The sequence below is a fragment of the Saccostrea cucullata genome, unplaced genomic scaffold, assembly GCF_032062105.1.
Source record: "Saccostrea cucullata isolate Sc308-1 unplaced genomic scaffold, CSIRO_AGI_Scuc_v1 ctg2679, whole genome shotgun sequence".
NCBI lineage: Eukaryota > Metazoa > Mollusca > Bivalvia > Ostreida > Ostreidae > Saccostrea > Saccostrea cuccullata.
The window spans coordinates 163,610-235,698 of NW_026926210.1; the positions used below are offsets into that span (position 1 = coordinate 163,610).

At 33.8% G+C, this 72,089-nt stretch overlaps 5 protein-coding genes across 5 annotated transcripts; 3 read left to right on the plus strand and 2 right to left on the minus strand.

Annotated features, from left to right (window-relative positions):
* Positions 1-3,700: 3,700 nt before the first annotated feature.
* On the minus strand, positions 3,701-19,242 carry LOC134271100 (uncharacterized). Its single transcript, XM_062753353.1, has 5 exons — positions 19,164-19,242; positions 11,941-12,029; positions 5,366-5,459; positions 4,506-4,612; positions 3,701-3,839 (listed from the first exon to the last, which is right to left on the minus strand). Exons 2-5 carry the CDS (start codon positions 12,002-12,004, stop codon positions 3,736-3,738), a joined length of 369 nt encoding a protein of 122 aa, XP_062609337.1. The 5' UTR covers positions 12,005-12,029; positions 19,164-19,242; the 3' UTR covers positions 3,701-3,735.
* LOC134271099 (uncharacterized) lies at positions 12,559-15,062 on the plus strand. The gene is made up of 9 exons (XM_062753352.1): positions 12,559-12,799; positions 12,907-13,127; positions 13,233-13,359; positions 13,488-13,659; positions 13,774-13,853; positions 13,990-14,198; positions 14,334-14,518; positions 14,655-14,740; positions 14,836-15,062. The coding sequence occupies exons 1-9, from the start codon at positions 12,673-12,675 to the stop codon at positions 15,060-15,062; spliced, it is 1,434 nt and encodes a 477-aa protein (XP_062609336.1). The 5' UTR covers positions 12,559-12,672.
* Positions 15,130-16,951, plus strand: LOC134271104 (uncharacterized). Its single transcript, XM_062753358.1, has 4 exons — positions 15,130-15,249; positions 15,642-15,816; positions 15,950-16,078; positions 16,182-16,951. The coding sequence occupies exons 1-4, from the start codon at positions 15,130-15,132 to the stop codon at positions 16,949-16,951; spliced, it is 1,194 nt and encodes a 397-aa protein (XP_062609342.1).
* A 26,970-nt stretch (positions 19,243-46,212) lies between the features above and the next one.
* Positions 46,213-49,683, minus strand: LOC134271105 (uncharacterized). The gene is made up of 4 exons (XM_062753359.1): positions 49,544-49,683; positions 47,774-47,867; positions 46,706-46,812; positions 46,213-46,361 (listed from the first exon to the last, which is right to left on the minus strand). The coding sequence occupies exons 1-4, from the start codon at positions 49,605-49,607 to the stop codon at positions 46,213-46,215; spliced, it is 414 nt and encodes a 137-aa protein (XP_062609343.1). The 5' UTR covers positions 49,608-49,683.
* A 4,480-nt stretch (positions 49,684-54,163) lies between these two features.
* LOC134271106 (uncharacterized protein KIAA1958-like) lies at positions 54,164-55,799 on the plus strand. The gene is made up of 2 exons (XM_062753360.1): positions 54,164-55,019; positions 55,247-55,799. Exons 1-2 carry the CDS (start codon positions 54,164-54,166, stop codon positions 55,789-55,791), a joined length of 1,401 nt encoding a protein of 466 aa, XP_062609344.1. The 3' UTR covers positions 55,792-55,799.
* The last annotated feature ends 16,290 nt before the right edge of the window (positions 55,800-72,089 follow it).

Genomic DNA, 72,089 nt, shown 5'->3' on the forward strand with positions numbered 1-72,089 from the left:
TTTGAAGCTTATACAGTATCTAATGAATATTATTGAGGAATAAATTACGTGGGAATGTACATAGTTATCGGAATATCTGTTCGTCTGTTACGCTTAGGAGTACCCATTTCTTACATTTCTTATCGGCCACTCCACTTATACCACTGAATTGAAATAAATCATACTTTCACAGAATCTTTTTTTCAAAGTTGCTTTAGACGTTTTGATTCGAAATGGATTTAGGTTTCATCACAAAATATAGACACTGAAATTCTTTCTATAATAGAGAAGGGTACACATCTTTTATCTGCAACTCCCATTACACCACGTACTAATTAAAATTTAATGATTCATCCACAGATTCTTTAACACACATTGTCATTGTGCATTTTCTATTTTACCTTTTGATCTGATACTTATTTCTGGTCACCAATGGGCTTTTGTAGATCTAAATGATCGCAAACGTTATCTAAATACAAAAAAAGGAAATCTTTGCCTTCGCACAATTAAGGATAAAGAAAAAAAAACATATAAGAACTGTAAATATAATTTTCATTAAAATATTTCTATGACTATAAACAATAAAACTATAGGTAGGAAAGATAAGATTAAACATAATCATTTAAGATGAACAACAATCAGATTTAAATGTTAAAACGCAGAAAAATACAAGACATTACTTTGTTAGTCTTTTTAGAATTAATTAAAATAATAAATATCTTTCTGCAAAGAAACGTGGAAATCTAATGTTTGATGATCCTTATTATTTATTAAGTCTTCCGTTCACAACGGAAGACTTATAGTGTTTGTATTGTTTCTTTTTATTATTATTATTATTATTATTATTATTATTATTATTCCTCCTCCCAAATTTTGTGAGCGCAATTACTCAGAGATGGCTGGATAGATTTTCACAATTTTTCTCATGTAAGTAGGTTGATATATGAAGTTTATATAAAATTCCGTTTTTTTGAAAAATTCACTTCCGGTCCGAAGTTATGGCCGATTTACAAATTTTAAAATGGACTTTTGTCCGGCAGTTTTCTCGGAAACGGTTTGAGTTAAAGATATGAAATTTACAGGAATATTAGATCATGATATTCTATTTGTTTTGAAGTTGTTTTCGTGTGTTTCCAGTACTTCCTGTCCGAACCGGAAGTGAATTTGTTTTTGGTCAATTTTTGATATTTTTGTTTTTAGATATTTTTTCAAGATATTCTTATGTAAAACAGACATTTTTCTACAAATACTAAATATATAATTTGTTTCTAACTCAGATTCCGCATTTTGTATATTTTCGGTACCGAAATTTTCTCTATTTACGTTGTATGTATAAGGTGGGCAAAGAAAGATAACTCTGACCTGTGAATGAGAATAGAACTTTCGAGATAAAGGTGGAAATAGTATTGATGACGTTACGCTCTCCAGATCAACATATATACACATTCAATATTCTCTCTTTTGCATGTTACTTAATTCACTAAATGCATATTAGTTTGAATTTGGCTGTGTAGTGTTAGTCTGTATATTGAAAGTTTTTGATTTACAAATTTATATCTAAAAAAAAATTTCCGTTCTGAGCTGTGTCAACTAAGCACTTTGAAGAAAATAATATTGTACGCAGTATACATTACAGCGATGTATATAGAAATTATTCTACAAAAATACTAAACATTTTATTTATTCAATCGGATTCTGCATTTTGGAGATTTAAGGTTCCGTCAATAAATTCATTTTCTCTATTTACGTAGTGACAATGAGCAAAGATAGATAACTCTGACTTGTAAGTGGGAATAGAACTTTCGAGATAAAGGCGGAGGTAGTATCCATGACGTCGCAGACGTCTATATCCACACTTTTCACATAAAAATATTAATTAGACTTTAAGTTTCCATATCCACTTCTGCATGAAAGATTACGTTGGTTACTGCTTTCAGTATATGCATAGTTTAAAGTTGTCAGCGTAGTGTAAATCTGTAAGGTCTGTTATGATTATATTTAAAAAAGATATTCTTAATTGACATTCTCTAATTTGAATGCGAAATTATCCCGAAATCCGAGTTTTATTTTCGATTCTAAAATATTATATGTACTCAAAAGGGGACTGAGAGAAAGAAGAGAAGGTGTAAAACCTTTAGAAATAAATTGATATCTGTAACTTAAAAGAAAGAAAATCAATCTTTAGATGGATTTGGTTTTAACACGTATATTTCATTGATTAAAAGTCTTATAGTGTTATTTATTATACATGATCTATACTTTTATATAACCGAGAAGTTATTAAAGATGAGAAAAAGCGATTCTTGGATTTTTGTGAAATACTAGTATTCAAAGGGTTAACATTATCTGAAAGTTACGCGTTTCTGTGTGAAATAATGCTACGCTAAAAACATGATACAAAAACATCTGCAAAGGTCTGTTGATATGTTAGATAAAGTATTTGAATGAACACAATCTTATGCAATGCTATATAATTATATGTATGTACATGCAACCTTAAGTATTTTCCTTTTAATTCATAAAACATAAAATTACCGAGTATGTAATTCTTTTGAAGCCCTCCGCCCTCTTGATTTTATTCGGAGACATTATTGCAACTATAAGCCTTTGAATTATAAATTCGTTATACAATTAAATCTGGAACATTTGGTTATAATTACCATTAACATGTATTCAGAATTCATATTCTATAATAGTAGATTTTTCATTACGCAAGATACTGAAATTTACATGTCTGAGAGAGAGAAAGATTCCCTTTTAATCCTGATTATCCTATCCATTTACATAGACAAAAAATCAGCTCTATATCAGTTGTACCCATTCTTTATTAAATATTTTCTGATTTCATAGTCCGTCATAGTCACTCTCTGTATATTTTTTTCTGCTTAAGAAGTATTACACTAAGTGCACATGTATTGACCTGTCAATCAAAATCACCGGACGCTGTATGCATTGCAATAAAGTTGTTCGAAATGATTTTTATTGAAGTATGATCTTTAAGAAAATCTGATGCAACAAATTTGAGAAATAAAAAATAAAACAAAAGCATGGCTAGAGCATCATATATCTGTATTATGGACTTCAGTTGTGGGACGAGGAGACTGGTCCGTCAGATGAGATCGTTTAAATCGAGGTCCCGTGTGTCAGATGGTACTGACTCAAAAAGATTCCTCAATGCTCAATGGAGATTAGAGCCAAATTATAGGACAACATTTTGCAGTCTCCACCGGCGAGTGGAGGCTTCTCCATGTGAAAAATTCTCGAGAGGGACATTAAACAACATATAATCAATTAATCGATTGCTGAATAATTCCTGTAGTTGAATAATCTTTCTGCTGACAAATCTCGATAGTATTACTGTAAAAATCAACGACTTTACGTTCAATGTGGTACTAACTTCTTAGCTCATGACATTTTTATAACACCATCACAATTGTGCCAGAACATAAACACAGTGAAGTTTATGAGAGTACAGTGTTCGTTCGTCCGTTGGTTTGTCTATGATATACGTGTACTCTTATGAGTGCCAAAATGCATAAGAACAAGATTGGTCATGAAAATCAAAGTACCTTAAGTACTGAAAGACCTTTTTGCAGTTTTTTTTTCCTTTCAGAGTACATATGATATCTATGTTTTTTGCAGAGAGAAAAAAGCAATTTTTACAGATTTAGAAGAACGGAAGACTTATTTGTTGCCATGGCAACAAGATTCTAGTTTATTTATATTTTTTTTTTTGCAAATACGTGGAATTCTTTTTCAAAAGAGTTTATGAAGAAAAACCCCGAGTGTTAGGGACGGCCAGCTAAGAAGCGACATCATGGAACCGCAGCCTGAAGTGGAACTAACGGCGGAAATGGAACCTGGTAAAAAGTAGAACAACAGAAATATTAATGATGGTTTAAAGAGTATAGCAATAATCACCGATATACATTTTGTCAAGAGGAAAGTATTTACAGAAATAATGCAGAAATTAAATCAGTAATTATGCATACATTGTCATGAAAATTTATTTATCTTGTTGAATATAGGGTTTATGTAATTTACACTTAAATATGATTTCGTTATTATACCCCTCGCTTGAAAAGCGGGAGGGTATATATTAATCGGTATGTCCGTCCGTCTATACGTCCGTCCGCCCGTCTGTCTTTTACGCTTTCGGGTACCCATCTCTTATCCGCAACTCCTCTTATTCCACTGAGTGAATTTTTATGAAACTTTCACAGAATCTTTTTTGCATATTGCCATTGCGCATCTCCTATTTTACGTTTTGATCTAACACATATTTTGAGTTTACCGGCCAGGGAAAAGCATGGCCTTTGCCATTATAACCATATGGGAGGCGGGGGATCATTTAGTGAGCTCATTGCTCACAATACCTCTAGCTTTTATTGGACACATATTATTGTAAACAATTGATTTTTATGAATCTGAGTTTAGATGTTACAATTCAACATTGAAAGCTCCATCAAACGTAACATGGGAGAGGTGGGGGACTGGTGTTTAGAGATGTATTTTGTATTACTTACATCCGTACGAAGACAAATATGTTTTGACATTTGTTATTGTGGTGCTGACATCCACACCACAGTCCGATACAGCCTTATATAAACAATTCAGATTAGTATTGTAGGCTCTGCAAAAAATTAAACAAATCATATACATGTATGAAATAAAACGACTTCTTTATATATTTGTAGCAGAATGCATGTGTTGGTCTTTGCTAAAGGAAGAGCTAGTAGAGCAACTCTAATGTTTAAAGGAATTCATATACTGATAATTTTCAATAATAGATTATGGAGTGATTAAAAACAATGAAAGATATAATTTGAAGGTAATTAGTATTTTATCACCTTCATTTGTCATGGCAACCCTGCACCATTTTGCAATGCATTATTTACATTTCATTTTTAGATCTGAATATAAACTCTCATGTCAGATGAAATGGCAGACTAAACAAAAATTGGTAGCATAAATTTCAGGGATCTATATAAGACGTGAATATATACAGAGAAAACTGCGACAAAACAATAAAGAGCATCCTCTTGCTAGAACTGGTATGATAACAATTTAGACCATGTTTACATGATTTAATAAGCGAACTGAATAAATTTAACAGGATATATTTTGATTTTTCATTAATAGTTTTACAAGAATTAGATGAATAATAATTTTTTTCATTGCTAAAGAAGGGAAAAATTTTTAAACAAGAAAATTACGAATTTCTTTATACTTTAGAAATTTATTTTCGCATTATTTCTAACAAAAATCCGTCCCGAATAATTTGGAATCCATTTTATTATAGATCTGTATTATCATCATTCTTAAAATTGAAACATAAAAATCTTCAAACATTTTTCAGTCCATTTTTCAAAACAATATCACCTACCTGCAAAGTTTGCTTTTATCCTGGCCTGCTCCGTTGACCGCAATGGTTAAGGCGGAGGTACAAGTCGTCAGTTGGCCGCAGCTTTGCGCTTCAGCTAATCAAAAAAGATAACAGATTATTCCAGCAGCATTAAGGTTGAAATTAATACGTACATATAGTCATTCTTGTTTTTCAAACATTAAAATTAAAAAAAAATTGGATAGTCAAGCAAATAGAATTAAACTTAGGCTAGTCAATACCTTTTTCCACCTTCCGTTTTACTTTATGCCAGATTTTAATTTTTGAATTTACCAGGTGACAGTCAAAGAAATTGAGCATGATAAATTTTGTTATAGATGTAGAGACTATTCATTAATGGTTGGTCCCCACCCATCTAACATAGGTAAAATCATGTGTAATGATGATCTTTAAAACTATAAAATAAAACATTTGGTCAGTGTACGAAATTTTTTTACCCGGTCATGAGAAAAAGTACATGGCGAGTCGGACCGGTCGGAAGTAGATGTTCATTCCTCCATGGCACCTGATCCCACCTCAGATTGATTGATTGTATGTTGTTTAATGTCCCTCTCGAGAATTTTTCAATCATATGGAGACGCCACCACTTGCCGGTGGAGGGCTACAAATTTTGTCCTATGCTTGGCACTCAGGGCCTTTGAGCAGTGAGGGATCTTTTTCGTGCCAGCACCTACTGCGACACGGGGCCTCGGTTTATACGGTCTCATCCGAAGGACCGGTCTCCACGTCCCACAGTGGGATTCGAACCCGCGACGTAAGGATTGACTCCTTACTTCGCGACTCTAGAGCAGACGCTCTAACCACTGCGCCACGTGGGCGACTCCCACCTCTGATGTTTTGTATGTTATTTAGGCCCATGTTTGCGCTACTCCTTTTGTATTGTTTTTTGGATTTATGGACTTGAAAGCTGTTCCTTATCTCCATATGTTTCACACCATATATTGCATTGGAACTAACAAACCCCGAAGAATGATATTCGTGTTTGCACATTTATGTTGTTTAATGTTAGTTTCTTCATCATACGCTGTCCCTCTTTCCGATTGCCTTCTCCACTTTTAAATAAAAGCGAAACATCACTGATTGTTTTTATTATGCGCACGGATAGATAGATCGGGGGCGTATATTGTTCTTGTCCTGTTTGCCTGCAAACTTTAACCTTTGTCATAACTTTTGAACCATGAAAGATAGAGACTTCATATTTAGTATGCATACTCCACTAGTAGAGTTCTTTCATATGACACCAAAGTGAATGATCTTGTGACCTTTACTGTGACCTTTTTGCTCTAAAGAAATTGTCTGCAATCTTTAACATTCGCTGTATCTAGTGAACCATGAAAGATAGAGATTTAATATTTTGTTTGCATACTCCACTAATAAGGCAGGCGGTGAAATAATTATTTTTATCTCAAATAATTTATCCTATAAACGTCGAAAAAATTTAAAAATTACTAATATTGAGACAATATGGTTAGAAATCAATTTAAAGAACACACAAGCAAATTCAAAGAATTGTGGTCCCCCGCTTTCGGTATCTTTGTGGGCAAGATATCATTTTTAAGGTCAAGGTCAATAGGTCAGTTTTTGGTATCCTATGAAAGGTCTTGCCATAAAGAATACATATATTTAAAATATGAAAGTCCTAGTTTCTACCGTTTAAAAGTTGTGACCAAGGTTAACGTTTTTGAAAAGTAGTTAGAACGTCAAGGTCAAAGGGTCAAAGTTCTTGGCATGCAATGAAAGGTCTTCTTACAAGGATTACATATGTGAAGTACAAAAGCCCTAGCCCTTACCGTTTAAAAGTTATGGTCAAGGTTAAAGTTTTTTCAGAAGTACGTTAATCTCCAAGGTCCAAAGGTCAAAGTTGTTGGTATCCAATGAAAGGTGTTGCCTCAAAGAATACATGTGTGAAATATAAAAGTCCTTGTATCTACCGTTCAAAAGTTGTGACCAAGGTTATCATTTTAAAAAAGTAGTTAAAACTCCAAGGTCAAGGTCAAAAGGTCAAAGTTCTTGGTATCCAATGAAAGGTCTTCTTACAAGAATAAAATATGTGAAGTATAAAAGCCGTAGCCCTTACCGTTCAAAAATTATGGTCAAGGATATAGTTTTTTCGTAAGTACGTAAATTTCCAAGGTCAAGGTCAAAAGGTCAAAGTTGTTGGTATTCATTGAAAGGTCTTGTCACAAAGAATAAATATGTGAAATATGAAAGTCTTAGTACCTGCCATTCAAAAGTTATGGCCAAAGTAAAAGTTTGGAATTTTTTAGTAAAAGTAGTTGAAACTCCAAGGTCAAGGTCAAAAGGTCAAATTTGGTGGTACCCGAAGAAAGGTCTTATCACAAGGAATACACATATGAAATATGAAAATTATAGCTCCACTAAATCAAAAGTTATGGGCAAGGTTAAAGTTTTTGTGACGGACGGCGCGCGCGCGCGCGCGCGCGTCGCCGCGCGCGCGCGCGCGCGCGCGCGCGCGCGCGCGCGCGCGCGCGCGCGCGCGCGCGCGCGCGCGCGCGCGCGCGCGCGCGCGCGCTAAATTATAAAAAATATTAAAAATTTATCGAATATATTAACTTTTGAAATTGACTTGGGCCGTAGGCGGCGCGCGCGCGCGCGCGCGCGCGCGCGCGCGCGCGCGCGCGCGCCGGCGCGCTATTGAAAAAGCGCGCGCAAACGCGCGCGCGCGCGCGCGCGCGCGCGCGCGCGCGCGCGCGCGCGCGCGCGCGCGCGCGCGCGCGCGCGCGCGCGCGCGCGCGCGCGCGCGATACGCGCGCGCGCGCGCGCGCGCGCGCGCGCGCGCGCGCGCGCGCGCGCGCGCGCGCGCGCGCGCGCGCGCGCGCGCGCGCGCGCGCGCGCGCGCGCGCGCGCGCGCGCGCGCGCGCGCGCGCGCGCGCGCGCGCGCGCGCGCGCGCGCGCCGTACGGACGGACAGACTGACGGACCGACAGACGGACCGACGAATGAGATTTAATGTCCCCTCGCTTTCGCGAAAGCGGGGGACAAAAACCTATATTTTGTTCTGCATACCGCCCACCATCTGCACTCTCCTGCTTGGTGGAGGACCTAGCGAGGGAGATGAACTGTGCCCCCTGCTGTGATGACCAAGAAATCATACTTACAGATGACTTTAATGTAGATCTGCTTAAAGACCCCCCTCAGTCTAGGACATTTGCACTAGAAGAATTTGGACTTTCTTAACTAATACTACACCTACTAGAATTACTAACACCTCATCTACCCTTATTGATCATTTTTATTACACTACCCAACCTGATAACATCTGTGAAATCCAAGTACCACCCATAGCTATCTCTGACTATTATCCTATTTGTGCAACGCGTAGATCTAACACCATGCAACGAGATCTAACACCATGCAGCGTAATGGAAAACACACTGAAATTCAATACAGAGATTTTAAGAATTTTTATGAGGAAGGCTTTCTTTCTAATTTACAAAGTGCCAATTTTAATTCTCTTACAAATTTACACAACCCTAAAGATATATTGGAAATCTTCTACAGCATGTTTAATACATGTACCATTCTCAATGAGCATGCTTAGTTAAAATCTAAACGTGTAAAAACCGAGTCTCCAAATTGGTTAAAGAGGCTATTTTTAGACTATTTTGATCTCCTTTAGAAGAGCTCCATGTAGAGATATAATAAAATGATCAAATTTTAAAATTTATGAATTTTTTCTTCGCCAAATGCTAGTTGACAGCTTAAGAAATCATATCCAAAATTTTAAGTTATATCTGGTGGTTGATAAAAAAAACTAATTTGTTGACCAGCTAGTCTCCTTAACACAAGAAATTAATGATGTTAGACAATTATGAGATTACTATCATCAACATAAAGACTTTGATAACTTTCGACATTGGAGAAATAAAGTTAATTTTTGATTAATAATGCAAAATGGACTTATTACAAAACATCAATTGAGAATAGCTCTAATCCTAGGGAATTGTGAAACTATCTCAACCATTTATCTTCTAGGTCAAAAATATTCTCCCATTCTTATTAAAGACAATGGATCAGAAATTGGCGATTTACAATGCATCGTAACTAAAACACAAAATCATAGCTTTAATTCTCAAAAGTTAAAAGAATTGATGAAGTCCAAACTAAATGATAAAAGTGTTTAGCTTCCTTCCTTTAAGTCCGGACGATGTCTTAACTATGCTACGCTCTCTTGACATTAATAAATCAGCAGGTGTTGACTTCATTGGTCCCCGTCTTTAAAAAACTTTCTACGAATGTAATATCTAAACCCGTTACTCATTTCATTAATACTAGCAATACTAATAGCATCTTCCTTTCCCAGCTGAAACATGCTAAAGTCACCCCCATAAAAAAGGTTGACAAAAGTGATCCAATCAACTACCGCCCAATATCTATCTTATCAACTTTGTCAAAAACATTTGAAAAACACCTAGATAATTAAGTATGTTAATTCACTAAAGCCTTTGACCTTTGACCTTATTATGAGCTCACAGTCTGGTTTCAGGGAATTCCACTCTTGCAAAACAGCACTAACCAAACTTAGCTGATAACTGGCTACAAGCAGTGGACCAAGGAAATTTCATTGGTATAGCCTTTCTAGATTTTAGGAAGCCATTTGATTTAGCCAGCCATGATATTTTAATAGAGAAATTAAGACAATATAATTTTGATCCAATTACAATTAAGTGGTTTCAGTCTTATTTCAGTGAAAGGACCCAAAGTGTTAGAATTGGCACATGATCTTCCGATATTTTACCTATCACAGCAGAGGTTCCACAGGGATCTACTTTAGGTCCACTCTTATTTTTATTGTATATAAATGATCTTCCTTAATGTGTAAATTATTCTTATATCGATATGTTCGCAGACGATGCAACTCTGCATTTACCTAACAGCAATGTACATAATATTGAAACAATTTAAATCCTGATTTATGTGAAATTGAAAACCGGTGTTTACAGAATCAAATGATTCTGAACACGGACAAATCAAAATGTATGCTTATGTGTTCACAACCAAAAAAATCAAGACCCAGGACTTGATGCAAAAATTTCTGGCAAAACCTTGGAAAATGTTGAAGTTGAACAACTCTTCAGTTATTCAGTTAGATCAATCTCTTCAGTATACATGTAAGTGTCATTTGATACAGTTTGTAAATCCTTAAGAAACAAGTTATTTACGATCCCTAAAATTAAGAAGTTTCTGCCATTAAGTACCAGAAAACTCTACATTTTGCCTTCAATAACCTGTTGTCTTACAGTCTAGGATAATGCGTCCAAATCTAACATTGAGAGAATTCATCAACTTCAGAAACGGGCTGCTAGAATTATTCTTGATGCAGCTCCTGATCAATCATCAAAGCCTTTGTTTGAAAAACTAGGATGGTTAAATGCATTTGAGTTAGTGACGTTTCATAAATGTATTCTTTTGTATAAAACTTTCTATGGTATAAGCCATGTTAATATCCAGGATCTTCTTATTTTTCATAGCTCTGATTCCTACTCATTGCGTTCAGAATTAAACTACAATCTCGATAACAAAAGCATCGAACAATTCTATTTACAAACTCTCTTCAGGCGTACATTTATGGAATAGCCTACCATTACATATTAAATGATCACCATTTTTACCTGTTTTCAGAAAGAATTTGGAAAATAGTTATAATTACCCAACGTCTAATTTTTATTATTATAGATATCCTTGTCATTATTATCAACTAAGTAACCTTTGTATATTGACTTACAATGATTTCATTGTCTTATATTTTCATTAATTGGTACATAACATCTGATTATTAACTTTAATAATGAGCTTATCATTTTTCATGTACAGTGTATATATGTTCGATTGAACAATTTTATATAGTTTGAATAATAGAAGGCCACGAGGAAGAATAGTACTGTGTTGTAACCAGGTTACCTTCTTTAAATAAAGCACAATTATTATTATTACAGTTCTTTCAAATGACACCAAGCTCAATGACCTGCTGATCTCGTCTCTCACAAATATGCTAAAAATTGCATTTTTGAAGCTTCACCCTTCTTTTTTTGACCATTAGAGATCGAAACTTCAATTTCATATTTGTTTTGCTTATTCCACTAATTAATACCTTTCAAATGACACCAAGGTCGATGACCTTTGTGAATTTGACTGTCACCTGTTTGCTAAAATAGCTTTTTCATACCACCTTCGCCATAAATTTTGAACCATAAGAGATAGAGACTATATATTTTGTGTACAAACTCCACTAATTAAGTTCTTTTAAATGGCATCAAGGTCAATGACTGTGACCTTGACTGTGACCTGTATGCTAAAAAACTTTTTTGTACCTTCGCCTTAACGTTCGAACCATAAAAGATAGAGAATTCATATTTGGTGAGCATGCTCCACTATATAATCAAGTTCTTTCAAATGACAAGGTCAATGACCTTGTGATCATGACCGTGATCTGTATGCTAAAAAAAGCTTTTTTTGTTTGCCGCCGGGTGCATAGAGTTTTACAATCACATCTTGTAAACTGTTGTTAAAATGCTTCTACACTGTAATCTGGCTTACCGTGTTCGAAGACACTGACTAAAATCAGGCAGCAGACGAGGGTTAAGGTGGCGAAATCACGCATGGCCTTTGTTTTCTTTAAGAGAAATCTGAAAATAAGTATCTTTGTTTAAAGATCCCTAAATCATACACTTTGGCAAGTTTTACACACTTACAAAAGTCTAGTTAATAAATTTCACCATAAAAAATTAAAAACAACTTGATTATTTAATCTTAATTTACTCAGATTAAATACAATATTTTTCATATACAGGATTTGGAGAGAACTGAGGTTCTGAGAAGATAGCAGCTTAAGCTTTTATATCTAAGGTAATTGTATAAGAGGAAGATCAAAATGACAAAAAAATTAGCAATTTCACATAGGCTGATTTTTACCATTTAGGTTTTCCTAATAAAATTTACCTGGCTTGGTATATTTTTCTTAAGTTTATATTACACTTTTAGCACCAATGTAATATATTCTAAAATTTGTTTTCACCTGTAAACCTATACTGAATGTGATTTGTCTATATTTGTTTTTTCATTGAAATATTACTAAAAATTTTCAAGTCCTTGTTTTATATTCCAGTTCTTAGGAGAACGAATTCTAAAAACCATCAACTTTTATAAATTTTTAAGGCAAGGCCATACTTTTTCGTTTCCGGTTTTAAATTTTATACACCGACATCAGACTTCCGGTTATCACTTGGACTTGGCGCAAATTTTTCGGTGGTTTGTTTTAACATAAAATTCATGCGATTGAAAACAAATGCAACGATGCCCCGGTCTGAAAAAGGGACATTCAGGAAAGCTTCGTTCCTGCGCAGACTTGAGGGGCTAAAGAAAGCAAGAGAAGCCCATGCCTTACGAGGTAAACATGGTAAGTACTAAGTGTCTGTATTGTGCGAGCGTTCTGCTCTATTTTTGACAGTTGGAATACGTATCAAAAGATTCGATCATTAGATTCATTTATTTTGTAAATATTAGATGCCAAAAATGATGCTCCGTGCTTGGAAAATGATTCTTCCCCTGTCCTACGAACCGTTAATGGTCAAAGTGCAGAAAGTGCAGAGAGTTCATGGAGTGTCGGTAGACGGATTGTAGAACTCGGCACTCTTGTTGATAATTTGAAAAGAGATTGCGTTATGTGTGGGAATGCACTTCAGCTTGTCAACACTGTAGGTGAAAGGAAATTTGGACTAGGACAGGTATTTATTTTTATTAAATATTGTCAATGACTATGTACCTAAAAAATTCGTTTTTAAAGATGCGGCATTCCCCTTCACTTTCAGTTAACTTTTGGTCAATTGCAGGTTCTGCAGATAAAGTGCACGCATTCCAGTTGTGCCCATGTTAACGACATACCCACGGGCAGTAAACATAGGGTTAAAGCAGATATGAAGCAATATGCTTGGGATGTCAACACAAAGCTGGCTGCAGGTATAAATTAGAAATTTTATCTAGACTTGCAAATAAGCATATAAAAATAATTTAATACTAATAATACAGAAGTTAAAATGTAAAATAATTATTTTATTTTCATTTTATTTCTGGTAATAATCTCTTAGGTATGCTAAATGGTGGTTATGGAATTACTCATGTAAATGCATTACTGGCTGCATTGAATATCCCGGGGATCACTAACAAGAGTCTTAAAAGCAGAGAAAGAGAGGTGGGGAAACACTTAGAGGAAATGGCAGGGCAGAGTTGTAATGAAGTTCTTCAAGAAGAAATGAAACTGTAATTTTTTTTATTTATTTTGTTTGTATTGATATATAAATTATGTTTTGAATTTACATGTTAATAATATTTGATAATACATGTAATTGCACATTTGTGTTATTCATTTTGTAGGAGTGATGAAGACATCACTGTGTCTTTTGATGGTGCCTGGCAGAAGAGAGGTACTGGTAGAGGATACAATAGTCTCACTGGTATGCCCTGGTGATAATGTTATTGTTGCATGTTTTGATTCTCCCTCCTCAATAAAGATTGAGATATAGAGTTACATATTCTAATACATGTACATGTAAATGTAGTTATATGCTAGCAGTATTTATCTTGTTACAGGTCACGCATCTCTAGTAGGAGAAAAAACTAAAAAGATAGTAAGTTTCTCTTCAAAGAGTAAAAAATGCAGAATCTGCTCAGCTGCAACAGCTAAAGGAGTTCCACCCAGAAAACACAACTGCCGAAAGAATTGGCAGGGATCGGCAAAAGCAATGGAGCCGGCCATGGCCTGTGAAATGCTGAGTGCAATCAAAGATGAAGGGTGCAAGGTAGCTTTTTATTGAATGTTTAATTTTTATCAGCAGTAATGTCAAATATGGATGTACAGTTTAGTACCATAATATACATGTATATTTAAAACTTTGCTTTTTAACTGAAGTACAAATTTCCAATGTATTTCACAGATAGGAACTTTAGTCATGGACAATGACTCAACAACCATTGCTCACGTAAAAGCCACTGTGGACCCAGCCATTAATAAAAGAGCTGACAAAAACCATACAAGAAAAGGTTTTACTGGAGCTTTGATTGAGCTTGCCAACACCCATAAAGTTTTGAAAAATCAAAAACTTAGAAGTCACATTGAAAGGTTTGTGTTTCTGAAGTGTAATATTTCAGTACAATATCCCTTGGTCAACTGTAGTCCAAAAAAACTTGTTACACATAATTATAAATGTTATGGCTTATTATTTTTAAAAATAAGTGTCTTTTTCCTTCTGTTTTAGATGTTTTACGTATTGTGTACAGCAAAACAGGGGCAAGGCTAAAGATCTTGAAAATGAACTTGGCAAAATTGTTCCACATTTATATGGTAAGAGTATCAACAATATAGAAGTCATTACAAAATTAGGAATGAAGATTAGGAATGAAGAATGAAAACATTTTAACCAGATCTTTTTTTTTAAGGTGAACACGAATGCTGTGGAACTTGGTGTCACAGTAAAAAGACTGACTATAAGCCTCGAAATTTGCCATATGGAAAGCATCTATCCTGCACCTTACTCCGAGAAGCTTTAGAAGCTTTATTCAAGAAATACTGCTGTAAGTCAGAGGAGCTGGCCATGATGGGATCCACCCAAGTCAATGAGAACTTTAACCATATGGTCTCCACTAAAGCCCCAAAAAGATTGTAAGTACTTTGGTTATTTCTTCCTGTTTAGAACAACAGTTCTGAATATGATCTTAACAATTGAGTCTGAAATGCGAGATTCAAAGTCCAAAAAATGTGTTGGTAGGTTTTATGGAGGTTCAGAGAGTCTACATGCTAGACTCTCAGCTACTGTTTGCCAAAAGAATATGGGTTACGGTTACATATCAGAGGTAGAAAAATGTGTTGAAAGTTTCAAGTTGATCATTTTTGAAATTTGTTTTTCATTACAGTTTGTTGTTATGTGTTATGTTTTCTTTCTTTTTTATGGCAAACCATAAAATGTTATTTGCATTTGTATTTAGTGTTCTTAAAGTATATTTTTGATTTTAATAGTTTTCCACAATAAATGTTGTAAATTATAAAAACAAATAGTCTTTAGTAAGATGTTTACAATCATGTTTATCTGCATAAACATGTACATAAAGTACCTAGAGGATGGATTTCTTAAGAAATTTACATTCAAAATTTATCCCTATTCTTATTAACCAATTTACCATTTTATATGAATATGGAACAATCACAAAATGAAAATATTTACTAAAACATAAATTATATCTTACAGCTGAACAAGAAAATGGCATTGTCACCTGGCAATTTCACAATGAAGCATACCATCAGACTTGCCAACAAGCTCAAACGGAAACGTCTCATGCAGAGTTTACCGTCCACCAAGAGACGTCGATTGGAATTAAAAGCCGCCAGATTGTCTAAAGAAGCAGCGAGGAATGTTCTAGAAGGTACAGTTTCAGTTAAAATAGAACTGAATCAGTGTAACATTTTACTTTAATTTATTGTTTATTGTTCACACATTTAGAGAAGCCATTGCTGTTGGAATTTCAGTATTATTCACTTGAATTCTCTTTGTCACAGGACAATCATACAAATCAGATATTGGTCTTGAGGAGGATGTTGATCTTGATAACATTGATCAAGAACCCCTTATAATTTCTCCAGAGAGCAGCTGCTTCATGTATTTTGATTTTGAAACTACCGGACTTAGTAAGATTTTTTCCCACTTTACCTTTTTAACCTTTACTAACAAATATCAATACTTCAATTTTCAGGTTTGGTATCAAATAAACATGTATAATTTTGCTTTCAGGTAGAACATCTGACATCGTACAGATTGCTGCAGTTTGTGAAGATAGGTCAATCAATGTTTATCTGAACCCCAGTGTACCAATCTGTAAGGAAGCATCGGCTGCAACAGGTCTCAGATATGACAAGGGACAGCTCATTCTTCATGGAGAACCTGTGCCTTCAACGAGTCAAGTCGATGGTTTGACCCAGTTTGTAGACTTTGTTAGAGATTGTGAATCAAAACCAGTCATTGTTGGACACAATATTCAAAACTGTGATCTTCCAATTCTCCAATATCATTTGCAGAGACATGGTTTACTTAAACAATTTGTTGAAAATGTTTTAGGTTTTTTAGATACACATAAACTTGCAAAGAAAGTTTCCGACAGGAAAACAATGGGGAATTTTAAGCAAGAAACCTTAGTCAGATTGTGTCTTGGGAAAAGTTATGATGCACACAATGCTCTATCTGATGTTTGTAGTTTACGCGAACTGTACGAGTCAAATTTAGCATTCAAATGTGAAGGTTCAGATATATTTACCATGAATTATTACAGTGTAAAGTCCTCATTAGTTCCATTGGTACAAGGCAACATAGTATCTACACTGATCTCTAACAGGCTTACAGCTAACAATCTAAGCCTAAACAAGCTTAAACTTTTACATAAGCGTGACACCCATAGTGGGATTCAGACTGTCTTTAGTGAGGTTGTATCTGGTTCAAAGACACCAAGAATAACAAAGTCGCAGAAAATCATTGGCAAAGTTGTTGAGTATTTGAACTCTTTATAGTTCGAAATAAGTACATGTATTTTTATACAACAAAATTATATGTTTATGAGCTATACTTGCTAGAATCTACATATATTTTTTGTTACACTACATCAGTTCTTTTAATATGTATGAGATTATAAATTGTAAAAAGAATTTTGTACTTGTACGGGAAAAAATGTAAAACAGGGAAGGGTCCCCCCCCCAAACTATATGTGTTCTAAGTGTTTAGAAGGACCAAAATTTCAGTATTTTTTAATATTCCATTTGTATTTCATTCTGAGAATGGATCTATTTGTTACATTTTAATATTTTTCAAAGTTTGTAAAATATAATGGTAAAATATGCTATTACCGAAATGGGGGTAGGGGTATTCAAGATATGATTTAATAAAATATCTCTGGTCAACCATGATAAAATATGTGTTTTTGGTAACCTTAGATATTATTCTAGATGTTTTTAAAGAAAAAGTGGCATGTAAACAATATAAATTTTGGAATTTTTCAAAATAATGCTATTATGTGGGTTTTTTTCTGATGGATGTGAGCAATATAAATGTTAAATGTTACATGTTTTTAATTGAATTGCTCAAACAATTCTCTTTGTAATTGATTATCTATTAGATTGGATGGATTATAGCACAAAACATTGTGCTTTGCTGCATACTTGAATAAAATATGAAATGTTTTCTTCTTGTGTTAAAAATTGGCATTTGAAGTTTGGGGTATATGTGCTCTCTAGCACGTAGTATGAAAATAATCCTGCAAAGGTACATGTTTTATGGGTTTCTTTGTTGGTTAAAGAGTTGTTTCAGTTATTAGAGAGAAAAAATAAACTCTTTGACAGTTATTTCTAATAGTATTTACCTACCTTAACATCATTAGAATGAAATTCGGTACCCACATAGCCATACACAAGGTCTATAAATAGCATATGCTGAAATAAGTTTTTCTCCTTGTTTGTGACGTCACAATGTGTAAATGACGTCACTAATGAGGACACTTGTGACGAAAAATGTTTGTCTCGGTCGAACTCGTTCAACAACCGACTGTACAATTTATTGTAATATCTTAGAAATCCCTCTACAGTATCACATAATAATTTGTACACAGTTTATTTACATAAATGAGTTCCTATAGATTCAATTAATGATTGGATTAATCGTTTTAGTGAAGGAAGGCTGATGGTTAAAAATGATACTTGTCATCTTGCCCAGTGAAAGCAAGTTTGAAAAGATATGTATTTTTAATTAAGCAATTTGCTATCAAAGACCTCCAATTAGCACTTTGAAAAATAGTTGAATATTTGAACAATGATATAAGTATTAAATACCTAAGATATCGTTTACTTTAGATTTTAAACATATTAGATATGATAAAAAGGATGCACCCATTCTCTATCCACCTTGAATAAAGACCTCTCCTGAGACGGAAGATTTGTGTTTTAGTGGTCGCAATGCTTATTTTTGGAAAGGATGTTATTATCCACCCATTCTGTTGCCGAGATATGACCATGTCTGACAAATTAACTGTTCTTGTCATAAAAATTAACTCACATGGAAAGATTGATTGATTGTTGGATACTGTTTAACGTCCCTCGCGAGAATTTTTCACTCATATTGAGACGCCACCACTTGCCGGTGGAGGGCTACAAATTTTGTCCTATGCTCGGCACTCAGGGCCTTTGAGCAGTAAGGGATCTCTTTATTGCCAGCACCTACTGCGACACGGGGCCTCGGTTTATACGGTCTCATCCGAAGGACCGGTCTCCACGTCCCACAGTGGGATTCGAACCCGCGACGTAAGGATTGACTCCTTACTTCACATGGAAAGAAATATAAAAACCGGAAAAATCTTTAACTTTTGTGACAGAACACTACGGAGGGGGTCACGTGACCGCCAATATCACGTGATTCGCGCATGCGCAGAACGGTGGTTGATGTGCATTAAAATCGGGGAGGATTAATTTAAAATATAATCAACATTAAAACCAAATATTGTTTCTTGTATGGAAGTTATTCTATTAGTTTGCGAACTTTTTGATCACCCCTCGTAGATATGCTCTAATTCTTTTTCATCAAGTTAAAAAAAAAACAAGAAAAGACAATAAATGTATCAAGATACCATTATATGTAAATTTCCTTCCACACACCGTAAAAAGAAATTTAAAAAACGCACTTTTGAACTATTGAAAGCATCAAACAAGCAATTAAAAGAGATAACGGAGGATTTACCTGTAGATTTAAAAAACAATCCTTCCCAAAGCAATGTGAAGAAGCAAGAAGTCCTGGTGGACGCAAGCTTCCAATTCTTCTTAAACCTTTATTTGAGGTTTGCATTTTGATTGGTTATAGCTTTAGTTTCCCGTTCTTTATGAAGTTCTATACAATTACTGATTAGATATTTCCTTAATATAATTTGTTTCAATTCAGATTTAAGAGTTATAAGGAAAAAGGCCATATACGGGAATGTCTCATTGTTGCAGAAATTGTTCTTGTACATAGAAAAAAATTCCCGCAAATTTTATCATTGGTTGATATTGAATTGATTTTAATTAATTTTTTATATTGCGTCAGTTCTAATTAAAAAAAAATATTTCGACTAGGAAATCATATTTAAATTTTTAATGGAAATCTTTGGGGAGTTTTACCTCTGAAAAACGCTTCTCGTTTCCATTATTCTTCTATTTTAGAAAAAAAATTGCAGAGAAATAAATACCGGTATCAAAATGTCTTACGAGCACTTTTCGTTCTTTCTTGATATGGTGTCAGGAACCTTACGTGCGGGCTTACCAAACAATCTACCTCTATTTACAGGTTTTAGCGCTACTGGTCAGAGACCAGAAGAGCTTGTGGGACAGTAATGAGTCCGTCGTCCGTCTGTCTGTAAACAATGTTTCAAAATGCTACTTCACCTACAGTTTTGGTCTGATTTCAATGTAACTTTTATAAATAAGATGATTCAAATATTTTTTTATTGTTAACCAATTTTATAAAATAAAATTTCATCAAAATCAGTTTTTATCAGAACAGCCGACATTGTTCTGTGATTTTCAAGCATTTGTTGGAATCAAAATAGCACTCTGTTGTGATTACAGAGAGTTACTTCTTCATAAAACAATGGCGACGTCTCAATCTTATGCCTTTAGCTAATTAGAATTCTTTACTCTTAAAACAATTCGTTAATAAAATATACCAGGACTATAATTAAGTGTCTTTTTTAGGTGTCTTAGCGTCTCTATGTGAGTGAATACATTTTCGAAGGGACATTAAACAACAAACAAACAAAGAATTAAGTACGTTACCTATTATACAGAGGCCCACTATTTTCTGCAATTTAATAAATAGGTTTGCCAAATTATAAAAACTCTGTGCATGTACTAGAAGATTGGTAGTTTTGAAATATGCGAAGCAAAATTTCCACACTCCGTTATTTAGACGTACACAACACGTTTAAAGATCCGTTTTTTTCCGGAAATTGCTAGTTTTTCCACTTTTTTCAACAAATATTTATAAAATTGACATACTGCACATTCCTCGAGCAAAATTAAACACATATATTTCAAAACATTTTGATGAAAGACTGATGAAAACAGGGATAAGATTTTGCTCGAGGAATGTGCAGTATGTTTATTTTGACTTTATATTACTATTTCCGGTGGCGGATTGAAAGTTCATTGAGAGGTGTAATTTTATTCATGTGAAATTATGTTACCATAATTCATTAAAAAATGTTATTAAGAAATACTTCATGCATCGGCAATATATTCATGTTCCATGTTTTTCAAAAAAATAGCATACAAACTGGAAAATATGCTAGGATAATAAGGCAGATGACGATGGCCCTGCGATGTGTAGGCCTAACCTGCATCTGACAAATATTTCCGATAAGGATAAAGAGCCAAAGAAAACGCTAAAGAAAAAAAAATCAATTGAATCGTATTAATTAGCACAGAAGGAGAAAACCGGCTTCTTATTTATGCCAACGGTATAATTTTATTTTGGAAATGAGAGAGTTCATAGCTACCATCAGCAGATGTGAATAAATTACGTAATAACGCAAAGATGACGTCACAATAGATCTTGTTTGATTTTCCTATCATTCATTTTTTTATTCAAAACACTATATAAAATATTATAATCCTTTGAAAAATCTGTTCAAATTTATCAATATTCCGAGGCCATACATGGTAGCATTCTGATACAAACGCACATGTATACGTACATATATACGGCACAAACGTTCGGATAGATTTTAAAATATATCCTTCCCGCAGCCAGATGGAAAATTAATATAAAAAACGATAGGCCTACTCGAAAATGTTAATATCTAATTTCACGCTCTGTATTTGTTGCTTATTGTGCCATCTCGATAAAATTTTGAATGCACCAATCTACATTTTAAGAGATGTTTATATCCCACGATGAATTAACGAAAAAAGGCCTATTTTTTCACATGGTGTCTTTCTTTTAAATAAAAATTGCTACATAAACAAAAATGATTGTAATTAATTACATGTATCTGTCAGGGATCCCAAAACGTCAAAAGACGACGGAGTTAAGAAGCGACATAAGTAAACAAGAAAAAATCAAACACATGTTTTTGTTTTGTTTGTTTGTTTTCTTTTTTTTTTTTTTTTTTTTGGGGGGGGGGGGGCATTTTGGATGAGAGGGGTTCGTTGAAACAATTATTATAAAAAAAAATACGCGGGTCATCTTTATCGGTACCTTGCAAAGCAAAATATGCATAGCGTGGCGGCCCTTATTGATATATTGCCACTCCTGATCAGTCCCAATTTTCATCATGTTTTTTTTTTTTTTTTTTTTTTTTTTTTGGTTTTTTTTTTTTTTGGTTTTTTTTTTTTTGTCTGGGGAAAAGAGCTGTAACACATTTCCGACTCACTGCTCCCTTTGATATCAAAAAGTGAACGTTTAATAAACTTAGCTATTATTAACCCTTATCCATTATAAAAGTTTTCATCATCATCTTGTAAAGGTATAGTTTCAAGTTTACATTCATTGAAATAAGTGCTGTGAAAAAATGTTTGATTAAGATGCATGGTTCACAAAGAACATTTATATTCATTAAATCCTGAGAATAATTGCTTTAAAGTCATAAATGGCGTGCAGACAAAATAAACTAAAAAGATATTTGTATTTATTTTGTAGCTTTATATAAAGATCTGAATTCCTGTAATTTACACAATATAAATCAATCACGTTTCATGGATATCCGAGATTTAAAGCAATAATACATGTATATATACATTTATTTCCGGATTGGATAAAAAAATATCAGACGCAGTTGAAAGTCAATTTAACCCACTGAAACTTGGGAATATTAAAGTTCAAATTCATGAAAAACAAATTATTTGAACGTAGATAGCAAATATTATCTTAATCTACACTTAATCGCGTATTTTTTTTTAGCTCAGATATGCCATATATAGCTTAAAAATTTAGATTGAATTTACATCCTCCATTAAATCAAATTAAAATGACAACTTATTCGTGTGAATTTATGTTTCTAATCAGAATTATACAAAAAGAGATTTACAAGTGTTATATAACTCTGAATAATGTATATCCCGCATTTTAATTTTAAAGCACTAATGATATATCGATGTTTAACCTCTCGCGAATTTTTCACTCGTATACGAAGACGCCCTTATTTGCCATCAAGGGCAATCTGATTAAAATAAGATGTCGTTTTCGCTCCGAATTTCGGAGCATAAACAAAGATCTGTAAAAAAAAATTAAACGCAAGTCGATAAAAATACTAAGGTTAGATATATTTGCATTTAATAAACATGATGACAGATTAGTCTGCAATTAAAGTATGTGCATAACGTGTGATTCAATAATGCTGAAAATCCTATCATAAGGGTGGATTAATGATTGAACGCAACTTGTCAGAGGGGGAATTTACAATGCTAATTATTTAAATGTGGAATTTAAATTTGGAATGTTTTTGCATGCTTTTACAGAGATCCATATAGACGTCGGAACAGTGCGGGCCCCACTTTTTTTTTCAAAGATAGGCTTAGTATAGACATCGGACGCTGCTGCGTAGGGTTATCCCCCCTCCCCACAGACATGTTGCAGTACAGGCTTAAATAATTGGGGAAAGTGTTGGTGTTTGGAAAAAATTTTGGTGCTGAAGTTCAAATCTATCCCCCCCCCCACACACACACACACACACACCTCACAAACGAAATAAGATTTTCGTGTTTGGCCAATGCACATTTCCTTTTTTATTTTATTTATTTTTTTTTTTTTTTGCTTGTCAGGTTCTTTTGAATGTATAACATTTTTTTACGCCTAGCCCCCCCCCCCCCCCCCCCCACCACCACCACCACCACTTTCAATTTGCTCCCGACGCCAATGAGATTTAAATATCCTGACGTGTTTTTTTTGTAAAAAAAAAAGATGTTCTTGTATACATGTGTATTGAAAAAAAAACACAACTGAAAATTGTCTTAGGTTAATTTATATACATGTCATCAACAAAAGTCAAATTAAGATAGCCGTCTTCATTTAGAACCATCATAATAATACACGAACAATGTCGCATGCAGTTACTTCGTATATCTATGATGTATGTCCTCGTGTTAATTTTCTATTTACAAACTTATTCTGTACACACACACACACACCCTCACACACACAATCTAACTGAATAAAAGAAAGATATATGTTCATTCGGAACTTGAAGATTTCACCGTGAGCAAAAATTGGAATAATGGACTAATTCAAGCTATAAATGTTCCGTTGAATTTCTTGATGAATCGTTTTCTCGCAAAAAGTAGCAAAATCAATGACCAACAATACTTCCACTAAAGAAAATTAATTTTTATATTAAGCGAAATTTAAACTCGCTCCACATTTTAAGAATGGAACAGAAGAGTAAGCTATAACTTTTTTTTCACTTCAAAATTTTTTGTTTGGCGCTGTATCGGGATTAAAACGTTGAAATTCGATAACGCCAAGTTGACGACGTCATCACGTCAAAGCGTTATTTTCTTACGAAAACTACTTATATTTGAAGAGCTCTCTTGACGAAATGGTTTGAGATAATAACAAAAATTAAAATGACATAGGAAGTGTTTACTCTAGACATGTTTCAAGAACAATTTAATAAGATTTTGGGACTGGGCGGATTTTTGTTCATACCGTACTTTCTTCTTTGTCTGTTGAATTTAAGGTACGTAATACATGGTAAGGTCTGCTTCATTAGCAGATGAGGGTCCCACCTTGAAAACATATCATTCAATTTCACTGCATTTTATTTAATTTAAGTTTTGATCTATAATAACCAGCTCATCTATGTTCCTATATTTACAATTTGCCATTATGGAACTATAGGAGTTGTTGTAAATTTGTCTACATATTCATCCTGATAAATAAATATAATTCAGATGTCTTTTCTTCATGCCTTTAGTTATGTGTTAAACTTCGTGACTTTGATATTGTATATAGCATTTTTATCATCTGCAGATCGATTCGGGTTGGTTCAATTACACATTGTTAACATACTCGTACTGTTTCCAAATAGTTTTGAAATTAAGATTCAGCATCCTGAGACGTCCGGTGTATTTTTTCTTTAATTTGGCCCTTGAGGATTTGTTGTTTTCTTGCTTTTTATCCCTTCGAGATTTGTTGGGATGACATTAGAACATTTCCCCATTGTTCCAAATTTAGACTTGCTCAGCACTTTTTTGGCATTTAGCAGTTGGGGATTTTTTTTGAGCTAGCATCTTTTGTGACACTGGACATAAGTTTTTGGGGGGGGATTTGAACCTGCGACTTAAAATTAGCCACTTACTTCTTGACTCCAAAGTAAAATGCTTTAGAACCATTGCAAATCTCATGGCCCTCAAAAAAGTACATTGATTGTCTTGAAGCATTGGAGGCTGATGGGAAGTTTGAAAAGATATACTCGGAGGTCCGGTCTTTGCGTATTTGAAATGTTGTCTTTTTATTCGATTTATATAAATGTATCCTGGCGTGAGATATTTCACAAGTTCAACTTGGTATCAGTTGTGAATTAATTATTAAGGAATTTTGCTTTTAAACAGCATATGTATGATACTTAGCATTTTGTTCACAAATCGCTTTCTTTTGTACTTTTCTTATTTATAAAGGTAGTTTTCCATTTAATTTTAGAACGTTCTTTCAAAGCTGCTGTCAGAAAAAAAAGGTTTACCTACCTTCTGACCCAACTTGAGAATTTGGGGTTGGGTTAGGGGAAACAAAGATATTTTTAATTCCGGCCTAAGATATATAATTCTGTGCATCGGTTTTTGATTTCGATGAACGTTGTTGCCAAGGTTACTAAAAAAGAAATTTCGGTGAAATGCATTCAAAATGCTACTTATCCTACATTTTTGGTCTGATTTCAATATAACTTGGCACACAACTAGACGACACTAAGATACATAATTCTGTGCATCGGTTTTTGATTTCGATGAATGGTGTTGCCATGGTTACTAATAGAATGAAATTTCCGTGAAAGGCATTCAAAATGCTACTCCTCCAACAGTTTTAATTTGATTTTAGTATTTCTTAGCACACAGGTAGACAACAGTTAGATACATAATTCTGTGCATGGGTTTATGATTTCGATTACCGCTGTTGCCATGGTAACTCAAAATAAAATTTTTTGTGAAATGCTTTCACAATGCTACTTCTCCTACAGTTTTTGGTCTAATCTCAATATTACTTGGCACACAGCTAGACTAGTATACGAAGATACATAATTCTGTGTATCGATTTCTGATTTCGATGAACGGTGTTGCCATGGTTACTAATTGTAGAAATTTCTTTGAAATATTTTCAAAATGCTACCCTTTGTATAGTTTTAGTCAGATTTCAATATAACTTGGTAGTTTTAAGCATTTCCCAAGTGTTTCTTTGCTCTCAGTAGAATCCAGTTGTTTTAAAATTTAGCATCAATGTTAAACTTATTTACTGTATGGTTGCGGACATCTTTTCACTACATATAATTAAAAGTTTTATTAAAATAAAAAGTGAAATCTACCATCCTTCTTAGTTCTAACCTAATTAAATTTTTATAATCGGTTGTTCCCCTTCGTGCTAACACAAGTAAGAAGATCAATTGCTGCATTTACTGGTAAAAATATATATATTTATGAAGGAAGCGAAAAAGCGCAAAAACAAAAAAGAACATGACATGAAATTTTCTCCTTCATAATAATCGTCAAAGAGAGTTAAAAATATTGAATATAGTCTGTTCCCCATTCATTTGACCCTGTTATTTCAGGTAGAGTGAAGGCATTCTCTTTCTCATGGTCAACACTTTTGTGTAAAACAATGTAAGGAACCCTTTTGTGTAAAGAACAATACCAATTCTGAAGCAGCCTATATGTCATTCCTAGAAACACAACTCATAAATCGGCACTAAGTTGGTCATTTTTCACACCTGAGTTACCTATCCTTAAAACACAACATCGGAAAAGTCAATTATAAATAATTAAACTTTTTAATGATGTAATTATATGTATGCATAAGTTATTATCTTTTTTGATAATTTTATGTACCTATAAATCTATCTATGCAATGTTTTTTACCCTATGTGCAACTTCAAAAATTAGTTGAAAGGCCTATTTAAAATGTAAATACTTTGATTTGGATGTATTTTCTCCAAACCTTTCTCATATTTAATACAATGACATATTCCACTTTCATAATAGATGCATTCATTTATACTAATAGACCGTTTTTAGCTCTACTGGTCAGAGACCAGAAGAGCTTATGCGATAGTAATGCGTCCGGCGTCCGTCCGTCTGTCTGTCCGTCCGTCTGTCTGTAAACAATTTTTCAAAATGCTACTCCTCCTACAGTTTTGGTCTAATTTCAATATAACTTGACACACAAGTAGACTACACTAAGATACATAATTCTGTGTATCGGTTTTTGATTTCGATGAACGGTGTTGCCGTGGTTACTAAAAATAGAAATTTCTGTGAAATTCTTTCAAAATGCTACTCCTCCTACAGTTTTGGTCTGATTTCAGTATAAGTTGGCAAACAAGTAGAATACACTAAGATACATAATTCTGTGTATCGGTTTTTGATTCCGATGAACGGTGTTGCTGTGGTTACTAAAAATAGAAATTTCTGTGAAATTCTTTCAAAATGCTACTCCTCCTACAGCTTTGGTCTGATTTCAATATAAGTTGGCAAACAAGTAGAATACACTAAGATACATAATTCTGTGTATCGGTTTTTGATTTCGATGAACGGTGTTGCCGTGGTTACTAAAAATAGAAATGTCTGTAAAATTGTTTCAAAATGCTATTCCTCCTACAGTTTTGGTTTGATTTCAGTATAACTTGGCACACAAGTAGACTACACTAAGAACATAAAGAGACTTTATCAACGATCATTATTCTATTTAATGCTGTTTATAAAGTTTCAAATTCAGCTGCTTAAGTACTTTTCTCTTCCTTTGCTAAAAGTTCAAACCAGTAGAGCTTCAGTCTCGACAGAGACTTCTGGTCTTTATAGCAATGAGCCACTGATATAAATTCTGTGTTTTTAGCTCTACTGGTCAGAGACCAGAAGAGCTTATGCGATAGTAATGCGTCCGGCGTCCGTCCGTCTGTCTGTCTGTCCGTCTGTAAACAATTTTTCAAAACGCTACTCCTCCTACAATTTTAGTTTGATTTCAGTATAACTTGGCACACAAGTAGACTACACTAAGATACATAGAATAGTGCATCGGTTTTTGATTTCGATGAATGGTGTTGCCGTGGTTACTAAAAATAGAAATTTCTGTGAAATTCATTCAAAATGCTACTCCTCCTACAGTTTTGGTCTGATTTCAGTATAACTTGGCACACAAGTAGACTACACTAAGATACATAGAATAGTGCATCGGTTTTTGATTTCAATGAACGGTGTTGCCATGGTTACTAAAAATAGAATTTTCTGTGAAATTCCTTAAAAACGCTACTCCTTCTACAGTTTTGGTCTGACTTCAATATAACTTGGCACACAAGTAGAATACACTAAGATACATAGAATAGTGCATGGGTTTTTGATTTCGATGAACGGTGTTGCCATGGTTACTAAAAATAGAATTTTCTGTGATATTCGTTTAAAACGCTACTCCTTCTACAGTTTTAGTCTGATTTCAGTATAACTTGGCACACCAGTAGACTACACTAAGATACATAGTATAGTCCATCGGTTTTTGGATTTCGATGAACGGTGTTGCCATGGTTACTAAAAATAGAATTTTCTGTAAAATTCCTTAAAAACGATACTCCTTCTACAGTTTTGGTCTGATTTCAATATAACTTGGTACACAAGTAGACTACACTTAGATACATAGTATAGTCCATCGGTTTTTGATTTCGATGAACGGTGTTGCCATGGTTACTAAAAATAGAATTTTCTGTGAAATTCCTTTAAAACGCTACTTCTTCTACAGTTTTGGTCTGATTTCAATATAACTTGGCACACAAGTAGACTACACTAAGAAACATAGAATAGTGCATCGGTTTTTGATTTCGATGAACGGTGTTGCCATGGTTACTAAAAATAGAATTTTCTGTGAAATTCCTTAAAAACGCTACTCCTTCTACATTTTTTGTCTGATTTCAATATAAATTGGCAGACAAGTAGACTACACTAAGATACATAGAATAGTGCATCGGTTTTTGATTTCGATAAAAGGTGTTGCCATGGTTACTAAAAATAGAATTTTCTGTAAAATTCCTTAAAAACGCTACTCCTTCTACGGTTTTTGTCTGATTTCAGTATAACTTGGTACACAAGTAGACTACACTAAGATACATAGAATAGGGCAAGTTTTTTTATTTAGATGAACAGTGTTGCCATGGTTACTAAAAATAGAATTTTCTGTGAAATTCCTTTAAAATGCTACTCCTTCTACAGTTTTGGTCTGATTTCAACATAACCTGGCACACAAGTAGACTACACTAAGTTACACAATTCTATGTATCGGTTTTTGATTTCGATGAACAGTATTGCTATGGTTACTCAAAATAGAATTTTCTGTGGAATTCTTTAAAAACGCTACTCCTTCTACAGTTTTTGTCTGATTTCAAAATAAGTTGGCACACAAGTAGACTACACAAAGATACATAAAATAGTGCAATGGTTTTTGATAAGTACAAACCAGTAGAGCTACAGTCTCGACAGAGACTTCTGGTTTAACTTTACACACACAAATGGATTAATACACAATTAAAGTATACATGTATCATTGAGGGAGTAAGAAAGATTCCAATTCCCCTCGACCACGCAGCTAGGTTAAGGCCGCCCATAAGAAATAAGCCTTAAAATATCCCCAAAAAATCAATATAATGTTGATATTTTTTTATTAGCATGAGTTTTAATTTAATGGAAACTATACTTATGCATATGTATGTATGGGGTCTCAACCGAGTTCGGCCAACGCGACTTCACGTACATCAGCTGTTTGTCACGTGACATGTTTAAAATTAGAAAAAAATGTACGGATATAAAGATCGTAAAAGTTCAACGATATACGGATAATTTTTCAGCATAAAATTGATCGTGTTTTCTTTAAGACAAATTTCTTAACCCGAAAAGTGCTGGGAGCAACTTCTCCATGCCCAAGAAATATATAAAATTTAGCCGGCTTTTGATAAACTATGTGCATATATACTATACGCATTGAAGAAATGTAAAACTACGGAAAAACTCAACAGCGCACAACTTGCTCCCAGCACTTTTCAAAATAGTAGGGACAATAGCTACACGTGTATAAAATATTATAATGTATAATCAAGCGTATATCGTTGAACTTTTGAGATTTGGAGGGGTTGTACATGTGATTGTAGTACGTTTCTGTATAAAAGTGCATGACTGCGGCTTTATAAGAGACCTAATAGTTATCAATTAAATAAGACTGTGAACTATTGATAAATGCATTCAAAAATATTAATCAATTATAGTCAGATCATGCTTACTTAGATTTAATTTTCATATTTTCAGTTCAGCTAATAGCTTTATCTGCATCTCAAGTACAGAGAAACTGCGTGTCAAACTAGCCTATGACGTCATATCTGTTAGTACAGCGAGATCAAGTTGGCTTTGATTTTACATTCTAATAGTGTTGTAATGACAAGATAAGTTACACATTGATTAATATTTACAATTATCATGAGAAATCAAAGTATGTAAGAGTATATGAAAAAGAAAATTATTATTTATTCGCCGAGATTCATTTGTACAATTTCACCGTGACGTCATAATCGAATTCCCGAGGCTCTGCATACACTGATCTACCTTGGGTAGCCCTTAACCTAGTTGCGCAGGACTATTTTCCAAGGCGCAGCCAAGGGAAATAGTCCTGGCCTTAGGGAACTGTTTAATTAAAGTAAAAAAAAGTAGACCATTGCGAATAACAGGGATTCAGCTTCTGGTGCGGGAAATAGCTCACTTGACTTACTCACGGGGATTTGTCCATTATTAACATATAGCGATACAAAAGTAAAATCTTGCGGGTTACGAATATCCGGGAAATAGCTTCCGAAGCTAAGATTAGCTCACTGGACTAAAGCAAGGGATTAGTCCATTCACTGAGAGTTCTAGTGAATCATTTTACTACATAATTTTTACATATGAGAAATATCAGTAGAGATATGATAAATAGATTAAAAGGACACAATGAGTCAAAATCATGTCTTTCTTTTAAGATACCTGTAGCATACAGAGATAGACTTATGCAAATTATGAGTATATAGCTAGGATTTGACAATTAAGCTGCAAGAAAAAACTGTACAATATAAGTGCCGGAAAAACAAAGGTTGTATCTACCGTTTCGTTGTTTTTGTGTTTGTCAAGGTCACGCTACTTTTATTTGTAGCTCAAACTTGTAAACAACATTCAACTGGAGCATGCAAATATGAAAAATATATTCTAACAACGTTTTAAAAAAAAGTCTCTAAATTGTTTGTCTACTTATATTCATTCTTGGTGATTTAGACCATGGTAACTATGGAAACTTATTCAACTTTTCTGCGCACGCATGCAATGGGGTGGAAGAAGTATTGAGCAATATTTTCGGTCTGGAGCATACAAAAATTATTTTTTCTTTTATTTTTCTCCTTAAAAATAGAATTTTTTTAGTCTAAATCCTGTAATTTTCTGAAGCCTAATACTTTTAGGAATTGAACAAAATTAAAAAGGGTCATGCAAAAATTCTACATTTTTAGCTCTACTGGTCAGAGACCAGAAGAGCTTATGCGATAGTAATGCGTCCGGCGTCCGTCCGTCTGTCCGTCTGTCTGTAAACAATTTTTCAAAATGCTACTCCTCCTACAGTTTTGGTCTAATTTCAATATAACTTGGCACACAAGTAGACTACACTAAGATACATAATTCTGTGTATCGGTTTTTGATTTCGATGAATGGTGTTGCCGTGGTTACTAAAAATAGAAATTTCTGTGAAATTCATTCAAAATGCTACTCCTCCTACAGTTTTGGTCTGATTTCAGTATAACTTGGCACACAAGTAGACTACACTAAGATACATAATTCTGTGTATCGGTTTTTGATTTCGATGAATGGTGTTGCCGTGGTTACTAAAAGTAGAAATTTCTGTGAAATTCTTTCAAAATGCTACTCCTCCTACAGTTTTGATCTGATTTCAGTATAAGTTGGCAAACAAGTAGAATACACTAAGATACATAATTCTGTTTATCGGTTTTTGATTTCGATGAACGGTGTTGCCGTGGTTACTAAAAATACAAATTTCTGTGAAATTCTTTCAAAATGCTACTCCTCCTCCAGTTTTGGTCTGATTTCAGTATTACTTGGCACACAAGTAGAATACACTAAGTTACATAATTCTGTGTATCGGTTTTTGATTTCGATGAATGGTGTTGCCGTGGTTACTAAAAATAGAAATTTCTGTGAAATTCTTTCAAAATGCTACTCCTCCTACAGTTTTGGTCTGATTTCAGTATAACTTGGCACACAAGTAGACTACACTAAGATACATAATTCTGTGCATCGGTTTTTGATTTCGATGAAGGGTGTTGCCATGGTTACTAAAAAAAGAAATTTCTTTGAAATTCTTTCAAAATGCTACTCCTCCTACAGTTTTGGTCTGATTTCAGTATAAGTTGGCAAACAAGTAGACTACACTAAGATACATAATTCTGTGTATCGGTTTTTGATTTCAATGAATGGTGTTGTCGAGTTACTAAAAAGAGAAATATCTGTAAAATTGTTTCAAAATGCTACTCCTCCTACAGATTTGGTCTGATTTCAATATAACTTGGCACACAAGTAGAATACTCTAAGATACATAATTCTGTATATTGAATTTTAATTTTGATGAACGGTGTTGCCATGGTTACTATAAATAGAAATGTCTGTAAAATTGTTTCAAAATGCTACTCCTCCTACAGTTTTGGTCTGATTTCAGTATAACTTGGCACACAAGTAGACTACACTAAGAACATAAAGAGACTTTATCAACGATCATTATTCTATTTAATGCTTTTTATAAAGTTTCAAATCCCAGCTGCTTAAGTACTTTCTCTTCCTTTGCTATAAGTTCAAACCAGTAGAGCTTCAGTCTCGACAGAGACTTCTGGTTCAATTTTCCCCTTCGTGCGTCACAGTGCCGCTTTAAAGAAAAAAAATATTCCATCAGTTTCGTTTGTTTAATTCTTCAGGGCAGAAAATAATTTTTAATTTTTTGCATATATTTATGTGTTTAGTTTAAGACAAAAGTTAAATCAATCTTTTGTTCAAACAATACTTTAAAAATATTTCCAATAGAGATGATTTATTTCTAACTATACATGTAAGATCTAGACTAAGTGCACAAACAATGTTGATTGTTAATGTCTGATTCTCAACACAACTTTTCCATCTATTCCAACAAAACCATTTGTTCTTTTTTTTGAAGTGGAAATGGGCGAAAGTCAATGCACTTTTAAAGCGCTTATTCCAACGAAAGTGTCATTTATACTCGTTGTTCCACTACCTTTCAGTACCGCTGTCATATTTTGTATTATTGCGCGGTTCGGAGGATCCTTTGTGTATAAAAGGCTCTTGCAATGAATTATGTCCGACTAAATACCCTTCATGCTCGATCATTTTTACTGCTCGGTTTTAAGGCAATGCGTTATTGTTTATTATTCTCACAACGTAACCTTCCATCATTAGAATTGGGGAAAGTGTAGTTGAATTTGAATGAAATCAGTTACATATTATGTATACACTATACGTGTAGTTAATATCGTTGAGAATCTTGATATGTTACGTTTAGTCTATAGGATTTGGAAGGAGACATCAGAATTATATCGTTAAAAAATCAAAACATCTAGAAATGTAATTATACCATAGATAAAACGGGAAAGTTATTTTAGATGTGTTTTTTTAATCTAGAATTCAGCAGCACAGTTTTTCGATTTCGATGAGAGGAGGCGGGACCTTAATTATACGGGAATATTTTTTTTGAACCCTAAAACGATGCTATTATTTAGAGTAACTTAAGAATTACTTATGTGCAAATTAATATTGTAAGAATGTTTTGACATTAAACTTACATTGTTAAGAATTTGGTGACCCGAATTTATTTATAAATGCAAAAGAAAAAACAAACAAAAACGTGTTATCTCCTTTTAAAGTTGGTATTGACACCGCGGAGTTTATCCCTTTAAGGAAGAAGACTTTTTTTTATTTTTACGGAAAAAATTAACCCTGACATCATTCATAATAAACAACTGTTAATGGTATCACACAAATGAACGTACCTGTATGAGATCTTAACACACTACACTGTACATTGTGCATTACACAAAACCCTTTTGCAAAAATTTGAATTAAATCCCATAAAGCAAGGTACACTGTTTAATAAGGTCAAGGGATTTCTTTTTAACATATCAGATCAGTGCATTCAACTATTCAACTATCTATTCAAAATATATAATTTTGAATATAAATTTGAATTTCCCACATCCGGGAATTTCTTTGCTAATTTCTGCTCTGTTTCCATTCAATTCTAAATTTTGTATTTTACATCTGTCAACTCTGCAAATGAGAAAAAAATTTAAAAAATGTATAATTATCCGCTTAATTTATTTTCATTTTCCATCTCAAATTTCTGTCTTCAATAAAGAAATTTATTAAATGGCGTGTCCGCTCCTCCTTTTTTTCCATCAGATGTCAAACGAACAAGAGAATAAATTGTGAATTGTTTTTTTCCTTTACGAATTCTGTTTTTTTTTTTTTCTTAAAAACACGGTGAACATACATACGCATCGATACTGTAATCATTTTTGTAACACACCAAAAATGATCAGAAGATCCATGCATACCTTTGGCATACGTGGTAGAAAACAATGTTAACTTTAAAGGATTTTAAGAAAATCATGTTATCCCCAAAAACGTAAATATTTCCCCCCGAAAAATAATGGCCATACTTCGATTGACAATCTTTTCTTCAAGAAATACACACGCTTACTCTGGATTCCTGCCTACATTTTGCACCCATTTAATTCAATAAAAATGGCAGTTTGGCAATAATATTTTTGTTCATTACAGAGAACAGTTCAAAGGAAATTGATGAACTGTCTTAATACCAACGCTAAATAGTAAACCAACCATAATTCCAGCTCCTGAAAAAAGGGATAGACAATATTTTCCATTGAAATTGGACTTTTAAGCATATTTTGAAATAGGATATGATTAATTGTTCCTCATACGGGGGGTATTTCCCTAAATAAAACATAAATATGTAAATAAAATTTCGTGTTTGAGTTGTAAATCGCTTTGAAATTTGTGGAAATTAAAGTATTTTTGTCGTTGTTAGTCAATAAAAATATGTTCCCTCGTGAAACACAAAAAGCTTTGGTATGAATTTGTGAAATAACAGTCCATATTACCTGTAAAACCTATTTTTTGTGTCACCGAGGGGGGATGTTTTCAAAATATTGTCCGTTTCTGTTGATTTCTATAGTGAAAAACACAAGTTTATCAACATTTTAGTTATCTCTCTTTGTTTTCCCAAATAAGTAATGTTTTATGAAAACCCATGTAATAATTATCTTTAAAAAATTCATTGAAAATTTTAACTTTTAAAAATTAACTTAAGGGTAGGTGGGGGAAGAAAACTATCGTTCGCAGTTCTTCAATAAAATTAGAATCTGATCTTTCATCTTTTTTTATAATTACAATAATTTGTATATGCTCTTACTTGAGCGTAATGATTTGAAAACGAAAAAATGGTTGAATATATCAATTGTTTAATTTTTTATATGTTTGTTCTTAAACCAGGGAGGGGGGGGGGGTCAATCTGCCAAGATGTGCGTGTCAAGGTATGCTCAAATTGTCAGTAAATTCATTTAAAAAGCTTTCAACTGTAAGACGGTATATGTAAAAAGCAAAGGATTAAAATAATTGGGGGTGACACACGGAAAAAATATATATTGACTTCCTTATAATTAAGAAAGATTCAGAGTTATCACCGCGGAATAAAACTTCGTAATAGAAAGAAGTTAATGAACTCGTTTCTTGTCACGGAAAAAATGATCTTTTGTAACCTGTGTACAAAGAAAAAAAATGTAACAAACAGTAAACGTGTGTTTACAATACAAACATCCTTCCTTCTCACTAAATTTGTATTCATAACTAATGCTTACGCAAATTCACGACTATTATTTCTTTCTTGGTTTAATGCATGGGGTTCATATGGAATTTATGCAGTTGGTCGGTATTGTTAATAACGTAGTGATCATTCGAGTTGAAATGCAAAATTCCCCAACCGAAAAATAGTATATTTGATTTGAAAATATTATTTTGCGTTAAAGATTACTGAAACACTAAATATTAATTTTACGATCATACAAGTAGTTTGAAACTGCCTATGTACTGGGAGTGCACTGAGGTAATACACGCTGTGTTACAGAAGCTCAGGATATCTCTCTGGTGGCAGACTTGTTGATTCTTGACTGTCTATTCTCTTAAACCTGTAATAAGACCTCTAAGGGCCAGCGCTTTCATACTTCCCATAGGTATTCCTTGAGGCAAGCCTGTTTTTTAGAATCCAACAATCTTAATCCTTTGACCTTGACCCTGGAGTTTGTCCTACATTTAAAAACGTTTACCTTGGTCATGCCCTTTGAACATGTGGTGCTAGGGTTATATATTTCACATTTGTATAGCTTGTGAAAAGACCTTACTTTAGGTACCAATATATTTGATCTGAATTTTAGAAAGCTTAACCTTCGCTATGTTGCCATAGGGGGGCATCAGTGTTTAACAAACACATCTTGTTTTTTGTTTTGTTTTTTAAATACATTTTCTATGTACCAATTCAAAGATCTAACATTAAATTTTATCGAAAAAGACAGTCATGAGAGCTTTTTCTTATTTCATACATAAAGTACATTTGATATTCGTAATTACTGCTTTTACAGTTTATATACATGTCTATAACCTGTGTAAATATATAAAGTATATGCATTAGCAGTGCTTAACTCTTTTTATTTTTGAGGTCGTATTTTGAACCTGTTAGGACCTGTTGTGTTAAAATAGTAACCAAAAAAATACAGCTTATTTTTAAATAACTGATTGTGTAAAAGTATCAGCTTAGAACATTTCTTCATTTTCACTACTTTGCTTGATATGTACATTTCAATCATTTTCACTACTTTGCTTGATATGTACATTTCTATCATTTTCACTACTTTGCTTGATATGTACATTTATACCAGCAGTCTTCAACTCTTTGTTGTTGTCACATCATTTCTTTTATTGCATTTGTTGGAAATGTAAGCTCCGGCCGTGATTCGAACTCCTGACTTGATTTATAGCTAACTGGGGGGGGGGGGACCCAGTTACGCGAAAAAAAATACATATATACGTATATTAACATTCATTGTTTAATTCAAAAGTACCTTACAATAGGAATATGTCAACGTATCTATTTTATAAATGTCCGATACTTACATGAACATTCATAACAATGTTAACCCCTGCTGATCAAAGTCTAGTGTTTATATACCAATGCTTGTTTTCTGTGTGAAACTTTCATAAACATATCTTTAAAAAAACCACACCATTAATCTATCAATATATGGAAACGAATTAAATAAACTATCATGTTTAATTTTTCCTTAATTTTAATATTTTTAGATTATACTTCTACGGAGTATTTAAAGATGTCTATACTCAGAGTTACCTTCTTTCATGTGTTGTTTACTTTTTGTGTTGTCATGGAAGGTAAAACAAACATTATTTTCTTTAATTTTATGTTAAGTTTTCACTGAAATGTCAGAATGAAATTTTCACCATACCGCAATAAATAATAAATAGAGCCAGAAGGGGGAAGGATGTACATGTATAAATTTCATTGAAGCTTTTAAGAATAAGCTACTAAGAAGAAAAGAAAAGATTTTTATACATTATATCATGCTATTGATGTTTGATAGTGAAAAGATGCTAAACGAAACATATTGGTAAAAATCTCTGCAAAGTTTACGCTTACTGTTTCACGAAATCAACAAAAGATTAGGAAAATGATTTAATTATAGATACTGCTACATGTAGAGCCTACCGAGCGTTATGATTTGCTTATTTTGTTTTAATGGGTCTAATACATACTAAATTTTTAATACTTAATAATCTCATTTTTATGTCAAAATAGACACATCTTACATAGATGCCACTACCTTTCTCTAATTTAGCTCTGAGATATTGACCAGACGACTTTTGTTTTGTTTACAATGGGGCGTTCGATATTGAATGCTCGTATTCGAAATGTTTCGGGCACACTGCGTACACGTAATCAGAGTTCAATAAAACGTCAAGATATTGAAAGCTTAAATTCTCTAGAGTTTTGGTAGTAATTTATTAGCTATATAATAAAAAGTAATAATCATTACTACCACATAAGCTCTTCTTTCCTTTGATTAGTAGAGCTTAAAATTAAGGTCAATTTAGGAATCGATTCAAGAATATCTATAGAAGTATAAGGAATTACGGAATGAACTTTCTTGGTAATGAAGATTGTTTATACATGTATATTAATAGCTGTAAAGCATTTGATTTTAAAAGAATTGTATTGGCGAAAGAAGGTACCCTATGAAAAAAGTTCCATACCTAATTTTTTTAACACCAATTTTTTTAGCTTTACTGGTCGGAGATGTGATAGTAATGCGTCCATGGTCCGTCCGACTGTCTGTCCGTCTATTTGTGACCAATTCTTCAAAATGCTACAGTTTGTCTGTTTTCAATAAAACTATAAAAGATATCGGTTTATGATTTCGATGAAAGGGTGTTTCCGTGGGTACTAGTAATAGAAATTTCTGTGAAATGCTTTTAAAATGCTTCTCCTCCTACAGTTTTGTCTGATTTCAATATAACTCGGCACACAAGTAGACAACACTAGGATACATAATTCTATTTATCGGTTTTGATTCGACGAATGGTTTTGCCGTGGTTACTTAATATAGCATTTTCTATGAAATACTTTAAAATGCTATTACTTCAACAGTTTTAGTATGATTATAAAGTGGCATATAAAAGTACACTATACTGAGAAAGTGTCTTTATTGTTTTTTAGCGCTAATGCTATGACCATTTGTGCGGTGTGTGAAATTTTTTATAAGCTTATGGGCCATAAATCAAGAACCCTTGGCCAATCATTGTCAAATTTGTCACAGCGCATCCTTGGTCCAAGGGCTACCATTTATACGAAATCTAGGGTCTGGACCCTTAAACAAGGGCAGATAATCTGAACATAAAACCAAAAGTACTGATTTCTAAAAAACCTATTTCTCAAGAACCACCAGGCAGATTTTCAACAAAATTTACACTAAAAAGAAAAACGTTTATTTTTTGCTCACTATTCCGACTAAGATAATCAAATCTTGTAAGATTATGCAGCTTAGGACTTCAAATCATGTTAACTCAAAAGGTCACGGTGACCTACATGTACTTTTTATTTTTTTTTCTTCAAATTTTAAATAGCTTTTCTCCCCTGTCGAGTGACGAAATTAGAAACACCGAGAAATGGCAAGTAGACCTTCAGAGATAATGCCTAGGTGGTGAACGTAACTTATCTGGAATCAGAAGCATACAAATAACTCAGGCAAGGTACAAATATGCTTCTGTTTCCCAAAGACCCAAAACTGAAGACAATTTGGACACTAAAATCGAAGAGAAATGGTTTTCAACCCACATAATGTACAGAGCTTTGTGAACGACATTTGAAAGGGGGGCGGTTCCCTAACAAAAAAAAACTTAGTACATGTAATAGTTAACTATAATGAACACTTTGACACTATCAAAACAAAAACAATGTCTTTTATTACCCAGTGATAGATGCTTTGTCTAGATGCCTTCAGGTGTACGTAAGAGTACACCTCCGCCTCAGCTTTAATATTTCTAAACAAGGACAAAATATGCAAGTAAGTCAACATTTCTCTTGAGGTGATCTATTTAATGTTTGCTATGTATAATAAACATGTTAGTCTTGTATGATTTTTGTAATTGATTAAAGTTTGCAGGGAAAAAACAGAGGCATGAACCTCTGCAGAAATACCCCTATGACAAAAATTGAAATATTGTATGGGATCAGGTGACCCGTATATTCTATTTGACATAAATCACGTATTTTATAATTGAAACTATAAAATTTCCGGGAATTTTTGCAACGTGTATTTTTATTGACCGAATTGTCCATTCTTTAAATGTCATTAAAGGTGCTGTAATGAAATTGTAGAGCTGGAAATGACTATCTGACATGCTTGGAAGCTACTGCAAGGAAATTTGATAGAGACGATTCTCTAATAGAGCACGCTTGACGGTCGTTGTCTCCAGGAGGATGTGGTGAGTACTATTGTTGACTGAACAAAAATCAGACCTGGTCTTCACATTTACTGCTCTTTGAATAGAGGGTTTTTTGTGCGATACGGGACTTCAAGGTATACGGTCTCAGCGTTTATGCCTCGAATTGGTATCGAACATCAGGACATCTCGTTAAGTTAGTCCCAGATATCATAAAAATCTATCATTAGGGTTCCTATCTTATTCAGAAATATTAACTGACCATTACTAGGCCCCACTGTGTCTGACTGGAGTTTTTATTCTCCTTGTTTCCAACGCCCATTTTCATTCCCTTCCGTGATTCATTTGCTGTTTGTCATTTTTGCTGGTTCGTTGTCATTAAAGTGCTTACAGTTAAAATAACGTGTTGACAAATAGAGTTCAAATGGGAGGTTTTGATTATTTAAAGAGATAAAATATCCCCCCCCCCCCCCGGAAAAAAGTTGATAACTTAACTTCAACAAATGAGGGCAATATCCTAAATAATAAAACATATAGACTCAATGTAGGTTATTATGCATTTATAATGACCCCGAATGACAGGTATTGACCTCGGATACATGTAGAATATCGACCTCGGGCTAGCTGAGCCAGGATGACAGGTCATTATAAATGCATATTGACCTACACTAAGTCCATCGTTAATAAATTATTTCCCGAATTTATTGTACAATGTATAATATCTTCCTAATGTTTACAGAGATAGTGATATTCTGTTGTAGTAAACCATAAATACATTGTAAATTGAATGTAAATGTTTCAAAATTTATCAAGTTGAATGTTACTCGAAGACAGTTGTTTTTGTAATAAACTTTTGACCCATAAAATAATAATAACACAAGGTTTCTAAAGGACGGTAAACACGATGAGATTTGAAGTATTACACAAGTATTAATACTTTTGTATTATAATACTTTCTTGCACATGTACTCAATCATGCTAATGCATATTGTAGAAGATTGTAAATACAAATGTACTAGTTAACTACGTATTTCCACGTGTTTCCGCTTGCCATATTTCTGTTTGTCAAAATATAAAAATAGAAGATGAGGTTCTGATACCAGTGTTTCCAAAAATCGATTGAGAAACAAGAGGCCCAGGTTCTTACAGTTCACCTGAGTATTGTGTAACAACTTTCAAACAATTAACTTTTGGTTTGTGTTTTAAACCAGAGACCATGAAATTCACAATTCACAATTTTAAAAGAAGTACAATTGCTCATCATAATTATAAACTTAGCATGCTTACTCTTTTTACTTAATACCTAGAGGCTGATCAGAGTAAAAAAGAGAAAATGCACTTTCACTTTATAACCGGATTTGCACCTCACCGCAAAGGAACCACTGACACTGGGGCCACATATTTCAAAATTTTGTGGAACAAAGGATGCAGTGAGAGACTGTCTTACGGAAGCTATGGTTCGGCGCAAACTGCATTCAGAGATGTTAAAAATGGTAGAAAGTACTGTATTGGAAAGTCCGGATTTCATCTTAAATATAAAGAATCATAAGGATGTGTGAGTAAAGCGAACAGGGGTGTTTCTAACATATTTCAAAAACTCGCACAATTCATCAAATGCATCTCTGCTTATTCCCGTCAGTGTCAAGTAATCATATTATCTGTTAGATTGGAGGAATTGTCGAAATCGATTCTGCAATTTTTGTTATGCTGCGCTGTAGCACGCAACCGTTTAATGAGGTCAGTAATAGCAGTTCTGCTAAGAAACGACTCACTGGTTGCTTTTATGCGTGGCAATACATCGGACTTAAAATCGCCATCTTGCATGTGATTGGGACAACATCGACTGCCAGCAGGTACAATTACCTCATAGTTCAGAAAGACATTAAACCTTGCATTTTATGGTACAACCATGAGCTTTGGTCCTGGTCGCTCGCACAAAAAGCATTGTGCATGGGTTTTAGGGGTGGACAGAATTGACAGAGATACAGATGGTGGACTTGAGACAACACTGGGTATTGGACAGTAATCGTCACTTTTTCCATTAGATTTCGGAACCTCATGAACTTTTTGTTTTACGGAAGCATAATACTTATGTCTTCATTTGTTTATCACAGACAATGATTAAAAAGTTTTTCTGAAGGAAGCTATTTTCCGATTTTGTTATCTTTCTTCTTTCGTGTGGTTTTGTGCGTTTGTTGCATAATAAACAGGGGAAATTTTATGGCCCATCACCAGGCATTCTGAAATAGAAATTTTTGAAATTTTGGTTCTAGCCTACTGCTTTAATTCTTCAATTTCAAACTTATCAGATACAAATATTTTGACAGAAATGGACTGTTTACTTTATAATCTACATTAATATCTAAGGTTTATGACCCCCGGGGGTAGGTTAAAGCCACAACTTGGGTCAAAGTTTTACAAAGGAATATTTAGGGGGAAAAATTCTTCTCAATAACATAAATGCTATATTTAGTCATATTGACATGTAAGCATCTTCATGTCGTGTAAATTCAGATTTGTTCAAATCATGACAACCCCCTCCTGGATTGAGGATAAAAATTTTTACAAAGTAATATATAGGCAAGAAAATCTTCAAAAGAACAGCAAAGTTATTTGCTTTATTGATATGTAGGCATCCTTAATTAGTTTAAAAATTCCCACTCCCCAGCCAAGTAAACTTTTCAATGCTGAATCGATTTGTGCTTTTTCTTAGACGATGTGCTCAGGTGAGCGATGTGGCCCATGGGCCTCTTGTTCTGGTCATACCCAAACTCTCTTGGATGAAATAGGAAAGTGTTCTGAATTTTTTTTTGAAAACGGTTAACATTAGGAATGACATTTGATTACTATATATACTCTGGCCAAAGGATCCAGGGAAGGAGGTATATACATGTTGAACGTAGTGTATGTATAACATAGCATAACATTTATATTTTCATTTCTTTATCTGCTTGTCAGGGAAGTTTGCTCGTTTGAGTTGATGCCTCCCTAAAATGAAAATGATGAATTATGGCCTTTTCCTAGATTAAAGATAACATTATTTTAAGTTTATACATACACCTATACAGTAGAACTATGTAAAAATGCGATTGTGTGTGTGTGTGTTTTTTTTTTTTTTTTTTTTTTTTTTTTTTTTTTTTTAATATCTCTATCAATGCAATAATGAACATCATCATATCGGTTCGATGTTACAAGTACTATTTTGTAATAATTAAAACATTGGCTGAAAAAAAGGCTGATTAGATAATATTAAATAAAACAGAAAATTCAAGTAGGCTCCCTTTGTTTTTTTTTTATTCAGGCAAACTAAGCAGTCACTGGACTAAGTCATCCATGCCATGTAAAATCCATGTCACTGTTAGATATGTCAGATAGCCTAACTATATAGTAAGTTTTTCATTTATGCTTTGGTTTAATTTACGATAACAAAACGTACGATAGCACTTGTAACATCGATATTCATTTCAATATTGATAATTTTTAATTCAAATTTTCCTTGTTGAATGCGTGTGACATGCATTGTGATGCCTAGTATCTAAGAATTTTTATTTATATATGAATATTTGTTTCTTTTTAAATACAATGGCAATTTTATAGCAAGTGATTATTATAAGGGATTGTTATATAATGTGTCTGATGTTTGTTGATACAGAGGTCATTTGACATCGAAACTGTACGATATTGAATATGTTTATAATGTGGATAAACAATCACAACAAGTTGCTGTCCTTTAAAAAAGGACTGCAATAAGTGGACCATAGGCATGTGTTTCTAACCGAAATTCAAATTAAGAAAATTTCTAGGTGTAGTAAATATTCATGTAGGTTCATATTTTCTACAATGATCTGCCTACTTATGACTGATTGTATTCTCAAAGCAAAAGTGTTAAATTTTATCTCCGATTAGCCTTTAGTTTTGTCAGTTTAAAAATCGGGCGGCTATTTTGATACAAGTAACTTATAATGGCTGGTACTTGACACCTGTTATGGATTTATATGGAAGAAATCTATCCTTGGAAAAATAGATCTGATGGTAAACGTATAGCACAGCTCTGTTATAAGCAGATTATTTGTCGGAGCACCCCCCTCCCCACAATTAAAAACCGTTGCTACAGACCTCTATCAAATAATATTTCATTTTGGGTTGCTGAAATATCAAATTTTTTGCGAGTCTTGGTGCACAAAACAAATGTCAGTAAAATTTTGTTCCATCTTTTAAAAGCTAGAACTAGTCGTTAAATGACGTTTTTTTTATTCAAGTTAAGTTACATGTATCTATAATGCAAGTTCTTCCTACTTTTTAAAATGCTTGTGCAATAGAATCAATGTTTAGTTTGTATATAAAAGCATATGTATAAGAGAGAAAGTTGGATCCACCAGTGAATATATAAATACGATATGCTGATTCAAAAGCGCGATTTGCCAATGAATGACATATTCTAATTCGAATAGGGCGAATTATTCTACGGGCTAGTTGCCTAAGGGGGCGAACTCATTAGCATCTCGCGCATGCGTAGCCTGTCGTTTGCTCATGGGATCCGGTTTAACCTCGCTTATATATTTACTGCGTGGACCTCAGGGTCCACGCAATTAAAATTGATACACACCTTCTGGTAGTTGCATCCGTTGTAATATGAATTTTTTAGGTCATTTGATCACTCAGGATTGAATTAACAAAAACTTTTACCGAATTCAATAAAATGTTCGATCATCATGTGTCGCCCGCTTGGCGCAGGGGTTAGAGCGTCTGCTCTAGAGTCGCAAAGTAAGGAGTTCAATCCTTACGTCGCGGGTTCAATACCACTGTGAAACGTGGAGACTAGTCCTTCGGATGAGACCGTATAAACCGAGGCCCCAGTAGGCGCTGGCACGAAAACGATCCCTCACTTCTCAAAGGCCCCAAGTACCAAGCATAGGACAAAATTTGTAGCCCTCCACCGGCAAGTGGTGGCGTCTCCATATGAGTGAAATATTCTCGAGAGGGACGTTAAACAACATACAATCAATCAATCGATCATCATGTTTTTTTTGAGTTGTTCCCCTTTGATTACATAGTGACCATGGCGACAACGAGATCGATATCAAAACACACAAACAAACACACCCTACTCACACCTCTAATGATGCTCATAATTTATAAAGCTTTTATTTATAAACATTTCATAATTATTGCAGTTAATGCGGTCATGACCGATTATTCATATACAGTAATAAACTGAAAGTCGGTACAAGTTGTAGACCTGTAACGTTTCAAATGGCATTACTGCATGCCGTCAAATTTAATGACAGATTTTCGTGTTTATTTGAAATAATATTCTAAAATATAATATTCTTAGGAATGGTATTCGAATTTATAAACTTTTTAAACAATACATAAGCAATAAATCAGCTTCATTTGGATAAACCACATAATTTCTTTATGGTCGTCGGCACTGCGAGGCTTGACGCTAAAGAAAAAGTAATAGTTTCGATGTGGCCACACCTCTTGAACAAAATGAAAATATGCTCTAAGAATTCCTTTTTTAATTCTTTATTTTAATGGCAAAAATTTTATTTTGTTCAAAGGGTGTGGCTAAAGCAAAAAATTAAAAAGAAGACGGAAAATGATGCATTTTGATAAAAAGGAGCAGAGTGCACGTGTTTCGACGTTTACTGTACAAATATTATGTCATAATATATAAAAATCGATATACACTTTTTAAGTTCGATACCTAGGGGTAATATTTTTATTATAATTTTCCCTCTTAAATTCAGTTCAATTTTCCTCAACAAATAGGCCAGTATATGCACTTCGTGAATTTAGCTCTCTGCAGCTCTACACCGGCAAGTGGTGTCGTCTCCATACAAGTTAATAATTCATGAGAGGAAGTTTAACACAATCAAATAAGTGATAAACGGTGGTTTTAAAAATGTTTGAAATGAATGGTAATCAGAAAATGTATTTGTTTTCTAGTTAAACCAATGTAAGGTTAAGTCTGACTGACAAATGCCAAATCTTACTGACAAGTCTAAATAAAATTGACAACAATACGGGTAAACAGGTCTTAGATCAACATGATCGCCGATACAATTTAAATGAAAAAGATTAAATTTTTGCCTTTGCACAATAAAGGATAAAGGAGAAGACATATAATAATAATAGAATATTTTATTTTCTAGAAAGATATTTTTAGTGACTACAATTACAGTATATATTGAGAAAAAATTAGATAAATATAATCATTAAAGATGAACAACAATCATGTTTAAGTGAAAGATCATTGAAAAAAAAAGAAATTATTTTGTTTGTGTTTTAAATAAATTGAAACAGTAAATTTTACTGAATCCAAAGAAACGCGGAAAAATTATGTTTGTTGTGATCTTTAATACGTTTTTTTTTCAAATGCTTGGACATATTTTTTCAAAAGAGTTGATGAAGAAAAACTCCGAGTGTTAGAGACAGCCAGCTGAGGAGCGTCATCATGGAACCACGGAACTGGAACTGCCGCCTGGAGTGGAACTACTGCCTGGATTGGAACTGGAACTACTACCTGGAGTGGAACTGGAACTACTACCTGGAGTGGAACTGGAAATAGTGTCTGGAATGGAATCTCCGCCGGAAGAGGAACCTGGTAAAAAGTAGAATAACAGAAATATCATTAATGGTTTATATACTGTTTTTGGATAACAATAATCACATATATACATGTATCCTGTCAATCAGTAGAGTATTTACAGGAATAATGCAAACATAAAACATCTTTTTACATTACTATGAAATAAATTTATTTTATTAGTCGGATTCATACAATTTACCCTTAAATATGTTTACATTTTTTCTTTATTAACAATTATTTTCATAATTATTTAATGAATCTGAGTTTTACACGTCTTTGAAGCAACATTAAAGTTCCATCAAATGTAACGGAAAGGATGGGGGTATATTATTAAGAAATAGCTTTTCATTACTTACATCCGTACTGCGACAAGGAGTTTTTGGCGGTTTGCATAATGTCGCTGATATCCACACTACAGCCAGAGGCAGCCTTATTTAAACAGTTCACGTAAGTATTATAGGCACTGCATTAAAGAAACAAATCCATTATAAAACAACTACATACATGCATAAGATTTTTTTATCGGAATTAAAGTTTTGTTAAGGCAGAGCAAAAGGAGTATTTAATATTATACTGACACATTTCAAAGCTGCGACTGAAATTTGGTACGGACATACGCACTAATAAACATAAATTCGACATCAGAGTCGTAAAGAAAACAGCATATGACAAAGGATGCTAAAATTTCTGATGCTAAGAATTTGCAATGAGTAATTATTGCTGAGAAAATTGCGAAGAAAATTTGTTTTAGACACATTGACACAAACAGACGCACAAGGGTAAAACAATATACCCTTCCCTTTTGTAGCACTGGTACGATTATTTTATCCATGTTTAAATATTATAAGTAAACTGAATAAGTTTAACAAGTCACATTTTTTATTAAAATTTTAAAGTTTTTGTATCTCAAGTGACAAGTCATGTTTAGATTTACTACGATTGTTGAAGAAGGGAAGATGTTTAAAGCATAAACAAACTTTACAGTTTTTTTTATACTGTATAGACATTTATTTTCGCATCATTTGAAAGCAAAGAAAAAAAATCGCACATATATTCCAGTCCAATTTATTATTCGCATCATCATTCCTTAAGTTGAAACTTAAACATCTTGAAATATTTCTATGCCCAGGATCGGGGTGTATTGTTTTTGTCCTGCGTGTCTGTCTGTAAGTTGTCAACTTTAACCTAACCCATAGCTATTGCGCTGTAAAGGCTTTTAAAAGACACGAGTTTTCATTATGACAAGACTTTTCTATTGGTACAGATAATTTTGATCATGTGACATAAACTGGGACGTTGACCTTTGTGTATTGACATGATGCATTTGAGAAAATTTAACCCTCGCCATAAGTGCCATACAGGTGCATCAGTGTTTCACAAAAACGTCTTGTTTATTTAATTATTTTAAAAATAAAATCATCTACCTGCATAATTTGCTTATGTCTTTGCCAGCTCCTGCTAGTGCAGTGGTTAAGGCGAACACACAAGGCGTTAGTTGGCTGCAGATTTGCGCCTCAGCTTAACAAATAAGAGACATAACTGAGTTATTCCTGCAGCAGTAAGGTTAACGGAAGTTTCTAATGAGACTGCAGCTCTACTGGTCTGTACGTATAACAAAGGAAAAGTAGCACTTGGATTTAAAACTTTTCATCAGGCAGCAAAAATGTAGGAGGAGTAGTATTTTGAAAAATTGTTTTCAGGCAGACGGACAGACAGCTAGACGGACACCTTACTATCGCGCAAGCTCTTCTGGTCTCTGTCCAGAAGAGCTAAAAATTCATGCGTGCATATTGTCATTTCCTTCTAACATTAAACATTATAATGAAAGAAAAAGTGAGCAGGCTCACATACCCCACGCTCCCCAAAAAGTCGAAGAGCTGAAATTTTCCGAAAAATAAAGGAATGAAAATTTCCTGGTAATATGCACATCTACACATTGTTTCCTAAATATCTGAAAAGTTTGAAGAAATTATGTGCAGCGGTTTAAGAGGAGTTGCGCTGACAAACTGCCATCTCTATAGTCAAGATATGGCTTAAACCTTAGGTTTAAAGTGCGGAAATTCCCGGAAAAAGTAAAGGAATTGGAATTTCCTGGTCATATGCACATCTACACATTGTTTCCTAAATATCTGCAAAGTTTGATGAAATTGTATGCAGCGGTTTAAGAGGAGTTGCGATGACAAACTGTTCATCTCTATATTCAAGATATGGCCAAAAAATCTACGTTAAAAAGTGCGGAAATTCCCGGAAAAATATAGGAATCAGAATTTCCTGGTAATATGCACATCTACACATTGTGTCCTAAATATCTGCAAAGATTGACGAAATTGTGTTCAACGGTTCAAGAGGAATTGTTCATCTCTATAGTCAAGATATTCCCAAGATATGGCCAAAAACCTAATAAGTTTTAAAGTGCGGAAATTCCCGGAAAAAATAAAGGAATCGGGATTTCCTGGTAATATGCATATCTACACATTGTGTCCTAAATATCAGCAAATTTTGACAAAATTCTGTGCAGCAGTTTATGAGGAGTTGCGTTTACAAAATACTGCACTGTCGGACTGAAACTTGTGGGGTAAAGCTTGCTCCTACCTTTTTGCTACCTTACATTTTACTATATATGTCAGGTTTTAAATTTGAATTTACCGAGTGACAGTGAAAACAAATTACAACATCACAATTTTTGTTGTAGATGTAGAGAATATTTATTAAAGGCGGGTCCCCAACCGTCTAGTAAAGGTCGAAGCAAAGTGAAGTCATGCATTATGCTGATGTTAAGACTATAAAGTAAAACAATTGTTCAGTGTAAGAAAGTTTTCCACGATCTTGACAAGGAGCACACGGCGGGTGTGACCGGTCTGCAGGGGATGCTCACTCCTCCATGGCACCTGAACCGACCTCTGATGTTTTGTAGGTCTGTTCTAGCTCTGTTCCAATTTTGCATTGTTAAATGGACTTTTGAGCTTGCATATGGTTTGTTATATCCGTATTTTTTTTATTAGAACTCCCAAACCCCGAAGTAAGATATTCGTGTTTGCACAGTAATGTCTTTTTTTTTGTTAGTTTCTTTCACATAAATTGCCCCTCTTTCAACAGGATACATGTACCTTCCCCACGTCCCTCCCAAAAACGATTCTTCATTGATTATTTTTTATTACAAATGTTAATTGCTTAAAAACTGTAATCTTGCTTACCGTGTTTGATGACATTCACTGAAATCAGGAAGCAGACAAAAGTTAAGGTGGCGAAATTACGCATGGTCTTTGTTTTCTTCAAGTGAATGCTCCAGAAATCTGTCGGTAAGTTTTTTTTTTATCAGCTCATACACTTTAACAATTTTTTAGCACAAATATTTAAGAGATAAATAACAAGTTTTTAAACTTCAGTGGGGATTGAAGTGGGTCGGTCACGTGATCAAATCCTGTGAAGGCCGAAGGCGCAAATAAAAAGGTATAATTACAGGAAACATGTACATGTTTTAAGAAGGAATCGCGTATTTCCTTTGTATAGAGTGTGTAAAACTAAATGCAGACTTTAAATTTTCGTCATAAAATGAGTGCAATTCAGATCCTTCTTGACTTCATTAACAGTACTGCATTCAATGGTGGAAAGCAAAAGAAAAAGCGACAGGTTTTACAGAATAAGAATCCGTAACGCTTTTGATAAAAAGGAGCATGATTATAAACATTTATTTTCTCATTTACTAGAAAATTTAAATAGAAACAACATATATCTCAATAATGTCTTTTTTCTAATATTAATATATTTTTACAATTTCCCTATTGTTGATATTTAATTGCATATTTTTTATCTAATAAATATAAGTTCAACAATAATTTCCACCGTGTAAAATGACGAACAAAAAATAAGATCAAGTCGTTTTGAGAGGTTATTTTTTCATCGACTTTAAAATATTTTAGTATTAATAATGTATCAATGTTAACGAATAGATTTAATGTCAGATTAACAAAACTCTGTAAAATAAAATATTACGCAATATTTACGAGATTCAACATATTTGTCTGGTGGACCTACTTGACGCGTATTTCCTTTCGCTTCACCGGTATGCTCGAAAAATGATAGTGATACGGGTAATTAAAAAAAATTTTCAGATACAAATCAAAATGAATGCAGTATAGATTATTTTTTTAAACGAAATGCATCTGAATAGAGAATTAGTTCTTGAAAACTCTGTATTAAGCAATCTTTAAAAATTGTTTGTGCTTTCAAAAATCGATTATCTAAACTAATAGTCCACCGAAACATGGCTGAAAATTGCCAAATCGGCACGAAAAAATATTCAATCAATTCATTGCAGGACAGGATATTTTTTTTCTTCGTTTCTTTTATCCCGTCTACAAATATGTTTAAATAAATATTTTCCCACCTACCTGCTGACCCAATAATTTAACCCTGAGTCGGGGGAGATCAAGCAAGAAGAAGAAAACATTGAGTAATTTTATTACCCTACTTTGAAAGGTGTCCTAGTAAAGAAATCCAACATATTGGTCTAATAATACGATTGTTAAAGAATAGTTGATTATATGTCTTACCGGTATTTTGTTATACAAAGTAAGTTTTGGATAACTTGCTCACCTTATATTGTTCTTTATTATACCTCTTCTATAATTACTCTTTATTATTTATTTGTTATACAATACACGATTACCGTTCACGATAGCTCAGTCGGTAGAGCGCTCGCTCCGTGATCGGGAGGTCGTGAGTTCGTATCTCGGCCGCGACTGACCTAGTCGTTAAAATGGGTAGCAACTGTTCCTTCGCCATGCGGTCGGCACTTTGAAGTGAAAGTTGCGGGTCCTTCGGATGAGACCTTAAATACCGAGGCCCCGTGTCAGCGGCAGGCGTTGGCACGATAAAGACCCCTAACTGCTCAATGGCCCTGCGTGCCGAGTAAAGGTCAAAATTTGAAGCCCTTCACCGGCATACGGTGACGTCTCCATATGAGTGAAAAATTCTCGAGAGGGACGTTAAACAATTTACAACCAATCAATACAGGATTTTTTCATCCCTGATATAAACACATATGACACGCCAAATTCACAAAAAATGAGCTAAATATAGTTTCACAGTTAATAAACTAGGTTTATGGACTGTAAACTATAGTTTACAAGGAGTGAACTATAGTTTTTATCTGTAAAACTATGTTTAAAGGTTGTTAAATATAGTTTACGAATGTTACTCTAAGTTTATCTGTCTGTAATAAAATGTTAATAATAGATTTTGTTGATAAACATAGATTCACGTTTGTAAACTATAATTTACAATCATTAACTATAGTTAAGGATTACGTTTACTCAACGTTACAGATAGCACAAACCGGTCGCCGTAGAACACGATGTAAAATCTGTAACCTCATGATTTATTATAAATAGAAAATATTAAGAAAACAGAGTGTTGATTTATAATAAAACATAACCATAATAATGGTTAAGAATTTAATGAGTTTTTTAACAATCGGCTATAATGCACTTTGGTATTGCGACATGCCGTAAATTTCGCGGCGAATAAAAAGAATCGTCTGCCAGAAAGAATATGACGCGGTGGAAACGACAAGGATTTTCAAAACAAAATAACAAATACACCAAAACCTCGGAGGTCTTAGAATCCCGATGGAAGTGCGTCCGGGACGACCACAATTATTCACTCACAGTCCAATTGTCATCTTTCCGTCACGATAAACAACGAGGAAACTAGTTCCGAGCAAGTTCCACAGGAACATGTACCCCACACGTTCAACGATCGTGAAGTTCCCGACACAGCTGGATGCAATGTGATTGTTCATTCAGATTCTGGGTAAGTTACTTGAATATTGGCCGTGCATGTGATCTAATATATAGATCTGCGTTCAATATGATTTTTACATGTTGGGTGAATGTGTACATACTATGCATGACGTACAGACACAGATACGAGCAATACATTCCCAATTTTAATTTCACACACTCCAATGCACTCCCGCCTTATGAAAAGTAACACAATAAAAAATGTTGAAATAAAACAATCTCATATTTTTTCAGAGAGAAAGAGTTCATGAGTTTCTGACAATTAATGTGGCTTTGATGCATTGTAGCATGTAGCTTGTATCTAATACATCTACTGTACATGTAAGTCCGACTACAAATAGGCCTTAGTACCGGCCTAATATGTGTATAAAAAGGTTTGTGTAATATGTAAACTCTCAGTCTGCTGCTGAAAACAATGCATTCAAACAAATGTACGAGGGCCGTTCAAAAATAACGCAGACTGTGCTATTATTTACTCTCACAGACGTCGTATAGTTATGAAATTTCTCAGGAATATGTATTTTAAAGATTCCAATAAATTTTTGGCAAAATTTCTGTATCTTGAATAAATTCTACTAAAATAATCGGTATGTAGATATCGCCGATGGAGAGGTACGGAGCACGACAAAAACTCTGAAGCAAAAGCATACGAAATCCAAAATTTAACTCATTTATTTTCTATAATTCGCGATATTTTTCGACAGTTTTCTCAAATGTATCTTTAAATTGTTCTATTATTATGTATTTAGATTTCTGACGTGATATTTGAAGTACTAACAAAAATATAGTGATTTTACTTTGATGCGTATCCCATGAAAACGACTGAAAATGACGTCTCCTGAATTGACGGCGCACCACAGTTTGTTAAATTATGTGTAATGCTCGAGATATCGCCAACATAGATCCAAAATATCCATAATAAAATATGTAGTAAACTAGGGTATAAAAAAAAAAAAAAACTAGGGTTTTCGTGACATTCGTCCACAAATTTTAGATCGTAAAACCTCTGTAAAAATGCTATACGGGAGGACGGGAAGAAGATTATCGACGAAAACTTTATCCGGACTGTAAAGAACGTGATTCAGAGTAACCAATATCACACTAAATCTCATAAGTATCTGCAGTGTTTGGTTTTAAAACAAAATAGAATATTCTTTACTTGTTTAATAGATTTTAAGCTTGACAAGAAATGGTGTTTGGATGTTAAGTAGATAAGGTAACACAAACTGTACAGGTACTCTTGCTAAAATGTTGAGAAAATGAAAGTTAAGTCAATAATTTTTTATAATGCCCTTAACGTCGAAGATTTTGCTGCTCCGTGACTTAATAATATGTCCTGAAAAATCACTCAAAATTGATACCAATTTACAACATTTTAAGAAGTTTGCTCGATTTTGTCTTCAAATATTTTTTTCTGTGCAATAAGTCCGCGTAATTTTTGAACGGCAACATTTTTTTTTACAATTCAATAGGAATGAGTCATACTGGTATTGGCCCAGCTCAAGTAAATGACCTGTTTACATGTAATAGTTACCGTATGTTTTTCTACTGGTTTGCTACAGATACCCGATGACATTTTGAAACAGTCACGAGGGGCAACGCCTCGAGTGGGTGTTTCAAAATGTCAATGGGTATCTATAGCGAACCAATAGAAAAACATAACGGTAACTCACTTGTACCATAGCTATAACCTGTATACGTGGATTCTAAAATTAGATCTAGAGTTACTTTGCTTAATCAAGCGTGCAAAACATCGACTGAGAAATATATCGTTAAGATAAACAGTGTCAAAATATTAATGTGATTAAAATTATATCCTTATAGTAATATGTTGTCAATAAATACACTGCAGCTGTACTGTATTGAAATAAAAAAATAAAAGTAATAAAAGATTATAGCCATTGATTTTTTGACAAATGAAATGTTATGAGTAAATTTAGGGGACTATACTTTTATGCACGCTTGACCAAACAAGATATACGGGTATCTCACGAAGAGACACGTGCTCGAATGGTCAGTCCGGGTATCAGCATGGAGGAAGACGGCATGGATTTTGCGCTTTCTCAAGCCCTAGATATTATTGAGGCCGAAGAATCCCTAAACGAATTGTCGCTGACCCAAACAGTTGAACTGTATGAAGTCGAACCTGCTGATTTTGGTGAGTTTTCTATGCTGCAAGAATTTGATGCGATAATCCCTGACGATATTCAAGAAAACAAACGTTTTGCATCGCCCGTCGAAGAGGAGGAAATAGACAATATTAAAAAGTCGTATGAAAGCAAAAACACGCGGAAAAACACAAACTGGAGTGTTAGTACATTTCAGGAATGGAGAAAAAACAGAATACAAATTACTGAAGCGTCCATGCCTGAATTGACTCTAACAACTAATGAAACCGAAATGAATGACATAATGACAAGGTTTGTCCTTGAGTCGAGGCGTAAAGATGGTGCGCAGTACCCACCAAGATCTCTGTATCAGTTGTGCGTGGGCGTCCTGAGGTATCTTCGAGAAAATGGAAACAGTTTAAACTTTTTGGATGAAAAAAATCTCAATTTTCAAGGATTTCGACGAGCGCTGAGTGCGAAAATGTCTGAGCTTACTGCTCAGGGAGTTGGAGTCATAAAACGACAAGCTGAACCCCTGTCCGAAAAAGACGAAAAAATTCTTTGGGAGAAAAACATTTTAGGGAATTCGTCTTCAAAATCATTACTGAATTCAGTCTTTTTTTACAATTGCAAACTATTTGGTTTAAGAAGTGTCGACGAACATAGGAACCTATCGATTGATCAGTTTGAGCTTCACGATGATGGAAATGAAAGACCGTACATCATTTTCAAAGGGCGCATCAGTAAAACTTACAAAGGTAAGATTATAATTTCTGCAAAAATATTTAAAAAGGTCCATCAGAATTATACATTTTTGTTAAGTGTGAATTAAGAGTTATGTGCATCGTTTATTTAAAAAAAATGTTTCAAACAGGAATAGCACTAAGTGTCTTTTTTCTGGAAATGGGGGGGGATTCTAGAATGAGTATGTTATACTAGTATTTCGGCAGACCATATTAATGTTTACTTGATGATTATATTTCAGGTGGTCTGAACCAGCGGAATATTTCGCCAAAAATCATCAAGCATATGTTCTGTGATGATGAGTTGTACAACGTGTATAAGGAGTATGTTTGCCTCATCCTTAGTCTTGACAGTGATCCGACCGCACCCTTCTATAGACGAGCGTTAGACGGCAGGAAATTTAGCAAGCAGTGCATCGGCGTCAACAGACTGTCAACCATGATGAAATCCATGTGTCAAGAAGGCGGGTTGGAGGGTAATTGTACCAATCACTCCGGGAAGCGTACATGTGCGACCGCGTTATATCAGGCGGGAATAGAGGAACAAGAAATTATGGCCCGAACGGGCCAACGTTCCATAGAATCTGTTCGACAGTATAAAAGAGCATCAGATGAAATAGTAATGGAGGTATCGAACGTCTTAGAGCCAAAACGCATCAAGATAAAATCAGAGGAAGCAACTTCTACTATTTCTGCATCTGCCTCCCCAGATCCGCCACCCTCCATGGATACAGACGTTCCTGGTCCAATTTTCACCCACTGTACCTTTAATTTCGGCGGATTTTAACTGGGGTATTACTATAAACCAGGTGTATACTCATTCATGATTTCAGTGAAAATGAAAAGCAAAGTTACTGGAAGACATTTTTTGTTACTTTGAGAGAAAAACTCTCTTTCTGTATGTGTTCTTTTTAAATAACTATTTTAAAAAAAACGGTTAATTTCAGAGAGAGAGATAGAGAGAGAGAATTTATTTTTGTACTTTTCTTTATGTGAATTAGTATCTCACTAAAGATATTTTATTTTGAGAGAACAGATGTGTGTACAATGGTGTGTGTGTTTATTTTTGTAATTTTGTTTTGAGTTGTATTCGATACAACGTTGAATATTCATTTTAAAAATGTTAACTTTTAACTTTACTAGACCGCAAGAAGGCGGAGTTAAAAACAAGTGGGATATATATTGATCACAGAAAAGTGTTGGTTTGCTCAAAATACACCATAGTTTCGAACAAAGAAAATGTGGTGTATAGATGTTCAGCTATGGTACAACTTTAAATATCCCTGCTGTGAGTACAAAGACCATCCAGAATAGACAAACAGAGACAGGACTGGCCATTGAAAAAGTTGCTGAAGACACCAACCATCAGGTTTTACAAGATAAAATCCAGGCTACAGTTGAGCGAGTACATTGTATAATATATTACATGTACACACCTAAAAAAGTGATGGTAGATCTTACATGACACAATATCAGTATTTCATCACAAAACTAATTTTTGCATTTATCATAATCAGTATTTCAAAATAATTTGTATGAATAATAGAAGTTATAATAATAGGAGTAATATAACAATATAAATAAACAGGGACGTAGCAACAAGGAGGTGGGGGCGGGCTGCCCCCCCCCCCCCACTTTTTCCCCAACATTACCTTTACTATAGAAAATGTTCATTGAAAGGGTGGTTCCAAACTTCTTACCATAATATAGTGATATCAAGTAAATGAGGAAAATATAGGGAAACCAGAAGTCTCTGTCGAGACTGTAGCTCTACTGGTTTATACTTAAATCAAAGGAAGAGAAAACAAGCAGTTGGGACTTGAAACTTTAAAACAGCAATAAATAGAAAAATGATCCTTGCCACTCATCAATAAAAACAGATGCACAGAATTATGTATTTAAAAAAAAAAATGTATAGTCTACTTGTGTTCCAAGTTATTGGAGGAGTAGCATATTGAAAGCATTTCACAGAAATTTCTATTTTTAGTAACCATTGCAACACCGTTAATCGAAATCAAAAACAGATGCATAGAATTATGTATCCTAGTGAAGTCTACTTGTGTGCCAAGTTATAATGAAATCGGACCAAAACTGTAAGAGGAGTAGCATTTTAAAAGAATTTCACAGAAATTTCTATTTTTAGTAACCATGGCAACACCATTATCGAAATCAAAAAAGGATGCAAAGAATTATGTATCTTAGTGTAGTGTACTTGTGTGCCAAGTCATATTGAAATCGGACCAAAACTATAGAAGGAGTAGCATTTTAAAAGAATTTCACAGAAATTTCTATTTTTAGTAACCATGGCAACACCGTTCATCGAAATCAAAAACCGATGCACAGAATTATGTATCTTAGTGTAGTCTACTTGTGTGCTAAGCTATATTGAAATCAAACCAAAACTGTAGGAGGAGTAGCATTTTGAAAGAATTTCACAGAAATTTCTATTTTTAGTAACCATGGCAACACCGTTCATCGAAATCAAAAACCGATGCACAGAATTATGTATCTTAGTGTAGTCTACTTGTGTGCTAAGCTATATTGAGATCAAACCAAAACTGTAGGAGAAATAGCATTTTGAAAGAATTTCACAGAAATTTCTATTTTTAGTAATCATGGCAACACCGTTCATAGAAATCAAAAACCAATGCACAGAATTATGTATCTTAGTGTAGTCTACTTGTGTGCCAAGTTATATTGAAATCGGACCAAAACTGTAGGAAGAGTAGCATTTTGAAAAATTGTTTACAGACAGACAGACGGACGCATTACTATCGCATAAGCTCTTCTGGTCTCTGACCAGTAGAGCTAAAAATAGCAAGTGAAAGTAAGGGACTTATGAAAAAGTTGGCCACCACCACCCCCACGAATTAGGATTTTGGAGTTTTATCAACTTTTAATTTTTTTATTGCTTGTCAACTTTTCAATTTTTCCAGGTAAGTAAAAAAAAATTCTCTGGTTGCCCCCCCCCTTTCAAAAACGATGCTACGTGCCTGATAAAATAATTAAAATTAAACCAAAAAAAAGACATTCTTTTATTTTTTTCAGAACTGAAGAATTAACGGTGAGCGTGGATGCTGGATGGCAGAAGAGGGGAAGTGGTCACCCATTTGATAGCTTATCGGGTAAGTAACACTAGCTGTCAGTGTGTAATTTCTGCAATTCACATTATATGAGAGGTCTAAGTAATAATTTTACCTATACTCCTTTTCATTTTAATTGAAGGACACTGCTCAATGATTGGTGAGCACACTGGCAAAATAATTGGCTATGAAGTTCGTAGCAAGATTTGCAGGATCTGTGAAAGTGCTAAACGAAGTGGGAAAGAAGCCATGCAAGGAGCATGACTGCAGACAAAATTGGCAAGGTATTACATAATTCAATTGAAATGAGTTATTTAAATTTGAAGTTAAGAATAGGTTTTAATTGTCACCTTTTGGATTTATATGTATGGCTACATATTGCTGTTATCAATTTCTTCTTATATGTTTTTCTCTTTACTTGTATGTCCTGATGGGCCCAAAAATGGTATTAATAAATCTTTTAGAATTGACTGAATGAACACTTTCTGACCTGCTAAAATAGCAATTTTTGAAAGATATGCACATGTACATATATTTGAACTTATTTTTCAAATGTAAAATTTATCTTCTTAAGAAAGTTATTAATTTTGTTAAATTTTAAAAATCAGTTTTAAAAAATTGATTTTTTTTTTTATTTTTTAGGAAGTTTAAAAATATAGAACCAAGTATGGTCATTAGTAAGGTGGAGAAAAAACTGAACAAAGGAGTAAAGGTGTCCACTATTACAGCCAATGATGACAGTGAGACACCACCACCATTTCTCGCTTGAAAAAGAGTGTGAATTCAAATATTAAAAAAAAGTGTGACAAGAACCACATTAGGAAAAAAAATTCCTCAAGTCGATATGCTTTGCAGAAAAAGCGCAAGTCATTGTCTTCAAAGGTTATCCGCTATCTTCAAAAATGAAATTAATTGACAGAATAGATCGATGTTCATGATTATGTTGTTGTATGCAACAATGTTAAAAAGTACGGCTTGTTCTCATCAGTAAAATGTATTTTTGATGTATGCTTTTATTATATAAAATAACAGTTAAATTACCAAATGCATATTCATCTCACAATTATATTTTATACATCATGTATTTTATACCGACATGTACATGTACAATGTAGTTAGTGATTGAGACTTGCCTAACGTTGTGTGATATAACATCGCAAAGAGGCAATAAAATGATGATGTAATTGTGCAAAGCTCATTATTTAAGTTAATTAATTTGCCTCAAATTTTATAAGTTATAGCCTGTTATAATGATTAGATATTTGTTGTAAGATATTTTACATTTTTAAAAATCCATGATTTTGTAAGATGTGATACGGTTATAATAACATGTTAATTTTTTTTTATTCCATGCATTTTCTTGTGTTATTAAAATTGTCACAAAAAGAAACCATAGAAATATATGCATGTACAGATCAATTAATTTCATATTTATGTGCATAACTTTTTTTTTTAAATATAACATTGCAACAGATGTAGTACAATATATCTCTGAAAAACATGTATAAATATTTTATTACATTAAATTTTTTCAATATTCATCTAAAAATGTGTATCAAAATGTAGTTGTACAAAATATTGTACTTATGAATCAAACTATGACAGAGGAAATTCTGATTAAAACTTTTTGATTTAATGAAAACCAAAGCTTTTTTTGTTATATTTACGAAACTATATTTTTCTAATATATTGAAAAGATATCTTATTTGGGTAAAAAATTTAATATATTTTTCATATTTCATTTAACTTCAAAATATAGTGGATTGGCGTTGGAAAAATAACCAGTAAATCTATAAATTGACGACATTGTACAATATTTTTTTCCCCGGATATTTACAGGCGTTTCTATTTTTTAATATATGTATTACGCTAATAAATTTTTGTTTTGCTTTATCGTATGAAACTTTTCTATGTACTAACGCACCGGCGCGACGTCACGTCTTTGAAGAGCTATTGTGACGTAATTACGTTTATGTCACGAAGGTCCCTTTTCGCTTGACGCAACTCAATTACTTTTTTTAGTAACCATGGCAACACCTTTCATCAAAATCAAAATCCGATACACAGAATTATGTATCCTTGTGTAGTCTACTTGTGTGCTAAATTATATTGAAATCAGACTAAATTTGCAGGAGGAGTAGCATTTTGAGAGAATTTCACATAAATTTCTATTTTTAGTAACAACGCCAACATTGTTCGTCGAAATCAAAAACTGATACACAGAATTATTTATATTAGTGTAGTCTACTTAATATATGCCAAGTTATATTGAAATCATACCAAAACTGTAGGAGGAGTAGCATTTGGAAAGAATTTCACAGAAATTTCTATTTTTAGTAACAAGGCCAACACCGTTCGTCGAAATAAAAAAAACAATACAGAGAATTATGAATGATGTATCTTATTGTAGTCTACTTGTGTGCCAAGTTATATTAAAATCATACCAAAACTGTAGGAGGAGTAGCATTTTGAAAGAATTTCACAGAAATTTCTATTTTTAGTAACAACGCCAACACTTCGTCGAAATCAAAAACTGATACACAGAATTATTTATATTAGTGTAGTCTTCTTAATATATGCCAGGTTATATTGAAATCATACCAAAACTGTAGGAGGAGTAGCATTTTGAAAGAATTTCATAGAAATTTCTATTTTTAGTAACAATGCCAACACCGTTCGTCGAAATCAAAAACCGATAAACAGAATTATGTATCTTAGTAAAGTCTACTTGTGTGTCTAGTTATACTGAAATCATACCAAAACTGTAGGAGGAGTAGCATTTTGAAAAAATTGTTGACAGACGGACGGACGCCGGACGCATTACTATCGCATAAGCTCTTCTGATCTCTGACCAGTAGAGCTAACAATGCCTGTGTTGTTTTCAGTGTAGCATTTGTTTCCAAATTTGTAAAATTGATATTAATTATTAAAATTTCTCTCTATTTATTTTTATTTTTCAAACCGATCATTTGATCAGTTCTTATTTCTATCAATATAAGACTGTGCATTAAACAAAAATAATCAACCAGTCAAACAATATTTATAGCGAGCGTTCGCGACGCTCGTCACTGCGAGCTCTTAAAGCAACGCCTGTGCGAAGAGAAAATTCGGACTATTGCACATTCATTCGATAGAATTTTTTGATGCCGTAATTTCGACCCACAATGCATCACTTGTTTTAGCTACGTTCTCGCGAGAATAACGGCAAATGTTCAACAAAAAGTTGACTCGCCTATATTTAATGGATATATATTTAAGATAAATTGTAAATAGAAAACGAAACGTTCTTCATTAACTTTCAGCACTGTTTTCAGGCTTTTTCTGGTATTGCAACTTACATATGAGGTCATGTGACGTCAGAGTCTAGACGAACCAAATGTCATGTGCGGTTTGACGAGCCCGATCTAAATCAAAGCGACAGAAGAGTTTGCTCTCGCTCTAACGGTCGCACCGTCAACATATTATAATAGTGTTGCATTAATATTATGCTATGTGTCAAAACCTGCCTACTATTTAGGCATAGTACATGCATAATGCAACACTATTGTCATTGTAATTCTGACTGTTGTAATTATATTTATGCGGCAATTTGACTTTTTCCTGAAAATATCGGTGCTAACACAGTGGCTAAACAAAACAATTTAGTTGATTTCTATGTTACAATGTAGACAATGTCCTACAGTAAAATTATAACATTTTAAATAGTGAAATAGACCAATCCACACTTTCCAAAAGTTATTTGCCTTGGCCGCCATCTTAGGGGATAAACCCATACAATCCACACAGTATAGCCTTTGTAGTTTTTAGGTTTGTAACTTCGTCATTTGACTTCAAAAAAGCTAGATGGGGCTACCCACACACTGAAAGAAAAAAATATTAAACACAATGGATTTTTCACAGCACGCCTCAATATTTCGTAGGATAAAGAGAAGAAATGACGTTTCTTTCCCTTTTGGTTGACCCCGCAAAGGAAAACAACTTTTGCAAAGTGTGGATTGGATTATACTGTGATTTATGTAATATTGCCCTGATTGCCGAGTATAGGTCAAAACTCTCGACCAACAAGTTATGACGGGCATTTAAAAGACTGGGACAGAATTTCTTTCCATATTTTCACGAGTTGGAATCCGTCTCACAAATATTCTTTCTTTACCCAGTGCCAAATCCACAGAGCTGTCACGAGGAAGAGACGTGTAAGTCAGACTTGAAATCCGCTGTAGCTCTGGCAGGACAAGACAAGGATAAATGCAAGTAAGTCAATGTTCTTCTCGGGGCGATCAACATAATGTTGGTATGAAAAATCATCGTGTCGATCGTTGCTGTCGTCGTCGTCCGTGTTGAATGGTGAGTACATTGTAGATGACTTTCATCTTGGGTAATTTTTGCGAGATGTTAACAAACACTGTTCGTGTTCTTTATCTCTTCATTTATTAGAAGGAATCAATAGACTTTTCTTTGCTGAGCTCATAGCACTCGTTTTGGAAATGTTTAACCCATAGTAATAATAAAACACATGGTACATATGTATCTAACTCAGAATTACACTGACTGCCCCCTCCTCAGAAGCGCAATCAGTTACACCTTCAGAGGAAATTCATTTGCAAACTGTTCATTACCATTGTCTTCTACGATAATTTATCTACACAACCATAAATGGCAAGCTAATCTCGGGCAAAGAGGAAAATTATATAAGAGTTTGTTTAAAAATCCAATTCGAGATTGTGAATATTGTATTGAATTAACAAAAATTGATAATGTCTTATTTCCAATAAAACACTACGACATGTTTCAGATGTAATTTTTGAAACAGATTTTTAGCCAATCTATATCTCTGTGTTGGATTAGCAGATACCGTTTCATGGTTGAGTTCGACTTTTTCCACTCGGCGAGTAGAGTTATAGCCTTGATAAGATTGCTCAATCAGACGGTCAAGGTGATTCTATTATAGCCTTTCCCAATACCGAAACTTCGCTTGCCCTTTATATACTTTTATTAAAAATAAAACTGAAATGACACAAACTGTAACTTGATCCGGGATTGTTTCAACTTTATCTGGAATTTTGGTGAACAATGTAATTAAAAACAGTCATTATTTAAACGTTAAACTACACATAAATCAAGTTTGTTTTTGCCTTTTTTTAACGTGTTATGTTCATTACGTGCTTTGGTGTGATTACAGGATTGCTGATGATTACCTGATTTGTGTACAAGCAGCATCAAAGACATGTGGTGACAGATCGATTTTAGAGTTCCCCAAAGAGGACTTTTCTCAGACATGGTGTTGTGAGTTTTATTGATGATTTCTAAGTCCAAGTGAAATAAGAACTTGTACCAAATTGCCATTTTTCCAAAAAAAAAATAAATAAATAAATAATAAATCAATTTTTTTAAAATTAAAATGAGATACATCCATTGCATCTTTCTTCACGTGACCTTTTTTCCTTAAACTAATCAATTAAATATCTCTATAACACTGACAATGGTATGTGTTTTTATTATTTTTAGCTGGGTCTGGTGCACCTGTCCTTAGTCTTTGCTTTGGGAGTCATGGTCACCGGATTTTTTTTTAAGTGACCAAAAATTGTTTTAATTTTTAGCTCACCTAAGTCGAAGGCTCAAGTGAGTTTTTCTTATCACATTTTGTCTGGCGTCCGTGTGTCCGTCGGTCTGTAAATTTTTCACAATTTCAACTACTCAAGAACCACTAGGCCAATTTCAACAAAACGTGCCACAAAGTCTACTTGGATAAAAGGGATTCAAGTTTGTTAAAATGAAGAACACCACCCTTTTTCAACTGGAGATAATTAAAAATTAGTGAGAAATTGATGGCATCTTTTAAAAACTTTTTCTAAAGAACCACTGGGCCAGGAAAAATGAAACTTAAAGTTATTACAAATCATGACCCCCGGGGGAAGGGCGGGGCAACGATTGACAAAGTTTTCACATAGGAATATACTAGAAAAATATTTTGAAATCTTCTCAAGAACCACTGGGTCATGAAAGATGAGCTTTATATGGAAACATCCATAGGTAGTTTAGATTCAAATTTTTTCAAAGCATGACTCTCGAGGGTAGGGCGGGGCCACAATTGACAATCAAAGTTTTACATATAAATATATAGGAACATTCTTTAAAAATCTTCTCCTGACGAACAACTGGGCCAAGAAAGATAAAACTTAGATGGAAACATGCTCAGGTTGTGTAGATTCAAGTTTGTTCAAATCATGACCCCCGGGGATTTGGAGGGGCCACAATTGACGATCAAAGTTTATTCAGGATTATAGAGGAAAATTCTACTTCTCAAGAACCACTGGGCCATGAAAGATGAGACTAATATGGAAACATCCTCAGGTAGTGTAGATTCAAATTTGTTCAAAGCATGACCTCCGAGGGTAGCGCGGGGCCACAATTTACGACCCAAGGTTAACACACAAATATATAGGAACAATCTTTGAAAATCTTCTTCTCAAGAACAACTAGGCTAAAAAAGGTGAAACTTTTATGGAAACATGCTCAGGTACTATAGATTTAAGTTTGTTCGTATCATGACCCTCGGGGGTAGTGCAGGGCCACAATTGACGATCAGTTTATCATGCAATATATAGTAAAATTCTTATAAATTCCTCTACTCAAGAATAGCACAGCCATAATTGATAATATTTATTTTGTAGCATCCTCAGGTAGTGTAGAATCAAGTTTGTTCAAATCATGACCCCCGGGGGTGGGTAGGGCCACTATTGCCGATCAAACTTTTACATAGAAATATATCTGAAAATTCTTTAAAGGGTAGGGTACAATGGCCGATCAAATTTTTACATAGAAATATATAGGAAAATTCTTTAAAAATCTTTTTAAGAATAGCACATCCATGATTGATCATATTTATATGAAAACATCCTCAGATATTGTAGATTTATTAGTTTGTTAAAATCATGACCCCTGGGAGTAGGGCGGGGCCACAATGGACGATCAAAGTTTTACAAAGAAATATGTAGTAAATTCATCAAAAATCTTCTTTTCAAAATTGATCATATTTTTATGTAAGAATCCTCAGGAAGTTTACTTAATAGGAATACAAAAGAAAAATATTTCAAGGACAGCAAAAGCCATGATGTGTCATATTTCAGTTTGGGAGGGGGGGGGTAGCATTAATGTAAGTTCAAATGTAAATGGCAATAAAGCCACAGTAGTCAAAAAAATATGCATGCATCCTTAGTTAGTTTAGATACAAATTAATCATACCCTCACCCCTGTAAGGAATGGTTTTGACTCATCTTGGTGTCTTTATTGTTATCAGAATAAAATGGAAAAGAGCAAAATTCTACAGCTCAGGAAGGAATTCTTATGCAATTGTTTTTACTATTATATCAGTAATTTTGAATAGTGTCGCTGATCTTATTTTTAGTCTCTCTTTATTTCAAAGCTCCGTTCCTGTGTTTGAGGTTAAAACTTTTCAATCAAAAATGGATTTCTGCTTTTATTCCTAGTCACAGTGCTCAGGTGAGAGATGTGGCCCATAGGCCTCTTATATAACAATGAAGACCTATCAATATATACCGGTAGTCTATTTATATTCCCTATATAATCTTTACAAGCGCAAAACAGTTCATAACAAGACATTTTCACTGGATTTGACACCGTAAACACCGGAGGGTCAGAGCGCGTGCAGCGGCAAGGAGATGTCACAATCAAAACCTCAAACAACGTTGTAAACAATGGATGCAACGGCTTCAGCTATGTTTTTGGGCAGGGAAAATGGTAGAGAGAACAATCGCAGGATACTATTATTAAACAGTTGGACGTCTAACACAAAGCGGAACTTGAAAATGAAAACACTGAGTGTACAAACTGTGATCTGGACTTTTTTCAATTACAAAATTTCAAAAATGATTTCGATTTTGTCATGTTGCCTTCAATGTCTTATTTATTCAAATCCGGACTGTAAAATAAAAGAATTATGGACTTTTTGGTGTTGAACATTTTGTTATTCACAAGAAAAATACCAATATTGACCCAGGCGAGTCCATAATCATTAATTGTATATTGCGTGCTTTTTCTCTCAAAATAATTTCTTATTATGTGTTTAATATACATGTATCTATCTTAAGATTGTGAGATGCGAGAAAGAGTTTTCCGCTTTGTTAAAAAATTTTGGTCGCACCATGCTTGCCAAGCAGGTTTTAAGATGAAATTCTGATATCAATATCATTGCATATACCTGCTGTTGTTTTATTTTTACCTGTTAATAAACTTAATATGCTTTGTATTTTAGAAGAATTTCAACATCACAATTTCAAATAAAATTATAACTTTGCAATTTTCATGCTTGCAAATTGTCTACTTCATTTTCATACCTTTCCAAAACTGAGGAAAAATATTTTATTTTATGAAAAACTCAAGCAAAATGATAAAAACAACAATGTTCAATGTAAATATATAAGCAGAAACTTTTATTTTTTTATTTTCTTATCAATTATTGCGTCAGGCTATTTTGGCAGTTATTTGGTTGTTTTCTTAGAAGTCTGAAAAGAAAAATGAAAAAAAGATCTTTTTGTTATTTCAAGTCAATTAATACACAGGGAAAACTCAGCAAAAGTGAAACCTTTTGTTACCTTCCAAAATTAACAAGGAACAGTATTAACGTTGTATGTGCAATACAGGATCCATGAAAAACGTTTTCGTACCATCTTACATGTCTGAAATAAAGCAGAAATTTACATTTTATAAGCTATTAAAACCTTTAAATAACATGCGTTTAATAACTTTGTATGCATTAAATATGTTTAAGAATACATTCGATATAATTTTTTGTAATATTGATGAGCTCAGCTTTATTGAAATTAAAATTGTTAATTGCTCTTTGATTCAGTGATGAAGTTTTTAAAAGCTCTGCATAAATACGATAAAATAAGCTTGTTAAAGCAGAGCAACTTTACTATTTATTGAAAAAAAATAACCATAGCAATTAATCTATATTTATTTGTAAGTTTATTTGCACTAGGTACTCTAAATATCGTCATTAACTAATTGTAATACCGAGTACTTTACAATGTTTTTCCAACCCCATTGATATTAATCGATTTTCTTTCTTTAACTTTTGGTTCGATGTTCTCCAACTGTTCAGAACTTTAAATGAAGAGTGAGATTGGACATAACCGGAAAGGATTTGCAGATTTAATCAAACTTAATTGTTTTACCTCACATAAAACAAGTTTTTATTTAAACATTCATTAATAATGTTTTATGAAACAATTAACTGTTTGCTTCATATCAGTTTTATTTAAAAAAAAATCAGTAACTCAGTTCCGCTAAATGGAACCACCACTGTAGTATTTTTTTGTGCTATTTCGGGGCTGTCAAACGAAAATGAAGTAGACTAGACTTTTTATTAAACTTACAATAAATACAATGCGATTGAAATCTAAATATAGTTTACGGACATCACATTATACCCAGTGTATTTCTAGAGGAGTAAGTTGTTTTGGAATTTATTTGCAAAATTTATTAATGTACATTTGTATTAAAATATAAGTATAGATGACTTCATACGAGGTTATTCAAATCCTGATGAAGCCCATGCCTGATGTCCGTTGAGTTCACTTTGATATAGAATGAGTGGGAAAAAACATTAAAAATATTAAGATTATTTGATAGGCTTGTATTATCACGTACGCACAGACTGTTTTAAAATGATAAAAAAAGTTTCAAGTATGTTTGCTGAGAGAGAATGATAAAACATGTTTTGGCGGAAGAAAAAAAAAACTTAAATAGAATTTTCTAGTTTGTTAAGGAATAAAATGGCGAATAATAAGCTAAAGGTCACTTGAAGTGAAAAGGAAGGAAACACAGAAATAAAGTTAATCAAAATTTCTTTCGACAGAGACATCGCTGCTTTCGTAGAACACTGTAATACTTAGATTGGGGAGATAAATAAAAAATAGACATAAGCGAAGAAAGAAAATGAATTTCACATTTGAAAGCAATGCGGTGATGGTTTCAATAATAAAAAGACATGTATATTTACTGTAAATAATTAATATATTCAAACAATTAGGCTTATTTTTAACTGCACAAAGGACAAGTAAAGCAATACTTAGTTGCAATAATGTAGCCCTCTCCGATTTTTTTATCTGATATTTTCTGGAGAGGGCTACAATTCCATCGCATCTCCGTAATGGTGCAAATATATTTTTTTTATACGGGTGATTGGAGGCAAAATAAATTATTTTTACATTAAACTTACTTCTTATAAGACGGAATTTTTATTCACTGTCAACAACATAGCCTGTTAAACTCGAAAACCATGTTAAATAAATCTGTGTCTTTCCCAGCTGCAATATTCAGCAGCCATGATAGTTCACGCGTGACGTAGTGAGACTTTCGCTTGAAATTTGGAACAACCAAATAAAGCAAATGTCGATGTTTATAAACGATTGTGCTATAATATATTACAAAAACATCGATAAATAAAACCATTTCAAGTGTTATTTTTGCGCAAACAGCGATACGTATGCTTAAAATAAGGGAATTCCTAATAGATCCGCTCCTATAGAACCTAAATTCTCATTGGCTGTCCCAAAATAAATCCATCAAGGTCAGTAAACATGGCGGATAAATTCAAGTTAAGCTGTTGACACACACGAAAAATAACCGATATATGGGTCGTTGTGAATATTTTTGGATCGATTTATGTTTTGCATAATTACATATTTGGATTCCAGGTAAGAGATAATAATAAAATAGCCGTTTACTGATAATTTGAGCCGAAATCCGTGCGGGAGTGATCCACTGCCGCATCTGCGCCATTATAGAGATCCTAAGGAGTTGTAGCCCTCTCCCAAAAAAAAAAAAAAAAAAAAAAAAAAAAAAATCGGAGAGGGCTACATTATTGCAGCTAAGCAATACTTAATGGGTCCTAAATCAGCATGGATTTGAAACAATTGAATATTTTTAAATGCCCTTGGATACCCCAAATCCAGAAGAGTCGTACCGAACCTTCTTTGAGTTTCGTTTATGTAAATCGAGGGGAAGAGATATTTGAATCGACACTTGAACAATGTGGTGGTGGATCATAGTCGGGCGCGTTTGTGGAATGTTAATTTTTGCGCCAAATCTGTTTTAAAAAATTGAATGAAGTTGTTTAGTTGCCTGTAGCATAATGATCAAACTAAGAAATCGGTACTCTTGCATTTGATTTAAAAAAAATACAATAATAGTTTCATTGAATTTGAAACTGAAAAGAAGTGTTTAGGTGGCTTTCAATACCTGTTTCACTGTTTTGCATGAATGTTAAAAATGTTAGACACTTTTATGAATGGCACTAAACTCACTTTACACTCTCGTGTTTTTAAAAACAAATACGTACAAATATTTTTTAAGCGGCACGACTTTGACTAATTGATACACAACCTGCCGATGTTTTACAGTGAGAACCTTTGAGGAATGTTTACCTTGGTAGAACTTACGTGACTATAAGTATTTTAGATAATTTATTCCACACGTGGGTTTAACATGGGTCATACAGGTAAATAGCACTCGCTTACTATAGGAAAAACATTGTACTTTTTGTACATTTTTAATATTTGAAGTACCAGCCTAATCGTGTACAAATTTCCTACTTTCTCAAAAGTTTTATAAATGTATTATGCGTCTTTTGTGATTCGCACAAGTTTGTACAAAGTTAGGCTCATAGTAAACATCTTTGAAAAGATTGACCGTTCTCGATTTACTATAGATAATCACAAATGTCGGCTGACCCCTGCCACATTCTATGATTTTGTTCTTTGTATATTCCGTGAATTTCAGGGGTAAAATTTGTTGACTCGTACGGTTTAGATATCATTTAATAGTTTGGGATGAAAAATTTTGATTAATCTGATTGTTTATTTCATCACATTTTACCGGGGCCCGTAAGTGCACTCGTTCTTTGAATAAAGCTAAACAAGATACATGTAAAATATCCGGCAATATTAATTGTACCAATTTCAAATATTTGCTTACAAAATCAATATTTTGAAGACAATTGATTAGAAAACGAAAAAAAAAAAAACAGGGGGGGGATTTAACCAAAGATATTTTAACCATTTTTTAAATTGTTATAATGAAATAAATACATATTATATTCAATCAAGATTTAAGTATTTCCTATATCTCTTTAGATAAGAAAAGGATGTACCCTCAAATAAAAATTCACATAAAATAATCTCTATGGAGTAAGACCACCACTTGCTCTGATTACTGCAAGACATTCTTTTTTTATGATTACTATGTACCCCTTCATAGGAGATTGACCAATCTGGTGCTACACCTACTGCACAGGTCTTTCTAAAGCCTTGAAATTGTGACCGAAGGGGGGGGGGCTTTAACATTCCTTATAAAATTCCCAAATGTGTTCAATGGGATTCAGATCTGGGGATTGGGCAGTGCATCATCACAAATGCCTTTTGGTCAATATCCTTCGGGCTCTAGCACGTAAGCGTACCGTTTTAAGGATGATTCAGACTCTTTCAGATAATATTGGATTGACACGAGCACCAATTTCTTTTTCTTACCATTCAAGTTGTTTGTTTAAATGTTTCTAAAATAGTTTCAGGACAATGTAACAGTCTTTTAACCTGGTTGTGACGCCAAAACTTGGCCTCAGACGAAAATCCAGATCACTTGCGGTTTGCTTACATTTTGTCCAAAGCTCTCAAATTTTGATAAGTTGGCGATGAAAATGACACACAGCCCATTGAAAAATGGGTTTCAATGGGTTTTATAGTGGTTGATAATTCTTATTAATAATATCAAGGACGAATAATCACTAAAATAAAAGTGAGTAAAACATGGAGCAAGGATGATCCAGATATCAATATTCCAACTGCTCTCCCTCCTTTCTCAACGGTCATTTTGCAAATGTTTAATGAGTTCATGTGACCTATTGCTAACTCTTTTCGTCCGTTGTCGTGAATCGTCCGTCCTGTATTAACATTTAAACATTTTCAGCTTCTCCTCTGCAATCTTTATACATCTTTATTCCAGGACATCAAGGAGTGAAACTGTAGGCATGGAGTATTTTACCAAATTGGTGAAATTCATCGCCCAATGGTCAGTGGTTCTAGTGCTAGGGCGGGGCTAAATAGATTATAAAATGACAATGCATTCTTCTATGAAAATCTTCTCTGCTCCTGGGTATTAAATAAACTAACTAAGTACATGGCTATTTTGAATAAGGCTGCCTCTTCAAAAATGTGAATTTAATGGCAACAGGATCAGTGGTTCTGGTGTTTATATAGTGAAAAAAAACCAAATTCTTTAGAAATTTTCTTTTCTCCTCCAGGGTATGTAACCAATAAACTATGTACATAGTTATGATGAGGAAGAATGCTTCTCTGAAATTGTGAATTTCAGGGCCCCTGGGTTCTGGTGTTAGGGTGGGACCCTAATAATTATATTGTGAAAATGCACGCATTCTTTGAAAATCTTTTCCTTTGCTCATGGTTATTATGGTAATGGTCGAAGTACATATTTATGATGAAGAAAGGTGCGTCCAAAATATTTATTTCAAGGGGAGGGTGCATAATTAAATTTATTACATTTATTTAGATTTCACTCTCATTGAATGATGGTTGTAAAGTTGTAATGCATTTTCTGTTACTCGGATCTACCTCTAGGGTATTATGTAACCAAAGTAAGCCTGCTAAGTGTATAGTTATGGTAAATAATGGTCATGAATTAAGCTTCACAATAAAAGAGTTTATAAAGAGCACGAAAAAATCCTCCATCAAAAAAGACATCCTTATATGCAAGTAAAATGAATTGAGGTTTATATTCGAAGTAAAAATACCTAACAAAATCTGTTTTAAAATTCCTGCCGATGGGAAACATAAGCGTTGTGTAATCCCTTTAAAGGGGCATGGACACAGTTTCAACTGAATGTTTTAAACTAATTTTAATGTTTACAATACATACTTAAGTCCTCAACTAATGATTAGCAAAAATTTGAACATCATTTGATGAC

Coding starts and splice junctions, on each gene's coding strand:
- LOC134271100 (XM_062753353.1), bottom strand. CDS start 12,004: ATGCGTGATTTCGCCACCTTAACCCTCGTCTGCTGCCTGATTTTAGTC. Junction 5,460..11,940: donor AGTCAGTGTCTTCGAACACG/GTAAGCCAGATT, acceptor TTTTTTGATTAG/CTGAAGCGCAAAGCTGCGGC. Junction 4,613..5,365: donor GATAAAAGCAAACTTTGCAG/GTAGGTGATATT, acceptor AATTTTTTGCAG/AGCCTACAATACTAATCTGA.
- LOC134271099 (XM_062753352.1), top strand. CDS start 12,673: ATGCGATTGAAAACAAATGCAACGATGCCCCGGTCTGAAAAAGGGACA. Junction 14,199..14,333: donor TCAAAGATGAAGGGTGCAAG/GTAGCTTTTTAT, acceptor TGTATTTCACAG/ATAGGAACTTTAGTCATGGA. Junction 14,519..14,654: donor CTTAGAAGTCACATTGAAAG/GTTTGTGTTTCT, acceptor CTTCTGTTTTAG/ATGTTTTACGTATTGTGTAC.
- LOC134271104 (XM_062753358.1), top strand. CDS start 15,130: ATGCGAGATTCAAAGTCCAAAAAATGTGTTGGTAGGTTTTATGGAGGT. Junction 15,817..15,949: donor AGCGAGGAATGTTCTAGAAG/GTACAGTTTCAG, acceptor TCTTTGTCACAG/GACAATCATACAAATCAGAT. Junction 16,079..16,181: donor TTTTGAAACTACCGGACTTA/GTAAGATTTTTT, acceptor TTTTGCTTTCAG/GTAGAACATCTGACATCGTA.
- LOC134271105 (XM_062753359.1), bottom strand. CDS start 49,607: ATGCGTAATTTCGCCACCTTAACTTTTGTCTGCTTCCTGATTTCAGTG. Junction 47,868..49,543: donor AGTGAATGTCATCAAACACG/GTAAGCAAGATT, acceptor TTATTTGTTAAG/CTGAGGCGCAAATCTGCAGC. Junction 46,813..47,773: donor GACATAAGCAAATTATGCAG/GTAGATGATTTT, acceptor TCTTTAATGCAG/TGCCTATAATACTTACGTGA.
- LOC134271106 (XM_062753360.1), top strand. CDS start 54,164: ATGGTCAGTCCGGGTATCAGCATGGAGGAAGACGGCATGGATTTTGCG. Junction 55,020..55,246: donor CATCAGTAAAACTTACAAAG/GTAAGATTATAA, acceptor ATTATATTTCAG/GTGGTCTGAACCAGCGGAAT.